This window comes from Euleptes europaea, chromosome 1 (assembly GCF_029931775.1).
Source record: "Euleptes europaea isolate rEulEur1 chromosome 1, rEulEur1.hap1, whole genome shotgun sequence".
Taxonomy (NCBI): Eukaryota; Metazoa; Chordata; class Lepidosauria; order Squamata; family Sphaerodactylidae; genus Euleptes; species Euleptes europaea.
In genome coordinates, this window is record NC_079312.1 from 5,451,597 (window position 1) to 5,522,509 (window position 70,913).

Consider the following 70,913-nt stretch of genomic DNA (forward strand, 5'->3'; position numbering starts at 1 on the left):
AGATTCACTGGGCTTCTTGGAGCCCCCGAGGAGGAGGGGGGCTGGTAAGGGAGGCCCCTTTCTGCTCTGGGACTTTATTTTCTCCTCCATTTTATCCCCACAACAACCCTGTGAGGTCGGTTAAGCGGAGGGTGCGACCGGCCCAAGGTCACCCAGCGAGCATTCCATGGCCTGGGTGGGGATTCGAACCTGGGGCCTTCACATACTAGTCCATCATTCCTAACCACGACATCACACTGGCTTACACGGATCTACACTGGATCAGGCAAACCATGTGGGAGGCGTAAGGCTCCTTGTCTGCTGTGGTCCCAGTCCACACCAGGCCTCCACGTGCCTGGAAATGAAACATGGAACACGGAACTAAGAAAATGCTTCTGGTTTTTTTATTACTATTAAAGGAAATTTATAATACCTCTTGGGATCAAAATTCAATCTAAAATAAGATCCATTGGCATTTCCCTGGAGGAGTTAACTTTCTCCTCTGAAGTTTATATCTTTAAGACAATTAAACAGAGGCTTTTAGATATTGAACTTCAAAAAATACAGCCGTCTCAACCCCGTCTGTTCATCAGCTATACTAAAACTTAAGAATGTTAAGGGATGTATCCCCCATTATCTATACAATCTTGATAGTCCTAGCCATCGCAGTTTTTTCTCTTGCGCGAGTAAATGCCTTCCCATCGAAGTTGTTATATGGAAGGTTTCAAAATATTCCTAAACATGAACAGAAATGTGAATGTGGCTCTAACTCTTTGGACTCAATCGAGCACATATTGCTAGATTGCTCACTATACGCGTCCACTAGGAAGAAATGGTTAAATACGATACATTCTAAATATTATCGTCCTAATAAAATGTCAAATTTTATTGAATGATATAACAGTAGAGATCACTGTGGCGGTGGCCAATTTCTTAGTCGATGTGTTAACAATGAAAAATTTGGGAAACACTTATGATTTTATGTTTGTTTTAACTTTTTTAGCTGATAGTTGTATTTATACTGTTTTCCCCCCTCTTTGTAATATTGGATATGCCATTAAAGGTTTATTGATTGACAAAATCCAGGGGCGGCAGACCCAGAAGCAGTGAACCCTAAGAGAGGCGAATGAGTCTCCAGAATTCACTTTCCTTTTTCCAGTGGATGGGGGGGAGACAAAGCATGAATCCTGATTTTTCTGTTACAAAAAGAAGTCCTGTCCTTTTATTCCCTGTCCTGTCCTGCTGGGAAATGCAAAGGGTTCCCCAGTTCCAGAATCTTCTGGATCCCACGAATGCTCTGCATTCTTGCAGGAAGCGTCAGTTGTCTGACAGGCCAGCAGCCATTTGCAATGCAGGAGAGAGTGCCCAGATGTCAGTGAGGGCGTCCAGTCGAGCCCCGATAAGTAGGCTCCGTGTCTCCTCCCCCCTCCCTTCTCATTCCTTTGCTCACCAGGCATTAGCGTTTCAATAGAGATCTGCTGTGAGATCTCTGGCGCAGCGGAACAATGCCTGGGAGCCCAAGAGATCGCCCGGTCATTTACTTGTCAGTTTCTCCAGGAGGTTTAATGGTGGGCAATCGCTGGCAAACACTTCCTTGTTGTCACCTTGTATCCTTTCATATTCAAAACAACTCTGCTGCACCTCACCCTTTCATGTCCTACCAATGATGTAATCAATTGTATTATATGTTCCCTATAAAGATGACCAATATTCCCCCAACCTGTATTCTGACCTTAAGTTTGAATAGATGTACTGACCCGTTTGCTTTCTTAATAAAACTTTTAAAACTCTCTGCAACATCTGGAGTGGAGTTTAATATTGCTGAAATGCAACAAGGTACTGAACACTGACACCAGAGCCATCTGAAATCAGAGCCTCTGCAAACTGGTTTTTCAGCCACTTCTTCCGCAACCCTTTCGGCTGGCCTCTAAGCATCAACAGAGTACAAAATTATGCCTGTGGAGCTGAGGGAGTCATTTCACCATAAGAACAACTGCTGCCCTTCAGCCAGTCAGTCCAGCTTTGGTCATCTGAACTTTGAATTGACGAAAAACTCCTTCCTCTCTTTTACCTTATATGTATGTAATTTACTTTTTTAAGGATTAAGTTTTTAACTCTTTTAAAGGGCAATTGCATTCTATATTTATAATTGTATTTTTAATTATGTTGGCTCAACTCTCCAGGTTCCTAGCCTGCTTCATGGGTGGAGTATATTGTTTTGTTAGATGCCCAGAGTTGCACTAACTAAAGGTTCTAGGAACTTCTCTCCTGTAACCTAAAAATGGACGTAGCTGCCTCCACTAATTCAGACAACCTCTAGGGCAGTGATGGCGAACCTTTAGAGACCGAGTGCCCAAACTGCAACCCAAAACCTACTTATTTATCGCAAAGTGCCAACATGGCAATTTAATCTGAATACGGAGGTTTGGTTTAGAAAAACAACTCACACATTACCATCTTTTGTCTTACAAGAAAAACACAATAACAGAGCTTTCAATGATACAAACAACTTTTTATTGAAAGGTAAAAGTTTGCATTTGGCATGCTTTTGAACAATTTATGTGATTTTTGCTGTTGTAGGCATGCTGATAATTTGTCTAACCTTGGCTCATACTTTGTAAGTTTCGCCACCACTGCCCGAGAAGCTAAACTGAGGCTATCGTATTTTGGAGAAGACAAAAGTCACTGGAGAAGACAATCATCCTAGGAAAACTTGAGGGCAGCAGGAAAAGAGGAAGCATAGAATTTGCCTTTTTTACAGCAGCCGCACACTGGGTTGACATCTTCATTGAGCTATCCACTACCACCCCAAGATCCCTTTCTTGGTCTGTCGCTGCCAGCACAGATCCCATCAGTGTATATGTGAAGTTGGGATTTTTTGCCCCAATATGCATCACTTTACACTTACTGTATCTTCAACACTGAAGACAGACGAGAATAATTCATTTAGTTTTTCAGCAATCGCTTTATCCTCCTTTACAGTTCCTTTACTCCCATTGTCATCCAATGGTCCAACCGCTTCCCTAGCTGGTTTCCTACTCCTAATATACTTAAAGAATTTCTTATTGCTTGTTTTGATGTGTTTAGCAATAAGCTCCTCAAAATCTTTTTTTGCATCTCTAATTATCTGCTTGCATTTCCTTTGTCCAAGTTTGTGTTTGCTTCTGTTCGCCTCGTTTGGGCAAACCTTCCAGTCTCTGAAGGAAGACTTTTTTTCTCTAATTGCTTCCTTCACCTCACCTGTTAGCCATGGTAGTAACCTCTTGGACTTATTACTACCTTTCCTGACCTGCGGTATACAAGCTAGCTGAGCCTCTAGTAATGTGGACTTGAGTAACCCCCAAGCCTTATCAAGAGATTTAACCCTCTTAACCGTTCCTTTCAACTTCCTCTTTACCAGTTTTCTCATTTTAGAGAAGTTCCCTCTTTTAAAGCCAAAGGTAATTTTGAGAGATTTCCCAGTCACTTTCCCACTTGCATATAAATTAAATTTGATGCCATGTGATCACTATTGCCAACTGGCTCAACTACATCCACATCCCGCACGAAGTCACCGGCAGCACCACAGAGTATTAAATCCAGGATCGCCTCCCCTCTGGCTGGGTCTATGACCAACTGTTCAAGGGCAGTCATTTAGGATGTCTAAAATTTTTATCTCTTTGGCTTGACTGGAGCATACATTTATCCAATCAATACGAGGGAAGTTGAAGTCTCCCATTATTACTACTTCATTACCTTTACATGCTTCCCTAATTTCACTCTCCATCTCAAGATCACCCTGAGCCATTTGGTCAGGTAGCCGATAGAGCGTCCCCAGTACTAAATCTCATTTGGAGCCCGGAATCGTCACCCTTAAGGATTCTGTGGACGAGTCTGCCCTTTTTATGGTTTCTAGCTTATTAGACACTATGCCTTCGTTGATATACATAGCAACACCCCCTTCAATACGCCCTTCCCTGTCATTTCTATACAGTTTGTAACCAGGGGTGACTGTATCCCACTGGTTCTCTCCCCTCCACCAGGTTTCTGTAATGCTCACTATATCTATGTTTTCTCTTAAAACCATGCACTCTAATTCCCCCATTTTTGCTTGGAGGCTTCTAGCATTAGCATAAAAACACCTCCACACTGTTTCTCTCTTACGACTTGCCTGGCATGTGCCTTTGGGCATCATTCTTTTTCCATTCCCTTTCATGCCTAAGTAATTCCTATGTGGGCAACCTGAAGCAATTTTCCCTTTGTCCACATGCACTGAGTTTGCCCGAACTGGATGCTTCTCAGCTCCTATCAGCTTTCCCCCCGGGTTCAGTTTAAAAGCTGCTCTGCCACTTTTTTTATATTACGCACCAGCAGTCTGGTTCCATCCTGGTTCAAGTGAAGCCCATCCCTTTTGTATAGGCCCGGCTTGTCCCAAAATGTTGCCCAGTTCCTTACAAATCTAAAGCCCTCTTCTCTGCACCACCGTCTCATCCACGCATTGAGACTCACCAACTGTGCCTGCCTAGCTGGCCCTGTACGTGGAACAGGTAGCATTTCTGAGAAAGCTACCTTGGAGGTCCTGGCTTTTAGTCTCCTGCCTAGCAACCTAAATTTGGATTCCAAGATCTCCGGACTATATTTCCCCACATCGTTGGTGCCAACATGCACACAACCACTGGCTCCTCCCCAGCACTATCTACCAGACTACCTATATGACGGGTAATGTCCGCAACCTTCGCACCAGGCAGGCAAGTCACCATGCGGTCCATGCACCCGCCAAAAACCCAGCTATCTACATTCCTAAGGATTGAATCCCCCACTACAAGAAGCCCCCCTCCCCTCTGAGGCATATCCTGGCAGGTTGCCATCACCTCGGGACTGGGATGTGACTATTTCATCCCCGGAGTCTCTAATAACAGTGGGTTCCTCATCAAAGGCCACTGCACCTTCTTCTGATCCACTAATTGAAGCCTGATCTATGGAGCCCTCAGAGTGAGAATGGACTTTCCCATAATCATCATTGGTTCAATAAATAAAATTGGAATTTCATTGCACGTTTTGAAGTAACAGCCCTCAAACTTCAGCAGGAAGAGTCAGAAATGACAACGGATATTCGAAGATAGGGAGGATTCGGCTCTTGTAGGCTATCCGGACTGTATAGGGAGGATTTCAAAGCACCAGGTGTGCTGAGTCAATCGGGTGTACGGCTGCTCAGAGGTGATTGTCCATTAACTGTAAATGGTCTCGCATTGCTTTGATGAAATATCCTTTAAGCAGAGATATTTTTGTACACAGGCTATGGAGATGGGGGGAGGGGTATATAATGACATCCTGCCTAGTGACATCCTGCCTCTGTGTTGGAAATGAGCTCTGGACTTGGCAGGCAGATGAGCTCTCTGAAACCAATCCAAAAGATCTCCCCATTGTACTTTAGGCTTCCAAGGGGGCCCCCTTAAAAAAACTGAAAGAAGTTGGAGGATCAAAGAAGTTGGGGGATCCCCTCCAAGGGGACAGGGGCCTTACACTGTGCATTCAAAAAGGTTTTTCCATTGTGTGGGTTCTTCAACAACCTTGACGATGGCCACTGTGTCTGAATCTTTTTACCAAACTCTGAGCATTCAAAGGGTTTCTAGCCTGTGTGGATTCTTTGGCTGGAGAGCCAGCATGGTGTATTGGTTAGGAACGGTGGTTTGGAGCAGTGGAGTCTGATCTGGAGAACCGGGTTTGATTCCCCACTCCTCCACATGAGCGGCGGAGGCTAACCTGGTGAACTGGATTTGTTCCCCACCCCTACACACGAGGCCAGCTGGGTGACCCCTTGGGCAAGTCATTCTCTCTCAGCCTCACCTACTACCTCACAGGGTGACTGTTGTGGGGAGGGGAAGGGAAGATGATTGTAAGCCAGTTTGAGTCCCCCTTAAGTGGCAGAGAAAGTTGGCAGATAAAAACCAACTCTTCTTCTTTAAGATTGCCACTGTGACTGAATCTCTCAGCATTTCCACACACAGAGCATTCAAAGGGTTTCTCCTGTGTGGGTTCTTTGATGCTCTTTAAAACTGCCGCTGCGACTCAATCTCTCTCCATGCTCTGAGCACTCAAAAGGTTTTTCCTGTGTGGGTTCTTTGATGCTGTTGAAGAGTGCCACTGAGACTAAATTTCTTTCCGCGCTCTGAGCATTCATAAGGTTTCTCCCCTGTGTGGGCTGTTAGATGCGCTTGAAGATGGGTACTGCAACTGAATCTCTTTCCACACTCTGATCATTCAAATGTTTTCTCCCCTGTGTGAGTTCTTTGATGCTGTTGAAGAGTGAAACTGCGATTGAATCTCTTTCTACACTCTGAGCACTCAAAAGGTTTCTCCCCTGTGTGGGTTCTTAAATGCTTTTGAAGATCACCACTGCAACTAAATCTCTTTCCACGCTCTGATCATTCAAATGTTTTCTCCCCTGTGTGAGTTCTTTGATGCTGTTGAAGAGTGAAACTGCGATTGAATCTCTTTCCACACTCTGAGCACTCAAAAGGTTTCTCCCCTGTGTGGGTTCTTAAATGCTTTTGAAGATCACCACTGCAACTAAATCTCTTTCTACACTCTGAGCATTCAAAAGGTTTCTCCCCTGTGTGCGTTCTTTGATGCTGTTGAAGAGTGAAACTGCGATTGAATCTCTTTCCACACTCTGAACATTCAAAAGGTTTCTCCCCTGTGTGGGTTCTTTGATGTATTTGAAGATAGCTACGCTGACTGAATCTCTTTCCACACTCTGAGCATTCAAAAGGTTTCTCCCCTGTGTGGGTTCTTTGATGCGTTTCAAGATTGCCACTCTGACTGAATCTCTTTCCACATTCTGAGCATTCAAAAGGTTTCTCCCCTGTGTGGGTTCTTTGATGGTTTTGAAGACTGCAACTGTGACTGAATCTCTTTCCACACTCTGAGCATTCAAAAGGTTTCTCCCCTGTGTGCGTTCTTTGATGCTGTTGAAGACTGCAACTGCGATTGAACCTCTTTCCACACTCTGAACATTCAAAAGGTTTCTCTCCTGTGTGGGTTCTTTGATGTATTTGAAGATAGCTACACTGACTGAATCTCTTTCCACACTCTGAGCATTCAAAAGGTTTCTCCCCTGTGTGCGTTCTTTGATGCTGTTGAAGACTGCAACTGCGATTGAACCTCTTTCCACATTCGGAGCATTCAAAAGGTTTCTCCCCCGTGTGTGTTCTTTGATGGTTTTGAAGACTGCAACTGTGACTGAATCTCTTTCCACACTCTGAGCATTCAAAAGGTTTCTCCCCTGTGTGGGTTCTTTGATGGCTTTGAAGATGGTAACTGTGACTGAATCTCTTTCCACATTCTGAGCATTCAAAAGGTTTCTCCCCTGTGTGGGTTCTTTGATGGCTTTGAAGATGGTAACTGCGACTAAATCTCTTTTTACACTCTGAGCATTCAAAAGGTTTCTCCCCTGTATGGGTTCTAAAATGCTTTTTAAGACTGCCACTGCAACTAAATCTCTTTCCACACTCTGAGCAATCAAAAGGTTTCTCCCCTGTGTGTGTTCTTTGATGGTTTTGAAGACTGCAACTGTGACTGAATCTCTTTCCACACTCTGAGCATTCAAAAGGTTTCTCCCCTGTGTGCGTTCTTTGATGCTGCTGAAGATGGCCACTGCGACTGAATCTCTTTCCACACTGTGAGCATTCAAAAGGTTTCTCCCTTGTGTGGGTTCTTAAATGCCCTTGAAGATGGCTACTGCAACTGAATCTTTTTTCACACTCTGAGCATTCAAATGGTTTCTTCCCTGTGTGAGTTCTTAAATGCATTTGAAGATCACCACTGCAACTAAATCTCTTTCCATATTCTGAGCATTGAAAAGGTTTCTCCCCTATGTGTGTTCTTTGATGTATTTGAAGATAGCTACTTTGACTGAATCTCTTTCCACACCAAGAGCATTTATGTGCCCCCATTATTCTATGCTTCGGGAAAAGTGCATTTCCTTTTCTTCCACAAGAGAACATCCTTCCACTTTCTGTGCAGATAAATGGCTTCTCTCCTGAATGAATTATTTCATGTTCAAGACGGTCTGATTTCTGTGAGAAGCTCTTGCCACAGTCTGTGTAGCTATAAGGTTTCGCTCCTTTATGTGTTCTTTGATGCCTAAGGAGTTCTGCTTTATGAAGGAAGCTCTTGCCACACTCCAAGCATTGATGGGTCTCCTTTCCACTGTGCATTTGCAAATGGATATCATATTGGATTGGATTTGAGAAGTTCATTCTACACTCCAAGCACTGATATGCTTCCTCCACCATGGGACTTTGTTCACGGAAATCCCGTCGTTTGTCAGAAACGGGTTTATCTTTCTTCTCGACTATGTGACTTCCTTTCTGCCTCTTAGGTCTGCCTTGATTCCTGAAGTTTCTTTTCCAATCACTCTTCACTTCATCTGTTAAGAGTTGATGCAGTTCCTCATCACCCACCTTCCACTGATCACCCCCTTCTGTAATGAAAAGAGAGATCCCGTTAGCACCTACACAAGGAGGTCTGATCATCCATAAACAAAACATTTCAGTGGCTTTTTCCTGCTTTATTTTGAAGGGTACATTACTATGCCTTTTAAAGCGACATGAAAGCCTGCTGCATCAGAAAGGCTTGGTTTGCAGTCTAACAATTTACACAGCTCCTCAACAGAGTGAATTCTTGGATGTGAAGTAATGGCTGATTTCCGACTGAAGGTAATTTCCCTTTCCATGCAATCATATGATTTCTCTCCCGAGGGAATTTTTCTCTTAGAAAGAATGCTCAGGTTTCTAGAATCACAGACCACCAGGGTCATCTAGTCCAGCCCCCTGCACAATGCAGGAAATTCATAACTACCTCCCCCCCCCACACCCCCAGTGACAAGAGGTTGGCCAAGATGCCTTCCCTCTCATCATCTGCCTAAGGTCACAGAAAGAGCATTGCTGACAGATGGCCATCTAACCTCTTAAAAACCTCCAGGGAAGGAGAGTTTACTACTTCCTGAGGAAGTCTGTTCCACTGAGAAACTGCTCTGTTAGAAAATTCTTCCTAATGTCTAGATGGAAACTCTTTTGATTTAATTTCAACCCGTTGGTTCTGGTCCGACCTTCTTGGGCAACAGAAAACAACTCAGCATCCTCCTCGATATGACAGTCCTTCAAGTACTTGAAGATGGTTATCATATCCCTTCTCAGTTTTCTCCTCTTCAGGCTAAACATACCCAGCTCCTTCAACGGTTCGTCACCATCTTTGTTGCCCTCACCATCTTTGTTGCCCTCCTCTGGACACTTTCCAGCTTGTCTACATCTTTTTAACATTGCGGTTCCCAAAACTAAACACAGTACTCTAGGTGAGATCTAACCAGAGCAAAGTAATGCTATAGCATCACTTCACGTGATCTGGACACTATACTTCCATTGATACTGCCCAGGATCCCATTTGCCTTTTTAGCTACCACATCACACTGCCGACTCTCGTTCAGTGTTTGGTCTATTAAGACCCCAAGATCCTTTTCGCACACACTACTGCTCAGACCAGTGTCCCCAATCCTATAATTATGCATTTGATTTTTCCTACCTAAATGCAGAACTTTACATTTGTCTTTGTTGAAGTGCATTTCATTAGTTTTAGCCCAATTCTCCAGCCTGTCAAGATCATCCTGTATCCTGCCTCTGTCTTCCACCGAATTTGCTACCCCTCCCAATTTAGTATCATCTGCAAATTTAATAAGCATCCCCTCTATTCCTTCATCCAAATCATTTATCAAGATGTTGAACAACACAGGGACCAGCACAGATCCCTGAGGAAATCCACTAGTCACTTCTCTCCAAGTGGATTAGGAACCATGAACTAGAACTCTTTGGGTGCGATCTGTCAATCAATTACAGATCCACCTAACTGTAATAGGACCTAAACCACATTTTCCCAATTTTTCAACTAGAATACTATGTGGAACCTTATCAAAAGCCTTACTGAAATCTAGATAAACTATGTCTACAGCATTTCCCTGGTCCAGCAAGGTAGTAAATTTCTCAAAAAAAAAAAAAAAAGATAAGATTAGTCTGGCATGTTCTTGAGAAACTCATGCTGGCTCTTAGTGATCATATCCATCCTTTCTAAATGCTCTAGGACTGACTGTTTGATGATATGTTCGAAAACCTTTCCTGGTATAGAAGTCAAGCTGATGGGTCGGTAGTTACCCAGATCTTCCTTTTTCCCCTTCTTGAAGATGGGGACCACATTTGCCCGTCTCCAATCTTCTTGCACCTCACCTGTTTGCCAAGACTTTTCAAAAATGATGGACAGAGGCTCAGAAATTACATCTGCAAGTTCTTTAAGTACCCTTGGATGCAATTCATCTGGCCCTGAGGACTTCATTTCAGTTAAAGAAACCAGGTGTTTGTGCACTACCAATGCCAATCCTTGGCTGCAAATCACTTCCCTCATCATGGGTTCTATTTAAGCCATGTTGAGCACTGCTTCTTTTGCAATAAAAGACTGCGGAAAAGTAGGAATTGAGGAGTTATGCCTTCTCTTCATCTCCTGTTACAATTTCTCTTTCCGGTCCACGCAATGGGCTTATCTTGTCCTTGTTATTACTTACTCTGTACATAGGAAAATAACCCTTTTTTGGTTGTGTTCAGCATCACTTGCTAGCATAAGCTCATACTGAGCTATAGCTTTCCTAGCACTCTCCCTACAAGCACAAGTTTATATCCCTCTTTGGTTATGAGCCCTCCTTCCACTTCCCAAATTAGTCTTTTTTATTTCTCAAATCTTTAAAAAGCTGTTTATGGAGCCACCCTGGCCTCTTTGGGCGCCTCCCATTTTTCCTTCTCATAGGAATGGTTTGTGATTGCGCCTTCAGCATTTCATTTTGAAGAAACTCCCACCCTTCTGGAACTCCCTTCTCCTTAAGTATTTCTGACCATAGGATTCTACCCAGCGTAAGTTTAAGTTTGTTAAAATTTGCTCTCCGGATGTCCAACCTATATGTCTGAGTACATACAGTTTTTCCTTTCCCCAATATCATAAATTCCAAGATTACATGGTCACTGCTACCCAGGGTGCCTACTACTTTAACCTCCAGCAGGTATCCGGGTAATTAAAATCTCCCATGACCACATCCTGTCTCTTTGAGAACTTTGTAAGTTGGTCCAGGAGTTTTTCTACTACAAGATTTTTCCAAAAACCACACTTTCATTTTCATTTTCCCTGGAGCAGTTTCTACAATGATTCTTGTTTTGGTTGACCTTTCTTCTCCGACTGTGATTACATGGAAGCCTCCTTCTTTGGATGGAGGCTCCTGTTATGTTTGTGTGGTTTCCCTCCTGCCTTTGTAGTTAATCTCATAACATAAGAAAGGCCCTGCTGGATCAGGCCAAGGCCCATCAAGTCCAGCTGTCTGTTCACACAGTGGCCAACCAGGTGCCTCTAGGAAGCCACAAACAAGATGAGTGCAGTAGCACCATATCTGTCTGTGTTCCACTGCACCCAAAATAGGCATGCTCCTCTGATACTAGAGAGGATATGCAGCGTGACTAGTATCCATTCTAATAGCCATGAATACCCCTCTCCATCTTCGACATTTTCTTTAGAGTCTTCATTCTGGTTTTTTCCCCCAAACAGAACCCCTGAAATCCCCCTACCATCTCCTCTATATGTGCTGCTGGAATAAAGAAAGATGTCCAGTAAGCACCTATGCAAGAAGCCAAGCAAGCCATCAGGCACTGCTCATTAATGGGTCTGCATTTCCTTTATCAGACTTTCTTTCCCCCCAACAGAGCAGCTGGTCACACATTATCACAAGCCAAGCCCCCAGGTGAGCAGCCTTTATAGTCTTCTTATCCCTCTCCATGTGTACTCTTCTCCCTTACAGTGGCAAAAAATCATTCCCCTACAGTTCACATTTGAATTGTCATGCAATTGATCTGTGCCTGTGACTAAATAGAAGAGACAAAGAAGAGGCTTTTATACCCGGCTTTTCTCTACCCTAAACTCAAAGCAACGTACAAATCACATTCCTTTCCCCTCTCCACAACAGACACCTTGTGAGGTGGTGGGACTGAGAGAGTTCTGAGTGAATGTGACTGTCCTACGTTCACCTAGCTGGCCTCGTGTGGAGGAGTGGAGAATTGAACTCTTTTCCCAGACTAGAGTCTGCGGGGGTGTGGGGGGGGGGGAGAGAGAAAGGGAATGGAAGAATGGCAACCTGGTCAAGATTAAAGCCCACAATCCCAACCAGTATAACGGGGAAGGCTGCATTCCACAAACAGTCAGAGGGGATAACAGTAATCCCATCTGGGGGATAAGTGCATTGCAAACGTTGGAAACTGAGAAATTAGGATGGGGCCCCTTCCAGAGTCTTCCTGAGAGCCTCTCAGTCCCTCATTGGCCTCTGCCAGGATACCCTCTATGGCGTGGGAGATGGCCACATCACAGGCCGCTTTTGCCCCTGGGCCAGTCAGGCCGCTTGGGGCATTCTACCCAGGCATGCTAAATATCAATGCCACCCCACCACCTTGTGGCTCCCAAAAGGGATCAAATAACAGGGCAGGCTTCAACATATTGGCGTTCAAGATTTTGATTCCCACATAAGCCCAATGGCACAATCCTAATGACAGCAATTTGCACCTTTGGCACCTTACCAAGAGAGGCCATGCTCTCATAGTTCTCCATCATGACTTCCCTGTAGAGAGCTTTTTGGTCTGGATCTAGCATGGCCCACTCTGCCTCAGTGAAATGTACGGTCACCTCCTCAAAGGAAACTGGAGACTGAAGGAAAAAACAGATTCCCTTGTCAGAGATCATGGCAAGCTGAGATGGCATTTTGGAAGGTGATGTTCTGGGAGGGTAGCTTGCAATGTGTAAAAAGACTGGTGTTCTTAGCCTCCTGCCTGGGCCCCTTAAAAATAACTGCAGGAGAAAAGCCCCCTTGAGAAAGGAGGGGGGACCCGGGGTGTCCCCTGCTAATCTTGCTTACCTGGACTGGAGGTGCAACAGCTGTTTCCACACCTTCGCAAACAAAATGAATCAAATATGTTTCTTCAATGCCTGCAAGGGAGAGAAAAGTGGAAGAAAGGGTATTAGCCTCAACTCCCTCTTTTGTTTGATTGTTTGAATCGTGCTTCAAAAAACTGTAACACTTTGTAGTAAGTTGTAGGAGAGGCGGAAGAGAAACAAAAAGTACCTATCAACCTCGATGGGCTCTAAATGCTGCTGCAACATTTCAGACTCCTGTGATACTTTAAACCTTTCCTGTGAATGCTGGAGCTCAAATACATGGCAGCATCTCTGCTGGATTAGAGGGAAAGGGTCTCTGCACGGTTATCTGAGGGCTATCTCTCTGGGAAGTATGTCTGATTGACAAGCATGGGACCTTAACAGAGAAGTCTTATAAGGAAGAGAAGCAACTTCTTGAACTAAACTCCTTTTTATTGCTATTTCAATATTTTAAAGGCGAGCTCCAGAGAATAACTGGAATGTCTTAACTGGAATGTCTTAACTGGAATGTCTACTGACCAACTAATGTCACATCTGGGGTTTCAGCCAGAGGAAACAACAATGTGACATTACATCTTCCCTAAGCCCCTCCCCAAAGCTGCTGATCATGCTACTCCAAAGCCCGGCATCCCTAGTCCATCATCCTATTTCCTGTAGCGGCATGTCAGATGCCCCACTAAGCACGAGCACAAAACACATTCTCCCCCTATTACTGGCTCCTAGCAACTGGTTGGCAGAGCTTTACTGCCCAGAACATGCAGGCTCCATTTATTCGCAAGACTGAAGAGCTCAGCGCAGATTTGTCTATCTTTACGTCTGAGCCACGTTGAGTCCCTCTAATGCAAAGGTGGGATATGAATATGAATTTGTCTAATCCTCTTTTAAAGGCATCGCTTTGAGTGCCAAAACTTGGGTGGAGAAGCATTTATTTTCTTTTTTTCCTGACCAGAACTCTCTACCCATGAAATTCACTGGGTACAACCAATCCCATCCAGGCACAATGAGTCCTTGTGAAGACAGAAGAACCATTTTGTTCTTTGCTACATCACTCTTCTCCATTTTGTGTCTCTAAGATTCAGCACTCAGCAAATTACTCTGTTCTCACTCTTTCCCCATGCTTCAATTTCAGCATGTCACTCTGTCAACTGAAACAACATCTTTATAGCTTTTAAGATCAGCAACTTTGTCGTTATGGTTTTCAATATATTTAGTGTTCAAAGTATATTGACAAACTTCAACATAGGTTTGAATGGATTCTTTGGATTTTTATGAATAAGACAATAAAACTGGGATATGTGAATGGATGGAAAAGGATGCTTAGAGAGAGATGAAGAGAGAATATCACATAGTGCAGTCAGCAGGAATCATAGAATAGAATCACAGAATCAGTGTTGGAAGGGACCACCAGGGTCATCGAGTCCAACCCCCTGCACAATGCAGGAAACTAACAACTACCCCCCTCCCATATCCCCAGTGACCCCAACCCTCCCTCCACAATGCAGGATCCCACAATCAAAGCACTCCCAACAAATGGCCATCCAGCCTCTGCTTAAAGACCTCCAAAGATAGGGACTCCACCACCCTCCGAGGCGGCGCATTCCACCGTCGAACCGCCCTCAGAGGCTTGAGAACCGGGGCCAGACAGGCTTGTGGTTTGCTGATATGAAAGTACAGAGAAAAAATAGTTCAAAGTGACCTTTTAAAACTCTCTTATCCTTCCCCCCACACAAAGGGAATAGAAAGGAGATTTCCTTACGTATGTGATTTTGTTTGGCCTTCAAAGTATATGGAAATGCATTCTATGCAAATTTAATGACTTCTTTAGTCTTCCTGGTCAATAGACTTTGAAGATGGATGTGTGAAGTGGAAATTTTATTTTGAGAATGTATTTTGATATATGAATTTCATACGTCATCTGTCCATCTGACATGGGGGTCAAAGTTTAAAGATTAAAGTTTGTCATGGGAAATTTTGTCTGATTAATTATTTTATGTATCCCCCACACCCAGTAAATAAAGAATTTTATTTTTTAACTGAAGCTCATTTTAATGTTTCTTGCTTGCGGCTGCCACCTGCCCAGCAATCCTGTCCAGATCTCTCTGCCCCTGTGGACTAAGTTTGCGACCTCCATCCTGGTCTTTCTCCACCATCTTGAGCCCCTCCAGAGCCTGAAGGACCCTCCTGGCAATGCTCTTGGAGCCCCGGCTGAAGTGGCTGGGCATCACGCCGTTGCGCTGGCGGCCCCCATAGATCTTGGTCATGGAGCCAACTCCAGCACCGCCAAGAAGGTACAGGTGCCGAGCCATGGATGCAGCTCGAGTGTCGAACCAGATCTCATCGTAGGGAAGCCAGTTCTTTGTGCTTGGCTAGTTTGACAGTGTCTACCCATTCTGGTACTTTCAGTTTATCTGACTTTTTGAGGAAGGCAGCAAGGGCCCTCACAAACGCCTGCTGGTTCATGTCTTTTACAGTCACACCAGGCATCATGCGGCCGCCTCTGCACTCCCGGGCAGGCGAAAAATTATTTTGTCTTTTGATTTGTGAGAATATGTCTCTCATGTATAACAACATTATAACTTCCCCAAAACAATATTTTACTGGTTTTACTGGTAAACAACCCTTTATATATTTTATTACTGTGTACCTGTATCCAGATCTATACCATTTTGCTATAACTAATATGACTTCCACATATTTTACATATATTTTTGTGGCTTTGTACATTGTACTTTTTCATTTTTATACTAAAGTATCTACAATAGCTAGGAATTTTTAAAATTCAAAGTTTGTATCATTGCTTGGGGTGGCAAGTTAAATTGCAGAATGTATTTTCCAGTGAAATACAAAATCTAAAAATTTAGCCACTTATTACAGCAAATGACCACTTCACTATAACATTTTAGTAAGTATAATGTAGCCAGATAGATTTATTGCTTTATATGCCTTTTGCCTAATTGACTATGAAGCCTGTATTTTAATCTCTGTTTTGAACTTTTCTATTAATAAAGCTTTTTTAAAGCTTTATGATTTTTGAGTTTACTGGCCTAACCCAGTGATTTCGGTTACCTGACGGGTATACTACTGGGGGTCAGTTGTCATAGTCCTTACCGCGTAAGAGGGCATCTCGGCAATGCTCCTGGGCCTGCTGCCCTTCCTCCAACAGAGCTCTTTCCATCTCACAGAACTCAGCTTCCATCTTCACGGATGGACCCCACCTCTGAAACAGCAACGAAGGAGGGGGGTAAGAGAAGTAATGGAAGACCCCAAGAAATGGATCGTGCCCAACTCCCAGTCTCCACACCTTTCTAACAGCAGACCTGGCAAGGTTTTCCTTCAACCCTCGTGAATTATCTGGAGGGATTAAAAAATTCCCTAGAAGTGGCTGCTGAAGCATTTTCTTAAATCTCCCGTTTGGATAATTAACACTTGAACAAATATCAGACAGGGAAGTTTTAGGAGATGGTTGGATATCATTGTTTGAATTGGAATACATGGAAAGAAAACCCCTCACCTGTTCAGCCTGCCTCTTCTCCTCTGCCTGACTCAGGAGGAAGCCTTCAGCCAGGGCCACCGCCTGGGAACTGGTCTCCGGCCCGCATCCTCTGACCCAGCGGTGCATTTCCTGGGGCAGGAGGCTTAGGAACTGCTCCAGGATCACCAGGTCCACGATCTGCTTCTTGGTGTCTCTCTCTGGCTTCAGCCAGTGGTTGCAAAGTCCATGGAGCTGGCTGCAAACCTCTCGCGGCCCATCAGCCTCACAGTAGCGGAACTGCCGGAAGCGTCGGCAATGTACTTCTGAGTTCAGAGGCTCCTGATCCCAGGTCTCTGGCTCAGCTTTTTCCCAGAATTCCGTGCCACTCCCAGCTTGGAAGGGCTGGGGGCCTTTTCTTGATCTCTTGCCAGGTCCTTCCGGGTCCTGCTCTTCCATCTCCTTCTATTGGGTCACCTCTGACTGTGAAATATGCCTTTACTCACTTGGCTACAAAGAGAGGCTTCTCTCTGCAGGGTAGAGACAGATAGCAATCGGCGAGAAAGAAAACAAAAGAGAATGGAGAAACATAGTGGATCAGAACCCAAGTTCCACTTGTGGTTTGTAATATCATTTTGCTATATTTTGGAGGACATTGATTCATAGGGTCGCCATGAGTCGGAAACAACTTGACGGCACTGAACACACACATAGTACATACTAACCGTTTTAAAGTTTTGCCTGTTGGGTTCTTTGGGAAAGGCAACTGCCTCTAGCTCTTTAAAGATGCTACAAGCTTGCGTCTGATTATTGTTCAGGCTGTTCTAGGGGCTTCGGATGGCCACTAAGTGCGCAGGAAGGCCCCACTGGCCGCTCCTAGGCCGCAGAAAAGGCGCATGGGCTGGTGGCGGGGACGGCCGCGGGGCCTGCCTGCGCGCAGGAAGGCCCCGCTGGCTACTCCCAGGCCACAGGGAAGGCGCTCGGGCCGGTGGCGAGGGCGGCTGCGGGGCCCTGCCTGCGCTCAGGAAGGCCCCGCTGGCCGCTCCCAGGCAGCAGGGAAGGCGCGTGGGTCAGCGGTGGTGGCAGTAAGTTCCCCCTCCCTCCCCTACCGTATTGACCCGCGTATAAGCGGAGTTGGCTTTTTTCAGCCCTTTTTTTGGGCTGAAAAACTCGGCTTATACGCGAGTATATACAGTATGTAAAAGAATAATGAACATGTACCAGTTCTGGCCTGTTTTTCGCCTTCTGTCTAGGCCATCCCATAAAGATGCATAGACTTGCAGCTGCATTCTGCCTTGGTGTTTCTTTTCAGGAGTTTCTTGCAGCCCTTGAATATTAATGTGCTGCTTTATTAAAAGGCCGGAGTCCTTCTGAGGGGGGGAGGGGAGCGACCGGCAGCTTCAGGCCCTCCGACCACTCTGGGAAGATTCATAGAACATCCACTGCAAACATTCACAACCACCATCACAATACAGACTAATAGCCAATTACGGTAATAACTAACACAATTCCCCCTTCCAGTAATCAGTATAATAAATTTTCATACCTAGAATATTAATGTATAGTTTTAGAACAGAAATCAAATCAAATGAATGGATAAAAGTAAATTTTAAAAGCTGAGGTCCTTCTGAGGTAAGCTACCCGCAGCTTCAGGCCCTCCAAGTACTCTGGGAAAATTATGCTTCCCCCAACCCTTTATGGAGTACCCAATTTCTTAGAACCCCCCCCCCTTTTGCCACAAAGAATCCATTGTTTGTGTGCGGAGAGAGGAATCGGTCTCTTTAGAATAAGATGCTATACAATCCATCTGTGCACCTGATTTGGAGACCAGGGAGCAGAGCTCTGGAAAGCTCATCGTATCCTGGCTTGGGGGGGTTGGTGTCAGGGGGTGCCCACTGTCTCCACGGCCCCTCCTACTTTGTCCTTTTTCTTCCCCTGAAATAATGTTCAATGAATTTCCATCTTCCCTGGCTCCTGGAGGGGGGAAAGCACGCTCAGGCCCCTCTGCTGGGGAGGTCTGGGGTGGGGTCGGGGTGAGGATCCTTTTCTTTCAATTCCCAAACTCTTCTGAATATCTAGGAAGACCCCCCACCTCCACCCCCACCGTATTTTGGTGCCTTTCAAAGAGGAACCGGACCAAAAAGATTATAGAAATGCCTCTTTGGGGCTGTGGACACCCTCAGTCTCCCTTTCACCCCTCCGGGGTCTTCTGCACACACACACCCACTCCGGAGAGGCTCTTCTGGTCCCCTCGGACCTCTCTGCTCGGGGCTCGGCCCTCCGGAGTGAAAGGGGATGGCGGGCTCGGCCCCCTCTGAACGCCCCTCATTCCCAAACAGGCTGCATATGCCAGGCGGCCTTTATCTCCCCCCCCCTCCAGCCCCCAGAGGCCAGATTCCTTCCCTCGAAACAGCCTCTCTGGAGAGAACCTGCAAAGGGGGGGGGTCTGACTCCAACCCCTCCCCCCCCATCCAGCCCCCTCTCTCCCCCTGCCTTTCCTCGTCTGCCCACCCACCCACTCTGCCAGGCAACACAACACCTCCCCCCACACGCCCCCCCCCATGATGACCCACCCGGACTCGGCGCCCCTTCATCCCCCCACCGACCCCCCCTGCAGACCTGGATCACTCGCGGGGCCTCCTCGAGGCAGGAAAGGGGCTGCGACGCCCCCCACCCCCCTCATGCAAACAGGAGGGAGAAAAGAGGAGACCCAAAGGAAGCAGACCCGCCCCCCCCGCCTCTCCCCTCCCCTTCCGCCCGCCCCACATTTCCCCCTCTCCCCCCACCCGCCACGACTGACCCGGAAGGAGCCGCTGCCCGCGTCAGAACCGCAAAGGCCGCTTCCCCAAGCGCGCCCTCCGCGTGAGGAGGAGGAAGTGGCCGCTCTAGGGTTTTCGACTCACTGGCCTTACTCTCTGCGGGGCGGAGGCAGCCAGCAGCGCGGCTCCTCCGTCGGGGATGCGAAGCTCAGCCCAGCCCCCCCCCCCGTCCCCTCTGCAACACGGGCTTTGCATTGGCGAGGGGAGGTTCATGAAGGAGAAAGACAGGGAAGGAATTGCTCCTCCCCCAAAGCCTCTCCCCAAGAAGGGTCCAGCCCACCTGTTCCCCGGCACAGATTCACTGGGCTTCTTGGAGCCCCCGAGGAGGAGGGGGGCTGGTAAGGGAGGCCCCTTTCTGCTCTGGGACTTTATTTTCTCCTCCATTTTATCCCCACGACAACCCTGTGAGGTCGGTTAAGCGGAGGGTGCGACCGGCCCAAGGTCACCCAGCGAGCATTCCATGGCCTGGGTGGGGATCCGAACCTGGGGCCTTCACATACTAGTCCATCATTCTTGACCAGGACATCACACTGGCTTACACGGATCTACACTGGATCAGGCAAACCATGTGGGAGGCGTAAGGCTCCTTGTCTGCTGTGGTTCCAGTCCACACCAGGCCTCCACGTGCCTGGAAATGAAGTGTTGAACACGGAACTAAGAAAATGCTTCTTTAGACAAAATCCAGGGGCGGCAGACCCTGAAGCAATTGTTGTGCCTGGAAAACGCTATCCAGATTGATCTGATTACAGATAGCGCACTGGAGACCAGCAAGTCTTTTTAAATAGCTTTACTGTTCAAATAATACCGGTTTAGCACTACAGACCGGGTTCAAGTTCCCCGGCCACTACATGGCGAATCACATTATTAATCACCCTGCTGTTCAGTATTCAGCGGCTTTTATACATTTCTTGACAATGAATATTAATTTGATACTTTCATAATGTTCTCATGCTCTCATCCTTAACAGTATGCTGCTGCCTTAAACCAGTTCTTTTAGCTGAGACATGAATGTTCCTTTCCCCCACCCAGACAATGAGCTAGCTGTAGAGAAAAAGGCTGTGTTTCCAAAGTTGCAACGTTGTGTGATGTTGTGCTTATGCAGACTGCTGAATGAATTGAATGCAAGAGAAGACAGAGAGGGGTGGTGGTGGTTCTTGACACGCATTTATCTACACGCGTCTCGTGGCTAGAGGGAAGAAACCATTACCTGCTTATGTACACAGGCACTCAATAGTGCTCTGGAAAGGATAATCACCCCGACCCCACCCCAGACCTCCCCAGTGATACCCCCTTCCTTTCTCTTTGCTTTGGCTCTTGCATAGCAGACCCTGGCCCGACATTTCTCCCCCTCCCCAAATACAGCCCCATACCGATGTTTTCTATAACATTTTCAAACTCTTAATACATCGCTGGGATTACAAAGTGCGGTAACCCCCAAAGACATCCCCAAAGAAGGAAGAGTTCAGGAATTAAGACACACACACACACACACAGGAAATGTGAATACTCAAGGGACCTTCTAGCCCCTTTGGGGAGGGGGCTGATGGGTCAAAGCTCAGGAGGGGCAGGAAGTTTAGGGGAGCCCCCTCCTCTTCTGCCCCTCCTGCTTCTGGCCAGCCTGGCATCAGCAGGCCTTTCCTTCCTTCCACCTCTGGATCATGAGAAACGCAGCCATCTCCATGAGTATTTAGGAAACAGGTGAGGGAGAGCCCATCCCCCCCTTCCACTCCACTTTGTCCTCCTTTTGGCTGTCAGTGAGGGGGGAAGGGTTCTCTCCCGGCTCCCTGAGATTATGAACCACAGTAGCAGGATCTCTTCATGGTCAGGAGTGCCATGTGCTGGAGGGAAGAAGAGAGACAAGGCCCCCACCTGACACACCTAGGACACATTAATCTTTCTGACCTGATTCACACAAGCAGAGACAGTGGGCACAACCTTTCTCCTTGCAGTTCTAGCTTTCAATGTCCAAGGAGTTTTCCTTAATGCAAAGGAACATTTGTAGCAGCCGAGTTCCGGGATGGAATCTCCCACCAGCCCCCTTGAGCCAGACAGTCTAGTTTTAGCTTCTAATTTGTGGCTATGAATATGATATGTATTATGATAGTACATCCGGAGTGGTTCAATAAAAGAATAGTGAGTATCCATTAGGATCTGTGATTTCTAACTCTTTTTTTGCACCGTAGGGTTGCCACAAAGCACTGGATCCATGTGTGGTTTGTTTGTTTTGGTGCAATCTGTGGATATGGGCATCCTATGTGATTTGAGTTAACCCAGTGCAAAAGCCCTGAAGATGTATGAGGGTCTATGTTTTGGAACCATGCTTTTGTGCCATAACAGTGCCACAAAGCAGTGGATGTTGCTGATTTGTTGGTGATTTTAGGGCGACCTGACACAAAAATCAGACGGATCCATGAGGACCGGTGCTTTGGGATTATGTTTTTGCACGATCACAGCAGCATGAAGCAGTGTAATGCGTGATTTTTGTGGTGCTGCCTTTAAACAAAGGCATGATGACAGTGGTTTTCTTTTATAAAAATCATATGATTTCACGAGGGTCCGTTTCAATGCATCTAGATCAGAATTTTACCCAATCCTCTTTTGTACCCAACTTCAACTGAGGTATGGCATTTCTATAATCTTTTTGGTCCAATTCCTCTTTGAAAGGCACCAGAATACGATGTGTGTGTGTGTGTGTGTGTGGTCTTCCTAGATATGCAGAAGAGTTTGCGAATTGAAAGAAAAGGATCATCACCCCGACCCCACCCCAGACCTCCCCAGCAGAGGAGACGTCCCCATGCTCTTCCCCCTCCAGGAGCCATGGAAGATGGAAATTCATTGAACATTATTTCAGGTGAAGAAAAAGGACAAAGTAGGAGGGACCATGGAGACAGTGGGCACTCCTTGACGCCAACCCCCCCAAGCCAGGATACGATGAGCTTTACAGAGCTCTGCTCCTTGGTCTCCAAATCCGGTGCACAGATGGATTTTATACCATCTTATTCTAAAGAGACTGATTCCTCTCTCCGCACACAAACAATGGATTCTTTGTGGCAAAAGGGGGGGTTCTAAGAAATTGGGTACTCCATAGAAGGGGGGGAAAGCATAATTTCCCCAGAGTACTTGGAGGGCCTGAAGCTGCAGGTAGCTTACCTCAGAAGGACCTCAGCTTTTAAAATTTATTTTTATCCATTCATTTGATTTGATTTCTGTTCTAAAACTATGCATTAATATTCTAGGTATGAAAATTTATTATACTGATTACTGGAAGGGGGGAATTGTGTTAGTTATTAATTGGCTATTAGTCTGTATTGTGATGGTGGTTGTGAATGTTTGCAGTGGATGTTCTATGAATCGTCCCAGAGTGGTCGGAGGGCCTGAAGCTGCCGGTCGCCCCCCCTCAGAAGGACTCCGGCCTTTTAATAAAGCAGCACATTAATATTCGAGGGCTGCAAGAAACTCCTGAAAAGAAACACCAAGGCAGAGTGCAGCTGCAAGTCTATGCATCTTTATGGGATGGCCTAGACAGAAGTTCAAAAACAGGCCAGAACTGGTACATGTTCACTATTCTTTTACATACTTAACTGCTGTGTCATAAAGAAAGAAGAATTTTGAAATTAGCTTAGTGTTATTTTCAAAAATGTCAGTGCCAGATGTTGGGATCACACTGTCAAATATGTGAACTCCCTCAAGTTCATTCATTGGAAAAAATATTTTTTGAAATCCCTCCATGAATGAAATAGAAATTGCACTTGGCTGGGGGTGACTTTAGAGTTCGGGGTGTGGATATGGTGAGACAATTGCTCGCCCCTCCATAGCCCTCCCCCACACACACTTTCCACCCTTTGATCTTCAGGTATAACCGTGATATAACCCCATTGACATTCAGTGTAAGTAATCTTATTAACCTATCCATATTCCTTATTACTTTGAGACTGAAGGCTCCGTGGCTGAGGATATTTTATATAGTTTGCTAACCCACCCCTTCCCTTTCCCTTCCCACCCTGTGGTAGAGAAGCCAACTGGGGATAAAAAGGCATCCCCTCTCTCCTCTCCTTGGGGAACACGCATCTCCTCCCTCTCCTGAATTCTCTTACATATTACACATTAGCTCAATTAACATTTGTATACTTCCCTTTTAGGTAGTTTCACTTTGTGTGTCTGTCCTAGGGCGTTTTTCAGCTCTTGCTTTAAGCCAGTTAATTCCCAATACCACGTCGTATCTGATAGGGGCTATGGTGAAGTCAATTTGTTCCCAGTGGTGGCCAATGCCCATTGCCAACCTGCGAGTGCGACGATCCACTGGACCCCCTTTAAAGTCGCTGCCATCCATCTGGGCGAACTGGATGGGAGCAGGCAGGGGCACTGACTTAGCTTTGAGCGCTTGGAAAGTGGTTTCGTTGATGAGGGAGCGGGCACACCCAGAGTCTATGAGAGCTTTAACTGGTAACTGGGGGGGCCCTTTATGGCGTTGCAATACTACGTCCACATACACAGTCTCTTCGACCTCACTCACCTTCACTGGAGCTTTGGCTTTTGCAGGAACATCTGCGAGGGTCTGCGGTGTCGCTCCACTCACTGCAGACCTTGCCCGTTTTTTGACAGATCCAGAGGAGATTCGAGAGTCAAAGCAGGAGAGTCCCAGTCTCTGTCTTCATCCGAAGATGGCGAGTTGTCCCCAAGTGGGGCACTTGTAATCCGGGACCCCGATGGGTTTGCTGGTGCAGGATTGTGGGGCGCTTCTCCGAAGTGGAGAGCTGATGGCGCGGTCCGTTCAGGAGTAGTGCTACAGTTGGCCACGGTGCCTCTGTGCTGAGGTTGCCCCCGATTCTGGGGCGGTCCCTCCTGCCGAGAAGGGACCAACCGGTCTGGCCGAAGCAGGCAGGCGGCTGCAAAGTGGCCCATGGTTCCACAAACAAGACAGGCTCCCCTCTGAAACCGAGACATACGGTCTTGCGAGGGTAGAGCAAGTCTCCGCAGTGTAGGAGCTGCGGCTTTGGTCGGGGGCTTTTGGTTGCCCCCCTCCCTGACTCGACGGCGGGCTAGCGAAATGAATTGGCGACGATTCTCCACTTCCTCGGCTAATAAAATCCATTCTTCAAGTGTTTCTGGGTCTCGTTGCATATAAGCCCAGTTCAATATCTCAGGATGTAAGGCTTCCCGGAAATAATGTACTCGGGTAGCCTTGGTCCAGTCCACAATTTTACTGGTGAGTCGTTGGAATTCGTCTGCGAATTCCCGCACCGGCGTAGAGCCTTGTTGAAGTTGCAGGAGGGCTGCCTTGACCTTTTCTCTCAGGAAAGGGTCCTCAAAGCGGCGCCGTAATGCTCGCATGAACTCGTTGAGCGAGCGTATGGATCGGGTCCGAGTGTCAAACTGGAGGACCATCCAGTCAGCAGCTTTTCCAGTCAAGAAGGAGGCAGCGAAGCGCACCCAGCTGTCTTCGGTAGGGAAGTGTTGTCCATGTTCCCGCATATAACTGTCCACGTGGTGTAGGAAACATGGTAGGGCTTCAACCGAGCCGTCGTAGGTCACTCTCAACCGAGGCTGTTTCCACTGTATGGGCAGGGGCGCAGGCGGTTGCCCTGGAGGCGGCAAAACCGGGCTCCGGGGGCCGGCACAACCGGGGCTCCGGGGGCCGGCACAACCGGGGCTCTGGGGGCCGGCAAAACTGGCTGAGCTGGCACCGGTTGGGCTGGGGTGGTTAGAGCTTGTTGCAAACGTTCATTTTCTCGAAGCAATTGTTCCATTTGCTCCTGCAGGCAGGCCACACGATCATTCAAGTCCCGGTTTTGGCCCCGCATGAGACGCATTTCGTCTCCAGCTCCCCCCGTGCGTCGGGACTGGCTGACCCGGAGACCAGTAGCCCAGTGGGGTTCCTCACCATACAGGTCTTCCTCATCTGAGAAGTCCGGCTCAGTGAAGCGACCTGCACGCTGACGTGCGCACTGCGTGTCGCGAGATGGACCAAAACTCAGAGAAAATGAGGGGAGAAATCCAAAGTCAGTGCTGTCTTTGGGACGTACGTCCATGAGCGTGCGGGCTCGAACAGCTGCAAGACGTTGCTCCTCTTCTTGCGCAGCCGGCGCCTGAGCCGCCGCCGCATCCGCAGCCCGCAACTGTTCCTTGGCCCGCTGTCGGTCTGCGAGCACTTGGTCGGCCTCGAGCTTGGCGGCAATCGCCGTAGTGACGATCGGGAGAGCTTCGTTCTCCAAAAGCAGAAGGAGTTCAGAGGAATCTGTTAGGTCCAATAACGGTTGAACCCGAACTGCCAGAGCAGCAGCGTCTGTTCCAAACTCAGGGGTTAAAAGTTTTGTGAGGTCAGCCACCGTGGCTGTAGTCGAGGTCAGTCCCGCGAACAGTAAGGCTGTTCGGGCCGCTACATCCCGTGCTTCTTTCAAGCACAAGTTGGGATCAGGAGCGGTTGAAGCCGGAGTCTCCTCCGCCCGTGATCCCGCCATGGATCGGGGCGGAACGGGGCCGCTACCAGTTCTTGTTGTTCTTCACGTAAAGTTAACCCCGCTAGCAAACGGGTCAAAGTCACTACATCCTACTGCGCCAGTCGAACTTCCTCAACCAAGCCGTCCAGTACGTGGAGTTCGTGCTGGGCACTTTGATCTGCGTCGGGGTCCGTCCAGGGGGTCGTGTTAGCTAGATGATGCCACTGAGCTTGAAGGAGTACAATCAGGCGATTGATCTCCGCATCCGTCCGCAGCGCCTCAGCAAGAACGTCATCTAGCAAAGAAGGGTTGTCGGGGTACTCGTCCAACGGTTCCAACGGAGGGTACCAAGGTTCAGGACCCTCCAGGGTTTCGGCCAGAAACCCTCTACCCGGGGAGCGTCGCTTCTGCTCCCATCTGGCGCCTAGGCGAACCCTCCAGGGTTCCAGCCACAGGCAATTCACTCGGAGAGCACATCCTTTGCTCCAATCCGAGGGCCCGGTGAACCCTCCAGGGCTCCAGCCAGGCAGGGAAAAATAGAGAAGAGATTCGTGCCAAAATGTAAGCACTTGTCCCGTGCTAATCCCACAAACAGCATCCAGAGACAAAGAGTCCAAAAGAGAGCTGATTTAATGGAAAACATACAGGTATGCAGAGCTTACAGGTACATTGGCACGAATGGCAACTGGGAGCACGGGGTAGGCCTATAACGGAAAATATTAGTCACAACAGGTCAAGGCGGGCCCCCCCTTCTACCGAGGAGTCGTTCCCATGGGAGATAGCACTGGAACAGGAATTCAGCAGTTAGCACGTTCGGCCTTGAGAGGCACCTAGTGGAATCGAAACTAAAACAGTCAGACAGGCTGCTTAGAGCTGTGGAAAGAGGGCCTGACACCAAGATGCCCTCTTACGCGGTAAGGCCAATGACAACTGTCCCCAGTAGTATACCCGTCAGGTAACCGAAATCACTGGGTTAGGCCAGTAAACTCAAACATCATAAAGCTCAAAAAAGCTTTATTAATAGAAAAGTTCAAAACAGAGATTAAAATACAGGCTACACAGTCAATTAGTCAAAAGGCATATAAAACAATAAATCTAGCTGGCTACATAATACTTACTAAAATGTTATATTGAAGTGGTCATTTGCTGTGATAAGTGGCTAAATTTTTAGATTTTGTATTTCACTGGAAAATACATTATGCAATTTAACGCCACCCCAAGCAATGATACAAGCTTTGAATTTAAAAATTCCTATTTATTGTAGATACTTCAGTATAAAAATGAAAAAGTAAAATGTACAAAGCCACAAAAATATATATAAAATATATGGAAGTCATATTAATTATAGCAAAATGCTATAGATCTGCATACAGGTACACAGTAATAAAATTCAAAGTTTCATACCAGGAGTCATGTGGGGGAGCCTTACCCAGCCAGCCTAACGGTATACAAGCATGCCTGAGAAGCATCTCCCATTTTTTACAATGTTGGATGCATATATATATATGTGTGTGTGTATGTGTGTATAAACTTTAATCTTTAAACTTTGACCCCATGTCAGATGGACAGATGACATATGAAATTCATATATCAAAATACATTCTCAAAATAAAATTTCCACTGCACACATCCATCTTCAAAGTCTATTGACCAGGAAGACTAAACAAGTCATTAAATTTGCATAGAATGCATTTCCATATACTTTAAAAGGCCAAACAAAATCACATACGTAAGGAAATCTCCTTTCTATTCCCTTTGGAGGGGGGGGGAAGGATAAGAGAGTTTTAAAAGGTCACTTTGAATTATTTTTTCTCTGTACTTTCATATCAGCAAACCACAAGCCTGTCTGGCCCCGGTTCTCATTCTTCTCTCAGCCCCACCTACCTCACAGGGTGACTGTTGCAGGGAGGGGAAGGAAAGATGATTGTAAGCCGGTTTGAGTCTCCCTTAAGTGGCAGAGAAATTTGGCAGATAAAAACCAACTCTTTCTTCTTCTCTTCTTCTTTAAGATTGCCACTGCGACTGAATGCCTGAGCATTTCCACACACTGAGCATTCAAAGGGTTTCTCCCGTGTGGGTTCTTTGATGCTGTTGAAGATTGAAACTGCGATTGAATCTCTTTCCACATTCTGAACATTCAAAAGGTTTCTCCCCTGTGTGGGTTCTTTGATGGCTTTGAAGATAGCTACACTGATTGAATCTCTGTCCACACTCAGAGCATTCAAAAGGTTTCTCCCCTGTGTGGGTTCTTAAATGCCTTTGAAGACTGCCACTCTCACTGAATCTCTTTCCACACTCTGGGCATTCAAAAGGCTTCTCCCCTGTGTGCGTTCTTTGATGGCTTTGAAGATTGCAACTGTAACTGAACCTCTTTGAACACTCTGAGCATTCAAAAGGTTTATCCCCTGTGTGCGTTCTTTGATGGCTTTGAAGATAGCTACACTGACTGAATCTCTTTCCACACTCTGAGCATTCAAAAGGTTTCTCCCCTGTGTGGGTTCTTAAATGCTTTTGAAGATCACCACTGCAACTAAATCTTTTTCCACACTCTGAGCATTCAAAAGGTTTCTCCCCTGTGTGCGTTCTTTGATGGCTTTGAAGACTGCCACTTTGACTGAATCTCTTTCCACATTCTGAGCATTCAAAAGGTTTCTCCCCTGTGTGGGTTCTTTGATGGCTTTGAAGATGGTAACTGCGACTAAATTTCTTTCCACACTCTGAGCATTCATAAGGTTTCTCCCCTGTGTGGGTTCTTTGATGTATTTGAAGATAGCTACGCTGACTGAATCTCTTTCCACACTCTGTGCATTCAAAAGGTTTCTCCCCTCTGTGGGTTCTTTGATGCTTTTCAAGATTGCCACTCTGACTGAATCTCTTTCCACACTCTGAGCATTCAAAAGGTTTCTCCCCTGTGTGGGTTCTTTGATGTATTTGAAGATAGCTACACTGACTGAATCTCTTTCCACACTCTGAGCATTCAAAAGGTTTCTCCCCTGTGTGGGTTCTTTGATGTATTTGAAGATAGCTACACTGACTGAACCTCTTTCCACACTCTGAGCATTCAAAGGGTTTCTCCCCTGTGTGGGTTCTTTGATGCTGTTCAAGATTGCCACTCTGACTGAATCTCTTTCCACACTCTGAACATTCAAAAGGTTTCTCCCCTGTGTGGGTTCTCTGAAGCTGTTGAAAAATGAAACTGCGATTGAATCTCTTTCCACACTCTGAGCATTCAAAAGGTTTCTCCCCTGTGTTGGTTCTTTGATGCTTTTCAAGACTGCCACTCTGACTGAATCTCTTTCCACACTCTGAACATTCAAAAGGTTTCTCCCCTGTGTGGGTTCTTTGATGGCTTTGAAGACTGCCACTTTGACTGAATCTCTTTCCACACTCTGAGCATTCAAAAGGATTCTCCCCTGTGTGGGTTCTTTGATGGCTTTGAAGATGGCTACGCTGACTGAATTTATTTCCAGCCTCTGAGTACTGAAAATGTTTCTCCCCTGTGTGTCGTTTTTTGTGCACAAGGAGCTTTGATCTGTATCTGAAGTTCTTTCCACACCAAGAGCATTTATGTGCTCCCATTATTCTATGCTTCGGGAAAAGTGCATTTCCTTTTCTTCCACAAGAGAACATCCTTCCACTTTCTGTGCACATAAATGGCTTCTCTCCTGAATGAATTATTTCATGTTCAAGACGGTCTGATTTCTGTGAGAAGCTCTTGCCACAGTCTGTGTAGCTATAAGGTTTCGTTCCTTTATGTGTTCTTTGATGCCTAAGGAGTTCTGCTCTATGAAGGAAGCTCTTGCCACACTCCAAGCAATGATGGGTCTCCTTTCCACTGTGCATTTGCAAATGGATATCATATTGGATTGGATTTGAGAAGTTCATTCCACACTCAGAGCACTTATATGCTTCCTCCACCATGTGGCCTTGTTCACGGAAATCCCGTCTTTTGTCAGAAATGGATTTATCTTTCTTCTCGACTATGTGACTTCCTTTCTGCCTCTTAGGTCTGCCTTGATTCCTGAAGTTTCTTTTCCAATCGCTCTTCACTTCATGTTTTAAGAATTGATGCAGTTCCTCATCACCCACCTTCCACTGATCACCCCCTTCTGTAATGAAAAGAGAGATCCCGTTAGCACCTACACAAGGAGGTCTGATCATCCACAAACAAAACATTTCAGTGGCTTTTTCCTGCTTTATTTTGAAGGGTACATTACTATGCCTTTTAAAGCGACATGAAAGCCTGCTGCATCAGAAAGGCTTGGTTTGCAGTCGAACGATTTACACAGCTCCTCACCAGAGTGAATTCTTGGATATGAAGTAATGGCTGATTTCCGACTGAAGGTAATTTCCCTTTCCGTGCAATCATATGATTTCTCTCCTGAGAGAATTTTTCTCTTAGAAAGAATACTCAGGTTTCTAGAATCACAGAATCATATAAGGGACCACCAGGATCATCTAGTCAAGCCCCCTGCACAATGCAGGAAATTAATAACTACCTCCCCCCCCACACACACCCCGTGACCAGAGGTTGGCCAAGATGCCTTCCCTCTCATCATCTGCCTAAGGTCAGATGGACATCTAACCTCTTCTTAAAAACTTCCAGGGAAGGAGAGTTTACAACTTCCCGAGGAAGTCTGTTCTACTGAGGAACTGCTCTTTTAGAAAATTCTTCCTAATGTCGAGACGGAAACTCTTTTCATTTAATTTCAACCCGTTGGTTCCGGTCCGATCTTCTTGGGCAGCAGACAACAACTCTGCACCCTCCTCTATATGACAGCCCTTCAAGTACTTGAACATGGTTATCATATCCCCTCAGTCTTCTCCTCTTCAGGCTAAACATACCCAGCTCCTTCAACCTTTCCTCATAGGACTTGGTCTCCAGACCCCTCACCATCTTTGTTGCCCTCCTCTGGACACTTTCCAGCTTGTCTACACCTTTTTAAAACTGTGGTGCCCAAAACTGAACACAGTACTCTAGGTGAGATCTAACCAGAGCAGAGTAAAGCGATACCATCACTTCACGTGATCTGGACACTATACTTCTGTTGATACAACCCAAGACTGCATTTGTCTTTTTAGCTACTGCATCACACTGCCGACTCATGTTCAGTGTTTGCTCTACTAAGACCCCAAGATCCTTTTCACACCCACTACTGCTCAGACAAGTGTCCCCAATCCTGTAATTATGCATTTGATTTTTGCTACCTAAATGCAGAACTTTACATTTGTCTTTGTTGAAGTGCATTTTATTAGTTTCAGCCCAATTCTTCAGCCTGTCAAGATCATCCTGTATCCTGGCTCTGTCTTCTACCGAATTTGCTACCTTTCCCAATTTAGTATCATGTGCAAATTTAATAAGCATCCCCTCTATTCCGTCATCCAAATAATTTATAAAGATGTTGAACAACACACGGCCCAGCACAGATCCCTGAGGAACTCCACTAGTCACTTCTCTCCAAGTGGATGAGGAACCATGAACTAGGACTCTTTGGGTGCGCTCTGTCAAACAGTTACAGATCCACCTATCAGTAATAGGATCTAAACCACATTTTCCCAGTTTGTCAACTAGAATACTGTGTGGAACCTTATCAAAAGACTTAATGAAATCTAGATAAACTATGTCTACAGCATTTCCCTGGTCCAGCAAGGTAGTAACTCTCTCAAAAAAAGAGGTAAGATTAGTCTGGCATGACTTGTTCTTGAGAAACCCATGCTGGCTCTTAGTGATCAGATCCATCCTTTCTAAATGCTCAAGGACTGACTGTTTGATATGTTCAAAAACATTTCCTGGTATAGAAGTCAAGCTGATGGGTCGGTAGTTACCCAGATCTTCCTTTTTCCCCTTCTTGAAGATGGGGACCACATTTGCCCGTCTCCAATCTTCTTGCACCTCCCGTTTGCCAAGACTTTTCAAAAATGATGGACAGAGGCTCAGAAATTACATCTGCAAGTTCTTTAAGTATCTTTGGATGCAATTCATCCGGCCCCGAGGACTTCATTTCATTTAAAGAAACCAGGAGTTTGTGCACTACCCCAATGCCAATCCTTGGCTGCAAATCGCTTCCCTCGTCATGGGTTTTGTTTAAGCCATGTTGAGCACCGCTTCTTTTGCAAGAAAAGACTGCGGAAAAGTAGGAATTGAGGAGTTTTGCCCTCTCTTCATCTCCTGTTACAATTTCACTTTCCGGTCCATGCAATGGGCTTATCTTGTCCTTGTTATTACTCTTACTCTGTACGTAGGAAAAGAACCCTTTTTTGGTTGTGTTCAGCATCACTTGCTAGCATAAACTCATACTGAGCTTTAGCTTTCCTAACGCTCTCCCTACAAGCACTAGTTATTTGTTTATATCCCTCTTTGGTTATAAGGCCCTCCTTCCACTTCCTAAATTAGTCTTTTTTATTTCTCAAATCTTTAAAAAGCTGTTTATGGAGCCATCCTGGCCTCTTTAGGCTCCTCCCATTTTTCCTTCTCATAGGAATGGTTTGTGATTGCGCCTTCAGGATTTCATTTTTAAGAAACTCCCACCCTTCTTGAACTCCCTTCTCCTTAAGTATTTCTGACCATGGGATTCTACCCAGCGTAAGTTTAAGTTTGTTAAAATTTGCTCTCCAGATGTCCAACCTGTATATCTGAGTAGGTACAGGTTGTCCTTTCCCCAAGATTGTAAATTCCAAGATTACATGGTCACTGATACCCAGAGTGCCTACTACTTTAACCTCATCAACCAATTCTTCCCTGTTGGTGAGAATCAAGTCTAAGATAGCAGATCCTCTTGTTTCCCTGTCCACTTTCTGGAATAGGAAGTTGTCAGCAAAACAAGTCAGGAGTTTATTGGATCTTGCATTTTTAGCAGAGTTCGACTTCCAGCAGATATCCGGGTAATTAAAATCTCCCATGACCACCACATCCTGTCTCTTTGAGAATTTTGTAAGTTGGTCCAGGAGTTTTTCTACTACAAGATTTTTCCAAAAACCACACTTTCACTTTCATTTTCCCTGGAGCAGTTTCTACAATGATTCCTGTTTTGGTTGACCTTTCTTCTTGGACTGTGATTACATGGAAGCCTCCTTCTTTGGATGGAATGGACTTATCGCTCCTGCTATGTTTGTGTGGTTTCCCTCCTGCATTTGTAGTTAATCTCCATCTTCGACATTTTCTTTAGAGTCTTCATTCTGTTTTTTTCCCCAAACAGAACCCCTGAAATCCCCCTACCATCTCCTCTATATGTGCTGCTGGAATAAAGAAAGACATCCAGTAAGCACCTATGCAAGAAGCCAAGCAACCCATCAGGCACTGCTCATTAATGGGTCTGCATTTCCTTTATCAGACTTTCTTTCCCCCCAACAGAGCAGCTGGTCACACCTTATCACCAGCCAGGCCTCCCAGGTGAGCAGCCTTTATAGTCTTCTTATCCCTCTCCATGTGTACTTTTCTCCCTTACAGTGGCAAAAAATCATTCGCCCACAGTTCACATTTGAATTGTCATGCAACTCTTTTGGGTATCTGCTATTGATCTGTGCCTGTGACTAAATAGAAGAGACATAGAAGAGGCTTTTATACCCCGCTTTTCTCTACCCTAAACTCAAAGCAACTTACAAATCACATTCCTTTTCTCTCCACAACAGACACCTTGTGAGGTGGTAGGACAGAGAGTTCTGAGTGAATGTGTCTGACCCACGTTCACCTAGCTGGCCTCATGTGGAGGAGTGGAGAATTGAACTCTTTTCCCAGACTAGAGTCATCTGGGTGGGTGTGGGGGGGAGAAAGAAAGAGAGAGAGAAAGGGAATGGATGAATGGAAACCTGGTCAAGATTAAAGCCCGCAATACCAACCAGTATAACGGGGAAGGCTGCATTCCACAAACAGCCAGAGGGGATGTCATTAATCCCATCTAGTGGACAAGTGCATTGCAAACTTTGGAAACTGAGAAATTAGGATGGGGCCCCTTCCAGAGTCTTCCTGAGTTCCTCAGTGGCCTCTGCCAGGTCACCCTCTATGGCTTGGGAGATGGGCCACATCACAGGCCGCTTGGGGCATTCTACCCGGGCAGGCTGAATATCGCTGCCACCCCACCACCTTGAGGCTCCCAAAAGGGATCAAATAACAGGGCAGGCTTCAACATATTGGCTTTCAAGATTTTGATTCACACATAAGCCCAATGGCTTATCCTAATGACAGCAATTTGCACCTTTGGCACCTTACCAAGAGAGACCATGCTCCCATAGTTCTCCATCATGACTTCCCTGTAGAGAGCCTTTTGGTCTGGATCCAGCAGGGCCCACTCTGCCTCAGTGAAGTGTACGGTCACCTCCTCAAAGGAAACTGGAGACTGAAAGAAAAAACAGATTCCCTTGTCAAAGATCAAGGCAAGCAGAGATGGCACTTTGGAAGGTGACGTTCTGGGAGGGTAGCTTGCAATGTGTAAAAAGACTGGTGTTCTTAGCCTCCTGCCTGGGCCCCTTAAAAACAACTGCAGGAGAGAAGCCCCCTTGAGAAAGGAGGGGGGACCCGGGCTGTCCCCTGCTCATCTTGCTTACCTGGACTGGAGGTGCAACAGCTGTTTCCACACCTTCGCAAACAAAATGGATCAACACGGTCTCTTCAATGCCTGCGAGGGAGAGAAAAGTGGAAGAAAGGGTATTAGCCTCAACTTCCTCTTTTGTTTGATAGTTTGAATCGTGCTTTATGCACCCCTGTTCCCAGGGCTGTAACACTTTGCCATATGTACGCTAAAAAAAATTGTAACACTTTGTAGTAAGTTGTAGGAGAGGTAGAAGAGAAACAAAAAGTACCCATCAAATTCAAGGGGCTCTAAATGCTGCTTCAACATTTCATACTCCTGTGATACTTTAAACCTTTCCTGTGAATGCTGGAGCTCAAATACATGGCAGCATCTCTGTTGGATCAGAGTGAAAGGGTCTCTGCACCGTTATCTGAGGGCTATCTCTATAGGAGGTCCCATGCCCTGATTGACAAGCATGGGACCTTAATAGAGAAGTCTTATAAGGAAGAGGGGCAACTTCTTGAAATAAAATGCTTTTTATTGCTATTTCAATATTTTAAAGGCGAGCTCCAGAGAATATGACAGGTTATAACATAGGCAGAGTCACAGCAGACTATTACAGAAATTGCAGAAAATATACAGATATTAAATATGCATTAAAATATAGAAAATACGTACCACACCACTGTGGAAGACTCGGCCAATATCAGTGAGTGCCTGGAATGTCTACTGGCCAACTAATGTCACATCTGGGTTTTTAGCCAGCGGAAACATCAATGTGACATCATATCCGCCCAAAGCCCCTCCCAAAGCTGCTGGCCATGCCACTCCAAAGCCTGGCATCCCTAGTCTGTCATTCTATTTCCTGTAGCGGCACATCAGATGCCCCACTAAGCATGAGCACAAAACACACTCTCCCCCTATTTCTGGCCCCTAGCAACTGGTTGGCAGAGCTTTACTGCCCAGAACATGCAGGCTCCATTTATTCGCAGGACTGAAGACCTCAGCCCAGATTTGTCTATCTTTCCTTCTGAGCCACGTTAAGTCCCTCTAATGCAAAGAAGGTGGGATATGAATATTGTAATCAATGTGAGGAACTTCCTCCATGAATTTGTCTAATCTCCTTTTAAAGGCATCGCTTTGAGTGCCAAAAGTTGGGTGGAGAAGCATTTCTTTTCTTTTTTTCCTGACCAGAACTCTCTACCCATCAAATTCACTGGGTGCCCCAATCCCATCCAGGCAGAATGAGTCCTTGTGGAGATAGAAGAACCATTTTGTTCTTTGCTGCATCACTATTCTCCATTTTGTGTCTCTAAGATTCAGCACTCAGTAAATTGCCATAGGCCTGGCTCACTCTGTTCTCACTCTTTCCCCATTCTTAAGAACATAAGAAAGGCCCTGCTGGATCAGACCAAGGCCCATCAAGTCCAGCAGTCTGTTCACACAGTGGCCAACCAGGTGCCTCTAGGAAGCCACAAACAAGACGAGTGCAGCAGCACCATCCTGCCTGTGTTCCACCACACCCAAAACAACAGGCATGCTCCTCGGACACCGGAGAGAATAGGCATGCAACATGACCAGCATCCACTCCAACCAATAGCCATGAATACCCCTCTCCTCTATGAACAGGTCCACTCCCCTCCTAAAGCCCTCCAAGCTGGCAGCCTCAATTTCAGCATGTCACTCTGTCACCTGAAACAACATCTTCATAGTTTTTAAGATCAGCAACTTTGTCGTTATGGTTTTCAATATGTTTAGTGTTTAAAATATAGATTATTGACAAACTTCCGCATAGATTGGAATGGATTCTTTGGATTTTTATGAATAAGACAATAAAACTGGGATATGTGAATGGATGGAAAAGGATGCTTAGAGAGACGAAGAGAGAATATCACATAGTGCAGTCAGCAGAAATCATAGAATAGAATCACAGAATCATAGAGTTGGAAGGGACCACCAGGGTCATCGAGTCCAATCCCCTGCACAATGCAGGAAACTAACAACTCCCTCCCTCCCACATCCCCAGTGACCCCAACTCTCCCCCTGCAATGCAGGATCCCTGCACTCCCGACAGATCAAAGCACTCCCGACAGATGGCCATCCAGCCTCTGCTTAAAGACCTCCAAAGATAGGGACTCCACCACCCTCCGAGGCGGCGCATTCCACCGTCAAACAGCCCTAAGAGGCTTGAGAACCGGGGCCAGACAGGCTTGTGGTTTGCTGATATGAAAGTACAGAGAAAAAATAGTTCAAAGTGACCTTTTAAAACTCTCTTATCCTTCCCCCGCCAAAGGGAATAGAAAGGAGATTTCCTTATGTATGTGATTTTGTTTTGCCTTTAAAGTATATGGAAATACATTCTATGCAAATTTAATGACTTGTTTAGTCTTCCTGGTCAATAGACTTGAAGATGGATGTGTGAAGTGGAAATTTTATTTTGAGAATGTATTTTCATATATAAATTTCATACGTCATCTGTCCATCTGACATGGGGTCAACGTTTAAAGATTGAAGTTTATCATGGGAAATTTTGTCTGATTAATTATTTTGTCTTTCCCCTCCCCAGTAAATAAAGGATTTTATTTTTAAATTGAAGCTAGTTTTAATGTTTCTTGCTTGTGGCTGCCACCGGCCCAGCAATCCTGTCCAGATCTCTCTGCCCCTGTGGACTAAGTTTGTGACCTCCATCCTCGACTTTCTCCACCATCTTGAGCCCCTCCATAGCCTGAAGGACGCACCTGGAAACGCTCTTGGAGCCCCGGCTGAAGTGGCTGGGCCTCACGCCGTTGCGCTGGCGGCCCCCGTAGATCTTGGTCATGGAGCCAACTCCAGCACCGCCAAGAAGGTACAGGTGCCGAGCCGTGGATGCAGCTCGAGTGTCAAACCAGTTCTCATCGTAGGGAGGCAGTTCTTTGTGCTTGGCTAGTTTGACAGTGTCCACCCATTCTGGTACTTTCAGTTTATCTGACTTTTTGAGGAAGGCAGCAAGGGCCCTCACAAACGCCTGCTGGTTCACGTCTTTTACAGTCACACCAGGCATTGTGCGGCCGCCTCTGCGCTCCTCCCAGGCATGCTTGTATGCTGTTAGGCTGGCTGGGTAAGGCTCCCCCACATGACTCCTGGTATGAAACTTTGAATTTTGTTACTGTGTACCTGTATCCAGATCTATACCATTTTGCTATAATTAATATGACTTCCATATATTTTACATATATTTTTGTGGCTTTTTACATTTTACTTTTTCATTTTTATACTGAAGTATCTACAATAAATAGGAATTTTTAAAATTCAAAGCTTGTATCATTGCTTGGGGTGGCAAGTTAAATTGCATAATGTGTTTTCCAGCGACATACAAAATCTAAAAATTTAGCCACTTATCACAGCAAATGACCACTTCAATATAACATTTTAGTAAGTATAATGTAGCCAGCTAGATTTATTGTTTTATATGCCTTTTGCCTAATTGAGTATGAAGCCTGTATTTTAATCTCTGTTTTGAACTTTTCTGTTAATAAAGCTTTTTTGGGCTTTATGATTTTTGAGTTTACTGGCCGAACCCAGTGATTTCGGTTACCTGATGGGTATACTACTGGGGGTCAGTTGTCATAGTCCTTACCGTGTAAGAGAGCATCTTGGCCATGCTCTTGGGCCTGGGCCCGCTGCCATTCCTCCAACGGCGCTCTCTCCATCTCACAGAACTCAGCTTCCATCTTCACGGATGGACCCCACCTCTGAAACAGCAGCGAAGGAGGGGGGTAAGAGAAGTAATGAAAGACCGCAAGAAATGGATCGTGCCCAACTCCCAGTCTCCTCACCTTTCTAACAGCAGACCTGGCAAGGTTTTCCTTCAACCCTGGTGAATTATCTGGAGGGATAAAAATTCCCTAGAAGTAGCTGCTGAAGCAGGTTCTTAAATCACCCATTTGGATAATTAACACATGAACAAATATCAGACAGGGAGGTTTTAGGAGAAGGTTGGATATCATGGTTTGAATTGGAATACATGGAAAGAAAACCCCTCACCTGTTCAGCCTGCCTCTTCTCCTCTGCCTGACTCAGGAGGAAGCCTTCAGCCAGGGCCACCGCCTGGGAACTGGTCTCCGGCCCGCATCCTCTGACCCAGCGCTGCATTTCCTGGGGAAGGAGGCTTAGGAACTGCTCCAGGATCACCAGGTCCACAATCTGCTTCTTGGTGTGTCTCTCTGGCTTCAGCCAGTGGTTGCAAAGTCCATGAAGCTGGCTGCAAACCTCTCGCAGCCCATCGGCCTCACAGTAGCGGAACTGCCGGAAGCGTCGGCAATGTACTTCTGAGTTCAGAGGCTCATGATCCCAGGTCTCTGGCTCAGCTTTCTCCCAGAATTCCATGCCACTCCCAGCTTGGATGGGCTGGGGGCCTTTCCTTGATCTCTTGCCCGGTCCAGGTCCTTCCAGGTCCTGCTCTTCCATCTCCTTCTATTGGGTCACCTCTGACTGTGAAATATGCCTTTACTCACTTGGCTACAAAGAGAGGGTAGAGACAGACAGCAATCGGCAAGAAAGGAAACAAAAGAGAATGGAGATACATAGTGGATCAGAACCAAAGTACCACTTGTGGTTTGTAACATCATTTTGCTATATTTTGGAGGACATTGATTCATAGGGTCGCCATGAGTCGGGAACAATTTGAGGGCACTTAACACACACACACATAGTACATACCAACCTTTTTAAAGTTTTGCCTGTTGGGTTGTTTGGGAAAGGTACCTGCCTCTAGCTCTTTAAAGATGCTACAAACATACGACTGATTGTTCAGGCTGTTGTAGGGGCTTCGGATGGCCACTAAGTATGACAGAAGAGATGCCCACCCAAAGCCATAGTGGTCTCCTGCTTGGGTAGGGCAAGTGGAAATCGAACATTGGCATAGAGTGGGATTGCGTCAGGGGTGTGGCTTGTGCGTGGAACGGGGATGAGTTGACTTCCGGAAGCCCCTCCAGGCCAGGGCCCAAGGGATGATTGGATGAATAGGAGCTAGGGAAGGCAATGAACCCTGCCAAACATACAAGTTTGCCAATTCCAGGTCTGGAAAGTAATGGACATTTGGGGGCAGAGCCTGGGGAGGGCATGAGATGTGAACCAATCCATTATAATTCCAGGTGATCTACAGGCTCTACCTGGACATCAGTAACCATGCATCAGGGATATGACAGATGAGGGGGGCATCTGCCAAAATCCTTAGTGGGACTGGAACCCATGCCTTCTGTGCCCTGGGGGGGAGGTGTGTACATCTCTTGCCTGGCAAATGGATGCTGCTCCTCCCACCCAAACCCCAACGCAGAAGGGAGAATTTGTCCTTCTGTCACGGCTTAATTGAGTCAAGTGAGCTCGGGAGGTTATGAGGTTGGGGAGACTTGTCTTAGCAGTAATGTGTGCAGAATGGAGCTAGGGATCATAGTAGACCATACACTGAACCTGAGTAAGCAATGTGATGCGGCAGCTTAAAAGGCAAATGCAATCTTGGCCAGTATCAACACAAATATAGTGTCCAGATCATGCAAAGAGATGGTCTCACTTTGCTCTACTCTGGTTAGACCTCACCTGGAGTATTGTGTTCATTTACACAATACAGAACATTAACTGTTCAGTTTGGGGCACCACAATTTAAGAAGGATGTAGAGAAGCTAGAACGTGTCTAGAGAAGGGGAACAAAGATGGTGAGGGATCTGGAGACCAAGTCTTATGAGGAAAGGTTGAAGGATCTGGGCATGTTTAACCAGGAAACAACTGAGAGATATGAGGGCCAAGTTTTTTTACGTTGCCTCTTAAGGTCGGACAGTTTGAGCGGTTCCTCAGTGGAACAGGCTTCCTCAGATGATGGGCTATCCTCCCCTGAAAGTTTTTAAGCAGAGGCAAGATGGCAATCTGTCAGCAGTGCACATCATGGGAGGGAGAACAGGAAGGGATGAATTAGTGCTTGGCTATCATGACACTTTCTTACATGCCCTGGGAAATACCAATCACCACTTCGAGGTAAGGAAGCAATTTTCTTCCAGGCCAGATTGGCCAAGGATCCTGGATGGTTTTTTTTTTTTTTTGCCTACTTCTGGGCATGGAGTAGGGGTCACTGGGGGTGTGGGGGGAGGTTGTTTTGATTGTCCTGCATTGTGCAGGAGGTTGGACTAGATGACCCTCGTGGTTCCTTCCAACTCATTGATTCAATGATGATTCTTGGTACAGGCAGAGGTACTATAATCATCACAGCGATAAATGCCCATGTGCCATTTGTCCCTCGTGGACTACCGTATCTGCCCAGGTTATCAACCTCCAGGTGGGGCCTGTAGTTCTCCCAAAATTACAATCAGGTGACAGAGACCAGTTCCCCCTGGAGAAAATGGCAGCACTGGAGGGTGGACTCGATAGCATTGTACCCCCACTGAGCTCCCCCACCCACCCACCCCAGACTTATCTGGCCACAGAGGCTTTCATGAGTATTAAAATGACTATTTTCTGGTTAGGTGTCTAAGGAACAGAATCTGTTATATCATTGTGGTTATACCTGAAGATCAAAAGGTGGAAACCCTTAAGTGTGACACTCCTAGGCGTGTCAGGTGGGGGCCTTGTCTCTTTTCTTCCCTCCAGCACGTGGCACTCCTGACCCTGAAGAGATCCTGCTACTCTGGTTCATAATCTCAGGGAGCCGGGAGGGAACCCTTCCCCCCTCACTGACAGCCAAAAGGAGGACAAAGTGGAGTGGATGGGGGGTGGATGGGCTCTCCCTCACCTGTTTCCCAAATACCCACTTCTTACGATCCAGAGGTGGAAGGAAGGAAAAGCCTGCTGATGCCAGGCTGGCCAGAAGCAGGAGGGGCAGAAGAGGAGGGGGCTCCCCTAAACTTCCTGCCCCTCCTGAGCTTTGACCCATCAGCCCCCTCCCCAAAGGGGCTAGAAGGTCCCTTGACAATTCACATCTCCTGTGTGTGTGTGTCTTAATTCCTTAACGCTTCCTTCTTTGGGGATGTCTTTGGGGGTTATTAAGAGTTTGAAAATGTTATAAAAAAACATCGCTTTAAAAGGGTTTTTGGATACCATGGCTTATAAATGGTTGGAAGACGTCTTCACAGCTAAAGGGGCCAAACAAAGTGCGACCAGTATTTTTTATAACGTTTTCAAACTCTTAATACATCGCTGGGGATGCAACTACGGTAACCCTTTTGGTTTTGCATCAAGTGTCTCTTTCTGGCCCAGAATGGGGTGCTCAGTGCGACCCCCTTCCTTTCTCTTTGCTGTGGCTCTTGCCTAGCAGACCCTGGCCCGACACTCCTCCCCCCTCCCCAAATCCCCTTTCAGCTCACCAGACCTCTCCCAGCCATTCCTGCAGCAGCCCGGAAGACTCAAACCTTCCTTCCGCAGGGAGGGAGCAGGAAACGTCCCCACCCCACTTATGTGCCTCCCTGGGGCTGTGGACACCCTCAGTCTCCCTTTCACCCCCCCCTCCGGGGTCTTCTGCCCCCCCCCTCCGGAGAGGCTCGTCTGGTCCCCTCGGACCTCTCTGCTCGGGGCTTTGCCCCCCCCCCCCGGAAGGAAAGGGGATGACGGGCTCGGCCCCCTCTGAACACCCCTCATTCCCAAACAGGTTACATATGCGAGGTGTCCTTTATCTCCCCCCCCCTCTCCCATTTCCCCCTCTCCCCCCCCTCCACAACTGACCCGGAAGGAGCCGCTGCCCGCGTCAGAACCGCAGAGGCCGCTTCCCCAAGCGCGCCCTCCGCGTGAGGAGGAGGAAGTGGCCGCTCTAGGGTTTTCGACTCACTGACCTTACTCTCTGCGGGGCGGAGGCAGCCAGCAGCGCGGCTCCTCCGTCGGGGATGCGAAGCTCAGCCCAGCCCCCCCCCCCCCGTCCTCTCTGCAATAGGCTTGGGGAGGGGAGGTCCATGAAAGAGAAAGACAGACAAGGAATTGCTTGGAGGAGACCAAAGACATTGGGGGGGGGGGGAATGAAGAGGCAGACAGCGTGGTGTGGTGGTCAAGAGCGGTGGTTTGGAGCGGTGGAGTCTGATCTGGAGAACCGGGTTTGATTCCCCACTCCTCCACATGAGCAGCAGATGCTAATCTGGTGAACTGGATTTGTTGCCCCCACTCCTCCCCACGAAGCCAGCTAGGTGACCTTGGGCGAGCCACAGGGCTCTCTCAGCCTCACTCACCTCGCAGGCTGTCTGTTGTGGGGAGGGGCAGGGGGAGGTGGTTGAAAGCCCGTTTGACCCTGCCTTAAGTGCTAGAGAAAGTCGGCATATAAAAAAGCAGCTCCTCTCTCCTTCTCAGACTCCCTTCCACGGCCTTGAATTACCTCTCGCAAGAGGAGATGTTGCCCCTTCTCTCTCTCCCTCCCCCCCCCCAAAGCCTCTCCCCAAGAAGGATCCAGCCCACCTGTTCCCCGGCACAGATTCACTGGGCTTCTTGGAGCCCCCAAGGAGGAGGGGGGCTGGTAAGGGAGGCCCCTTTCTGCTCTGGGACTTCATTTTCACCTCCATTTTATCCCCACAACAACCCTGTGAGGTCGGTTAAGCGGAGGGTGCGACCGGCCCAAGGTCACCCAGCGAGCATTCCATGGCCTGGGTGGGGATTCGAACCTGGGGCCTTCACTTACTACTCCATCATTCTTAACCAGGACATCACACTGGCTTACACGGATCTACACTGGATCAGGCAAACCATGTGGGAGGCGTAAGGCTTCTTGTCTGCTGTGGTCCCAGTCCACACCAGGCCTCCACGTGCCTGGAAATGAAGTGTTGAACACGGAACTAATAAAATGCTTCTGTTTTTTTTTTATTAAAGGAAATTTATAATACCTCTTGGGATCATAAAATTCAATCTAAAATAAGATCCATTGGCATTTCCCTGGAGAAGTTAACTTTCTCCTCTGAAGTTTATATCTTTAAGACAATTAAACAGAGGCTTTTAGATATTGAACTTCAAAAAATACAGCCGTCTCAACCCCCTGTCTGTTCATCAGCTATACTAAAACTTAAGAATGTTAAGGGATGTATCCCCCATTATCTATACAATCTTGATAGTCCTAGCCATCGCAGAGTTTTTTCTCTTGCGCGAGTAAATGCCTTCCCATCGAAGTTGTTATATGGAAGGTTTCAAAATATTCCTAAATATGAACAGAAATGTGAATGTGGCTCTAACTCTTTGGACTCAATCGAACACATATTGCTAGATTGCTCACTATACACGTCCACTAGGAAGAAATGGTTAAATACTTGGATACATTCTAAATATTATCTTCCTAATAAAATAAAATGTCAAATTTTATTGAACGATACAACAGTAGAGATCACTGTGGCGGTGGCCAATTTCTTAGTCGATGTGTTAACAATGAAAAATTTGGGAAACACTTATGCTTTTATGTTTGTTTTAACTTTTTTAGCTGATAGTTGTATTTATACTGTTTTTTCCCCCCTCTTTGTAATATTGGATATGCCATTAAAGGTTTATTGATTGACAAAATCCAGGGGCGGCAGACCCAGAAGCAGTGAACCCTAAGAGAGGCGAATGACTCTCCAGAATTCACTTTCCTTTCTCCATAAGAAAGGCCCTGCTGGATCAGACCAAGGCCCGTCAAGTCCAGCTGTCTGCTCCCACAGTGGCCAACCAGGTGCCTCTAGGAAGCCACAAACAAGACGACTGCAGCAGCACCATCCTGCCAGTGTTCCACCGCACCCAAAATAACAGGCATGCTCCTCTGATACTAGAGAGAACAGGTATGCAGCATGACAAGCATCCATTCCAACTAATAACCATGAACATGTCCACTCCCCTCTTAAAGCCCTCCAAGCTGGCAGCCATCACCACATCCTGGGGCAGGGAGTTCCACAATTTAACTCTGCGTTGTGTGAAAAAATACTTCCAATGGACGGGGGGAGACAAAACATCAATCCTTTTTCTCTTACAAAAAGAAGTCCTGTCCTTTTATTCCCTGTCCTGGCCTGCTGGGAAATGCAAAGGGTCCCCCAGTTCCAGAATCTTCTGGATCCCACGAATGCTCTGCGTTCTTGCAAGAAGCGTCAGTTGTCTGACAGGCCAGCAGCCATTTGCAATGCAGGAGAGTAGGCCCAGAGCCATCTGAAATCAGAGCCTCTGCAAACTGGTTTTTCAGCCACTTCTTCCGCAACCCTTTCGACTGGCCTCTGAGCATGAACAGAGTACAAAATTATGCCTGTGGAGCTGAGGGAGTCATTTCACCATAAGAACAACTGCTGCCGTTCAGCCAGTCAGTCCAGCTTTGGTCATCTGAACTTTGAATTGATGAAAAACTCCTTCCTCTCTTTTACCTTATATGTTATGTAGTTTACTTTTTTAAGGATTAAGTTTTTAACTCTTTTAAAGGGCAATTGCATTCTATATTTATAATAGTATTTTTAATTATGTTGGCTCAACTCTCCAGGGTCCTAGCCTGCTTCATGGGTGGAGTATATTGTTTTGTTAGATGCCCAGAGTTGCACTAACTAAAGGTTCTAGGAACTTCTCTCCTGTAACCTAAAAATGGAGGTAGCTGCCTCCACTAATTCAGACAACCTCTAGGGCAGAGATGGCGAACCTTTTAGAGCCGAGTGCCCAAACTGCAACCCAAAAACTACTTCTTTATCGCAAAGTGCCAACACGGCAATTTAACCTGAATACGGAGGTTTTGGTTTAGAAAAAACATCTCACACATTAACATCTTTTGTCTTACAAGAAAAACACAATAACAGAGCTTTCAATGATACAAACAACTTTTTATTGAAAGGTAAAAGTTTGCATTTGGCATGCTTTTGAACAATTAATGTGATTTTTGCTGTTGTATGCATGCTGATAATTTGTCTAGCCTTGGCTCATACTTTGTAAGTTTCGCCACCACTGGCCTAGAAGCTAAAAGGACTAAACTGAGGCTATCGTATTTTGGTCACATTATGAGAAGACAAGAGTCACTGGAGAAGACAATCATCCTACGAAAAGTTGAGGGCAGCAGGAAAAGAGGAAGTCCCAACAAGAGATGGATGGACTCAATAAAGGGAGCCACAGCCCTCAATTTGCAAGACCTGAGCAAGCCTGTCAAAGATAGGACATTTTGGAGGGCGTTGATTCATAGGGTCGCCATGAGTCGGAAGCAACTTGATGGCACTTAACACACACACACACACACACACAGAGAGAGAGAGATGGCCATCTATCAGCAATGCTGATTCTATGACCTTGGGCAGTTCATGAGAGGGAGGACACCTTGGCCATCTTCTGGGCATGGAGTAGGGGTCACTGGGTGTGTGTGGGGGAGGTAGTTGAGAAATTCCTGCAATGTGCAAGGGGTTAGACTAGATGACCCTGGTGGTCCCTTCCAACTCTTATGATATGACTTAAGAAGGCAGGGACACAGCCAGTCTGAAAAAGGGATCTTTAGCATACGGCCCAGCAAAGCATTGAAAAAGGGAAATCCAAGGTTTCCCTTTTGAGGGTCCCTTGTTAAAGTTTGATGGCTTTCAGATCGGGAGCGGAGCGCCCCGCCGTAACGAACGCTCAAGGCCTAGCCAGGGATCAGAGCTACGGCAACTCCCAAACCAGGCTGCGGTGAGCCAGAGCCCAGGCGGCCGAACGGAAGGGGGAAGCAGCAGCAACAGGCAGGCTCTAACGCGAGCTCATCCTGAGGCCCGGCCCAATACTACACATCCCAGGCTGCTCTCAGGATGGGGTGGAGAAAAGCGGTGGGTCCGCTCCCAGAGCGCCTGCAAAAGAAGCAGGAGGGGGATGCCGGAGAGAAGAGGGAGGAAACGGACCGCAGTGGGGCAGGGCCGGCGGGCCCTGGACTGGAGCCGGGCTCTGTGCCACGTGCGTCTTGGCAAGGAACGCGCCGGGTGTGGAGGCTGGGAGCCCAGCACGCTTTTGGCCATGCTGAGGCCTCGGGCGATGCCGTCAACTAGCGGGAGGAGAAGGGGCTGAACTCCGGCATGGGGGCTTCCCACTGCTCACCCACCCGCCCGCTCTGGCCCATGCCTTCCCGGAGAGGGCCCCGCTTGGGGCCGCTGGGGCATAACGGGAACAGGAGGCATGATGCGGCTGTATCCTGGGGCGACGGCACACGTGCCATAGGTTCGCCACCACTGCGGGTCTAGGGCATAACCCTTTTCTATTCTATACCATACTACATCACCCACTTTATACAGAGGTAAAGAGGGGAGAGAGACCGAATTAAGCCACCCTGTGTTCCAACAAGGTTCACCAAAGTGACCTCCCAGGTGCTGCTAAACATTCCTTCAGCTTCACAGAGAGAAAGGGGGGAAGAAACCACAAAAAAACTGCCCCTAAACACAAAATTCAAACATTCTCTCTCACACAACACAGTACTAATGCCCTGGGATTCATCAAGCAAGGAACCACACTGAGATTTCCCCACTCCCCGCCGCCGCCCATGCATTCTCCACTATAAATCTATCATCCCAAATGGAAATTAGCTTCCAGAAAGGAATAATACAGAATTTTGTAGTATGGGTATACCAGGGCAGATCTCAGTAGGGGTACCCAAAAATAAAATTATAAAAAAAGGTGAAGTGATTATAATTTTAATTTTATTAGATACAAAACTGAATAAAAAGCAGCAAAATTGTAAAGAATCTACTGTCAGCACCTTAAGAGTTGATTCCCTAAGAAAGAACACATGCACACACATATACAAAACTAAGAACGAAGAAAAGAAAGGGGAAATAGGTAAGGATAAATAGGAGAGAGGCATCTGGAAAGCTGTGGATGGTGACCTTTGCCCTCTCCGGGAGGCAGGACTAATTCTAATTTCCTGTCTTCCTGGGCAGGAATGTCACGGGTCAGTGTGTTTCAGTGCCTATACTCTTAGAATGGACCCCTTCCTGAGAAGAAGTATGTATCTTATTCAGTTAGACACCTAATAAGCAGGACTCAGTGCTTCTTACCGAAGTCAGCTTTCTCCTGAAGTGCTCCAATAAATTATGAAAAGGATGTAAATGTACAGTTTATTTTACATCATGTAGCATATATGCATGTAGATGGTTACAAGTTACAAGACTTTAAATGTTACACAAGTTCAGACATTATGAGTCTCAAACAGGTTCATGTTGCAAGCAATTTTAAACAATCTCTATACCTCTATATGCCCTGACCTGGATGGCCCAGGCTAGCCTGATCTCATCAGATCTCAGAAGCTAAGCAGGGTCAGCCCTGGTTAGTATTTAGATGGGAGACCACCAAGGAAGTCCAGGGTTGCTATGCAGAGGAAGGCACTGGCAAACCACCTCTGTTAGTCTCTTGCCTTGAAAACCCCATAAGGGGTCACCATAAGTAGGCTGCTACTTGACTGCACTTTACACACATACACATACCTCTATATGAGAGTTTCAAACCTTAAAACAGTAATAATATTTCATTCATAAAATATAAGTTACAGAAATCTTGAAAAAATGGTTAGTTCAGTACATAAAATCTGATTTAGTTAAAAGTATCTTAATTCAAAGTATCTAGAATATCATAATAATAAGCAGGCATACTTTACCCAATCATGTCAGTTGTGAACCTCCCCAGTACAGCAGGACTAGAGAGATCTGAAAAGTTCCCAATCCATGTTAAGGATGAATAGACCTTTTAGGTCTTCTATGTGTTATTTTAGTCCTTAATTATCTTTGGTGTATGCAAAGGTTAGAAAAATCTCTGATTCCATGAGTTCATGTAAGAGCTGAGGTTATGAGCCTTTGAAGCATATTTTCAGTCCATGTCAGGACTAAGTTCATGAAACCGCTTTATTCTGTAGGAGAGCAACCTTTGCTGTATGGATTCCGTATGGACACCATATAAGGAGATCCTCTTCCTGGTCACCATATAAGGAGATCCTCTTCCTGGTCTTTTGCTGATCATAACCTCTTGCTGTTTAACAGTTGGTTTATGTCTATTTTACACTTTAAGCTGTATCTTTGCAGTTCTTCTTAGTCAGGCAGTTTGCTCAGCTACAGTTTGGATTCCAGGAATCCAAGATCACCGAGTGCTCAACAGATCTTTTGCCTGTATTCCAAAAAGGGTCACAGGGTCAGACATGCCTAGGTTTGCCAAGTTTCTACCGTAAGGCTTGTAAGAGAGGAAAATCCTACACACAGCCTGGCATTTCAAGGACAACATTGTTTCTGTTGCTACTACAAACAACTTGTACATATTTCAAAACTAAATGATTTAGGGCTAACATTCTTAGCTGAGGAGTCTACAATTGCATTCAACTTTAAATAGTGAAAGTCTGCAAAATACAGTGCTTCTATTGGCATAATTGTCTCATAAATGCTAGAGCCCACGACAGGAAACAACCCCTAATTCTCAGGTTTTACTCTTGCCGAGCTGACAGAGGACAGGAACTTACACAACATTAACAATAACCATAAAGACAAAAAACGGTCATAACAGGAAAACAGAAAAAACAACAAGCTAGTATTTGCAAATGGTGTCTGATCTTTCCTGAATAATTGTACCCTATGCCCCTTGTTAACCTGCACTATATTATACTATATTACTAACTTTTTTTTGGCTTATGTGTACGCTTTGAATGTTTCCACCTTTCCCGTTTTTTGGGCGGGCCAGATGCCTATGCACCTCAGAGCAGAAGGAGCCCTCACGGTAAGTAGTCAAGGCTCTGTTCTTGCTCTGAGGGCTGGGCATCTGGAAAGCCGTGGGACATCCAAGAGCTGTACTCTATGCGGGACTATTCAGTGTTCAAGACGTGCTGCAATACTCTCCTCCCAAAGGCAGCTTCCGCCAAAGAGACATGATACAGGTCTATACAATTATGCATGGTTTGGAGAGAGTGGACAGGGAGAAGTTTTTCTCCCTCTCCCATAATACTAGAACATGGGGTCATCTGCTAAAGCTGGAGGGTGACAGATTCAAAACAGATAAAAGGAAATATTTTTTCACACAACGCATAGTTAAATTGTGGAACTCCCTGCCCCAGGATGTGGTGATGGCTGCCAGCTTGGAGGGCTTTAAGAGGGGAGTGGACATATTCATGGAGGAGAGGGGTATTCATGGCTATTCGTTATCAGCAGTTTTATTTTCTATTCCCCGTCTAATTATGGCCAGCATAGAATTTGCCTTTTTTACAGCAGCCGCACACTGGGTTGACATCTTCATTGAGCTATCCACTACCACCCCAAGATCCCTTTCTTGGTCTGTCGCTGCCAGCACAGATCTCATCAGTGTATATGTGAAGTTTGGATTTTTTGCCCCAATATGCATCACTTTACACTCACATTGAATCTCATTTGCCATTTTAATGCCCATTCTTCCAGTATGCAGCGATCCTTCTGGAGCTCTTCACAGTCCGATTTTGTTTTAATCACCCTAAATAATTTGGTGTCATCTGCAAACTTGGCTACTTCACTGTTTAACCCCAACTCCAGGTCATTGATGAATAGGTTGAAAAGCACCGGTCCCAACACAGATCCCTGAGGCACCCCACTGCTTACATCCCGCCATTGTGAGAACTGACCATTGATTCCTACTCTCTGCTTCCTATTTTTCAGCCAGCTCTCAATCCATAAGAGGACTTGTCCTGTTATCCCATGACTATGAAGTTTGCTTAGCAGTCTTTGGTGGGGGACTTTGTCAAAAGCGTTTTGGAAATCCAAATACACAATATCCACAGGCTCATTCCTGTCCACATGCTTGTTGACGCTTAAAAAAAACTCTAATAGGTTAGTGAGACAGGACCTACCCTTACAGAAGCCATGTTGGGTTTGCCCAGCAGACCGTGCCCTTCTATATGCTTGACAATTCTATCTTTAATAATGCTTTCCGCTAATTTACCCGGAACAGACATTAAGCTAACTGGCCTGTAATTTCCTGGGTCCCCCCTGGAACCTTTTTTAAAATGGGTGTTACATTGGCCGTTCTCCAGTCCTCTGGTACAGAGGCTGATCGAAGGGACATATTACATATCTTTGTTAGAAGTTCAGCACATATTACATATCTTTGTTAGAAGTTCAGCAATTTCCCATTTGAGTTCTTGAAGAACTCTAGGATGAATACCGTCTGGTCCCTGTGACTTGTTAGTTTGCAGTTTGTCTAGACGTTCTAGGACTTCCTGCCTTGTTACCACTATTTGCCTCAGTTCCTCATTTTCCAAAATCTGTTCAGAAGGAATCTGCCCTGTATCTTCAACAGTGAAGACAGACGGGAAGAATTCATTTAGTTTTTCAGCAATCACTTTATCCTCCCTTACAGTTCCTTTACTCCCATTGTCATCCAATGGTCCAACCGCTTCCCTAGCTGGTTTCCTACTCCTAATATACTTGAAGAATTTCTTATTGTTTGTTTTGATGTGTTTAGCAATAAGTCCCTCAAAATCTTTTTTTGCATCTCTAATTATCTGCTTGCATTTCCTTTGTGCAAGTTTGTGTTGCTTCTGTTCGCCTCGTTTGGGCAAACCTTCCAGTCTCTGAAGGAAGACTTTTTTTCTCTAATTGCTTCCTTCACCTTACCTGTTAGCCATGGTGGTAACCTCTTGGACTTATTACTACCTTTCCTGACCAGGGGTATACAAGCTAGCTGAGCCTCTAGTAATGTGGACTTGAGTAACCCCCAAGCCTTTTGAAGAGATTTAACCCTCTTAACCATCCCTTTCAACTTCCTCTTTACCAGTTTTCTCATTTTAGAGAAGTTCCCTCTTTTAAAGCCAAAGGTAATTTTGAGAGATTTCCCAGTCACTTTCCCACTTGCATAGAAATTAAATTTGATGCCATTGTGATCACTATTGCCAACTGGCTCAACTACATCCACATCCCGCACTAAATCACCGGCAGCACCACAGAGTATTAAATCCAGGATCGTCTCCCCTCTGATTGGGTCTATGACCAACTGTTCGAGGGCACAGTCATTTAGGATGTCTAAAAATTTTATCTCTTTGGCTTGACTGGAGCATACATTTATCCAATCAATATGAGGGAAGTTGAAGTCTCCCATTATTACTACTTCATTACCTTTACATGCTTCCCTAATTTCACTCTCCATCTCAAGATCACCCTGAGCCATTTGGTCAGGGGGCCGATAGAGCGTCCCCAGTACTAAATCTCCTTTGGGGCCCGGAATTGTCATCCATAAATATTCTGTGGACGAGTCTGCCCTTTTTATGGTCTCCAGCTTATTAGACACTATGCCTTCCTTGATATACATAGCAACACCCCCTCCAATAAGCCCTTCCCTGTCATTTCTATACAGTTTGTAACAGGGATGACTGTATCCCACTGGTTCTCTCCCCTCCACCAGGTTTCTGTAATGCTCACTATATCTATGTTTTCTCTTAAAACCATGCACTCTAATTCCCCCATTTTTGCTTGGAGGCTTCTAGCATTAGCATAAAAACACCTCCACACTGTTTCTCTCTTACGACTTGCCTGGCATGTGCCTTTGGGCATCATTCTTTTTCCATTCCCTTTCATGTCTAAGTAATTTCTATGTGGACAACCTGAAGCAATTTTCCCTTTGTCCATATGCACTGAGTTTGCCCGAACCGGATGCTTCTCAGCTCCTGTCGGCTTTCCCCCCGGGTTCAGTTTAAAAGCTGCTCTGCCCCTTTTTTTATATTACGCGCCAGCAGTCTGATTCCATCCTAGTTCAAGTGGAGCCCATCCCTTTTGTATAGGCCCGGCTTGTCCCAAAATGTTGCCCAGTTCCTTACAAATCTAAAGCCCTCTTCCCTGCACCACTGTCTCATCCATGCATTGAGACTCACCAACTGTGCCTGCCTAGCTGGCCCTGCACGTGGAACAGGTAGCATTTCTGAGAAAGCTACCTTGGAGGTCCTGGCTTTTAGTCTCCTGCCTAGCAACCTAAATTTGGATTCCAAGACCTCTGGACTATATTTCCCCACGTCGTTGGTGCCAACATGCACCACAACCACTGGCTCCTCCCCAGCACTATCTACCAGGCTACCTATATGACGGGTAATGTCCGCAACCTTCGCACCAGGCAGGCAGGTCACCATGCGGTCCATGCACCTGCCAGAAACCCAGCTACTTATATTCCTAAGGATTGAATCCCCCACTACAAAAAGCCCCCCTCCCCTCTGAGGCATATCCTGGCAGGTTGCCGTCACGTTGGGACTGGGATGTGACTATTTCATCCCTGGAGTCTCCAATAACAGTGGGTTCCTCATCAAAGGCCACTGCACCTTCTTCTGATCCACTAATTGAAGCCTGATCTATGGAGCAAGGTTCTGTTCTGCCCAGCCCTCAGAGTGAGAATGGACTTTCCCATAATCATCATTGGTTCAATAAATAAAATTGGAATTTGATTGCACGTTTTGAAGTAACCGCCCTCAAACTTCAGCAGAAAGAGTCAGAAATGACAACTGATATTCGAAGATAGGGAGGATTCGGTTCTTGTAGGCCAGGGGTCAGCAAACTGCAGCTCGAGAGCCACATGCGGCTCTTTGGCCCCTTGAGTGCAGCTCTCTGAACTTGGTTCAGAACCCCTGCTCTAGCGCCCGCTCGCGCCGGGAGCCAGGCTGCAGAGCCGGCGCGCCTGAGACAGAGAGAGAGCAAACGCGAGAGAGCAGGCAAGCGGGCGCGCTGTCTCTCCCCCCCCCCCGCTGCCGTGGAGAATGGCCGGGTCCCCCTTTCCCTTGCCCTCAATGGTTGTGAGACTAAAGCCTCCCCTCCCCTCTAGCCGCGCAATTGCTGGGCGGGCGGCTGGGCGGTTCCTGGCCCGGGCCCACCCGCCTATCAGCTGTTGGGCGGGGCAGGGTTTGTTTGGTGGCACGTCCCCAGCAGCGTCGCTGGGCCGTGGCGCCCCGTCTTCTGCGGCGCTGACTCCGTTCCCCTGTCATCTTCTGGGCCTGCGGGTCCCTGTAAGCCGGGAAGAGGCACACTTTGGAGCCAGCGCAGGGGCTTGTCTGGTAAGTGGAGGGTGGCGGGAAAGCCCCGGGGCGCGGGGTGGGGCCCCCGACCCGGGACACACGTAATGCTACAACTCAGGGCCATCTGCTGAAGCTGGAGGGTGGGAGATTCAAACCTGATAAAAGGAAGTATTTCTTCACACAGCGCGTGGTTAAATGGTGGGACTCCCTGCCCCAGGAGGTGGTGATGGCTGCCAACTTTGAGGGCTTTAAGAGGACCTGTTCTTGGAGGAGAGGGCTATCCATGGCTACTAATCAAAATGGATACTAGTCATGATGCATGCCTATTCTCTCCAGGATCAGAGGAGCAGGCCTATTATATCAGGTGCTATGGAACGCAGGCAGGACAATGATGCTGCACTGGTCTTGCTGGTGGGCTTCCTGGAGGAACCTGGTTGGCCACTGTGTGAACAGACTGCTGGACTTGAAGGGCCTTGGTCTGATCCAGCACGGCCTTTCTTATGTTCTTATGTGTTTACTGCGTCTGTGAATCTAGAAGTTTGCTCACATTGTTCACATTAAGTGTTTGTCACTCATTGTCATGATTTAATTTATGGATACCTTACTTACTTTTTTCCCTCCTCAGAGGCCATGTCTACCCACTGGCTTTCTTGGCGGTAGACCTGGACTCTGAGGAGGGGAAAAGTCCCCTTTCAGAGGCCAGGTCCACCAATTGGCTTCTATGGGCCTCCGGAGGCCAGGTCTACTGCCAAGAAAGCCAATGGGTAGACCTGGCCTCCCAATGGGACTCAGCCAGAGGCCAGGTCTACCAATAGGCTTTTACGGCGGTAGACCAGGCCTCCAGACGAGGACTCCGGACGGGGAGGGGGAAATGGCAGGGACTTACAATTTATTTTTTATCAATAAAAAAGATCATTATTAAGTATGATATCAAGTTTTATTCAGTGTACCTATAGTTTAATTAAGACTTAAAACTTTAAAGTTTATTAAGTTAATAAACAGTGTACCTACCTATATAGTTTAAGTTTAAGAAATTTGGCTCTCAAAAGAAATCTCAATCCTTGTACTGTTGATATTTGGCTCTTTTGACTAATGAGTTTGCCGACCCCTGTTGTAGGCTATCCGGGCTGCATAGGGAGGATTTCAAAGCACCTGGTGTGCCTGAGTCAATCAGGTGTTACGGCTGCTCAGAGGTGATTGTCCATTTACTGTAAATGGTCTCGCATTGCTTTGATGAAATATCCTTTAAGCAGAGATATTTGGTACACAGGCTATGGAGCTGGGGGGTATATAAAAGCCCTAGTGACATCCTACCTCTCTGTTGGAAATGGGCTCTGGATTTGGCAGGCAGATGAGCGCTCTGAAACCAATCCGAAAGATCTCCGCATTGTACTTTAGGCTTCCAAGGGGCCCCCCTTAAAAAAACTGAAAGAAGTTGGGGGATCAAATTGGAGGAGGGGTCAGGGGCCTTACACTGTGCATTCAAAAAGGTTTTTCCATTGTGTGAGTTCTTCAATAACCTTGACGATGGCCACTGTGTCTGAATCTTTTTCCAAACTCTGAGCATTCAAAGGGTTTCTAGCCTGTGTGGATTCTTTGGCTGGAGAGCCAGCATGGTGTAGTGGTTAAGAACGGTGGTTTGGAGCAGTGGAGTCTGATCTGGAGAACCAGGTTTGATTCCCCACACCTCCACATGAGCAGCGGAGGCTAATCTGGTGAACTGGATTTGTTCCCCACCCCTACACACGAGGCCAGCTCGGTGATCCCTTGGGCAAGTCATTCTCTCTCAGCCTCACCTACCTCACAGGGTGACTGTTGTGGGGAGGGGAAGAGAAGATGATTGTAAGCCGTTTGAGTCTCCCTTAAGTGGCAGAGAAAGTTGGCAGATAAAACCCAACTCTTCTTCTTTAAGACTGCCACTGTGACTGAATCTCTGAGCATTTCCACACACTGACCATTTAAGGGTTTCTCCCGTGTGGTTCTTTGATGCTCTTTAAAATTGCTGCTGCGACTGAATCTCTCTCCATACTCTGAGCACTCAAAAGGTTTTTCCCGTGTGGGTTCTTTGATGCTGTTGAAGAGTGCCATTGCGACTAAATTTCTTTCCACGCTCTGAGCATTCATAAGGTTTCTCCCTTGTGTGGGCTCTTAGATGCCCTTGAAGATGGCTACTGCAACTGAATCTCTTTCCACACTCTGAGCATTCAAAAGGTTTCTCCCCTGTGTGCGTTCTTTGATGCTGTTGAAGAGTGAAACTGCGATTGAATCTCTTTCCACACTCTGAGCACTCAAAAGGTTTCTCCCCTGTGTGGGTTCTTAAATGCTTTTGAAGATCACCACTGCAACTAAATCTCTTTCCACACTCTGAGCATTCAAAAGGTTTCTCCCCTGTGTGCGTTCTTTGATGCTGTTGAAGAGTGAAACTGCGATTGAATCTCTTTCCACACTCGGAACATTCAAAAGGTTTCTCCCCTGTGTGGGATCTTTGATGTATTTGAAGATAACTACACTGACTGAACCTCTTTCCACACTCTGAGCATTCAAAAGGTTTCTCTCCTGTGTGGGTTCTTTGATGCTTTTCAAGATTGGCACTCTGACTGAATCTCTTTCCACATTCTGAGCATTCAAAAGGTTTTTCTCCTGTGTGTGTTCTTTGATGGTTTTGAAGACTGCAACTGTAACTGAATCTCTTTCCACACTCTGAGCATTCAAAAGGTTTCTCCCCTGTGTGCGTTCTTTGATGCTGTTGAAGACTGCTACTTTGACTGAATCTCTTTCCACACTCTGAGCATTCAAAAGGTTTCTCCCCTGTATGGGTTCTCTGATGGCTTTGAAGATAGTAACTGTGACTGAATCTCTTTCCACATTCTGAGCATTCAAAAGGTTTCTCCCCTGTGTGGATTCTTTGATGTATTTGAAGATGGTAACTGCGACTAAATCTCTTTTTACACTCTGAGCATTCAAAAGGTTTCTCCCCTGTGTGGGTTCTAAAATGCTTTTTAAGACTGCCACTGCAACTAAATCTCTTTCCACACTCTGAGCATTCAAAAGGTTTCTCCCCTGTGTGCGTTCTTTGATGCTGCTGAAGATTGCCACTGCGACTGAATCTCTTTCCACACTGTGAGCATTCAAAAGGTTTCTCCCCTGTGTGGGTTCTTAAATGCCCTTGAAGATGGCTACTGCAACTGAATCTTTTTCCACACTCTGAGCATTCAAATGGTTTCTCCCCTGTGTGAGTTCTTTGATGCAGTTGAAGAGTGGAACTGCGACTGAATCTCTTTCCACACTCTGAGCATTCAAAAGGTTTCTCCCCTGTGTGGGTTCTTAAATGCATTTGAAGATCACCACTGCAACTAAATCTCTTTCCACACTCTGAGCATTCAAAAGGTTTCTCCCCTGTGTGTGTTCTTTGATGTATTTGAAGATTGCTACTTTGACTGAATCTCTTTCCACACTCTGAACATTCAAAAGGTTTCTCCCCTGTGTGTGTTCTTTGATGGCTTTGAAGATTGCCACTCTGACTGAATCTCTTTCCACACTCTGAGCATTCAAAAGGTTTCTCCCCTGTGTGGGTTCTTAAATGCTTTTGAAGAGCACCACTGACACTAAATCTCTTTCCACACTCTGAGCATTCAAAAGGATTCTCCCCTGTGTGGGTTCTTTGATGTATTTGAAGATGGCTACGCTGACTGAGTTTATTTCCACCCTCTGAGTACTGAAAACGTTTCTCCCCTGTATGTTGTTTTTTGTGCACAAGGAGCTTTGATCTGTATCTGAAGTTCTTTCCACACAAAGAGCATTTATGTGCCCCCATTATTCTATGCTTCGGGAAAAGTGCATTTCCTTTTCTTCCACAAGAGAACATCCTTCCACTTTCTGTGCAGATAAATGGCTTCTCTCCTGAATGAATTATTTCATGTTCAAGACGGTCTGATTTCTGTGAGAAGCTCTTGCCACAGTCTGTGTAGCTATAAGGTTTCGCTCCTTTATGTGTTCTTTGATGCCTAAGGAGTTCTGCTCTATGAAGGAAGCTCTTGCCACACTCCAAGCATTGATGGGTCTCCTTTCCAGTGTGCATTTGCAAATGGATATCATATTGGATTTGATTTGAGAAGTTCATTCCACACTCAGAGCACTTATATGCTTCCTCCACCATGTGGCCTTGTTTACGGAAATCCCGTCTTTTGTCAGAAATTGATTTATCTTTCTTCTCGACTATGTGACTTCCTTTCTGCCTCTTAAGTCTGCCTTGATTCCTGAAGTTTCTTTTCAAATCACTCTTCACTTCATCTGTTAAGAGTTGATGCAGTTCCTCATCACCCACCTTCCACTGATCACCCCCTTCTGTAATGAAAAGAGAGATCCCGTTAGCACCTACACAAGGAAGTCTAATAATCCACAAACAAAACATTTCAGTGGCTTTTTCCTGCTTTATATTGAAGGGTACATTACTATGCCTTTTAAAGCGACATGAAAGCCTGCTGCATCAGAAAGGCTTGGTTTGCAGTCTAACGATTTACACAGCTCCTCACCAGAGTGAATTCTTGGATATGAAGTAATGGCTGATTTCCGACTGAAGGTAATTTCCCTTTCCATGTAATCATGATTTCTCTCCTGAGGGAATTTTTCTCTTAGGAAGAATGCTCAGGTTTCTAGAATCACAGACTCATAGAAAGTACCACCAGTGGCATCTAGTCCAGCCCCCTGCACAATGCAGGAAATTCATAACTACCTCCGCCCCCCCGACACCCCTAGTGACAAGAAGCTGGCCAAGATGCCTTCCCTGTCATCATCTGCCTAAGGTCACAGAAAGAGCATTGCTGACAGATGGCCATCTAACCTCTTAAAAACCTCCAGGGAAGGAGAGTTTACCACTTCCTGTTGAAGTCTGTTCCACTGAGAAACTGCTCTGTTAGAAAATTCTTCCTAATGTCTAGATGGAAACTCTTTTCATTTAATTTCAACCCGTTGGTTCTGGTCCGACCTTCTTGGGCAACAGAAAACAACTCGGCACCCTCTATATGACAGTCCTTCAAGTACTTGAAGATGGTTATCATATCCCCTCTCAGTTTTCTCCTCTTCAGGCTAAACATACCCAGCTCCTTCAACGTTTCCTCACAGGACTTGGTCTTCAGATCCCTCACCATCTTTGTTGACCTCCTCTGGACACTTTCCAGCTTGTCTACATCTTTTTTACGTTGTGATGCTCAAAACTAAACACAGTACTCTAGGTGAGATCTAACCAGAGCAGAGTAAAGCGATAGCATCACTTCACATGATCTGGACACTATACTTCCGTTGATACTGCCCAGGATCCCATTTGCCTTTTTAGCTACTTGTCAGGCTTCAGCAAATGAATGGGGCACAGCATTTCAGGCAGTAGAACTCAAATCCAGGCAGAGCAGCGATTCAAAACTTTATTCCAAAAGTAGTGATTTCAGTAAGGAGACAAACAAGGCTGGAATACATGACTGGGGGAGAGAGGATGCATATATAGGGCTGATACAATAGGGTTACAGGAACAAAGAGACAATGTAGTCTCTTTGCCGGTAATGACTTAAGTAAAACTGCCAGTAACGACTTAAGTAAAACTGAAACAGAAACAATTATGAGCAATCAGTGGAGGAGATGGCCGAGCTCTCGGCTTTGTGCACGGGACCCGATATCAGATCGGAGATTTACACGGGCGGGTCCCAATACAATTGTAAATCCCTGGCCGGAGCTCGTGTGCAAAACGGGGGGGGGGGGAAGGAGTGCACGGAGAACTCCATCTTGTTCGCGGGGAAACCATCTTGTTTGGGAACGGAGCTGTCAGAAGCCCTATCTGACATTCCGCCTCTCCAAAGACCCCCTCCCTGGGTTCCCAGGTTTGTTGGGACAACACTGATGGAACTCGGTGATCAGAGAGGGAGCCTTCACGTGTTCTGCCGCAACCCACTCATCATGATTTGAGTTCAAGTGTTTCCAGCGCACCAGGTACTCCAGCTGACCTCTCCGCAGCCTGGAGTCCAGGACCCTGGAAATTTCAAAATGCTGTTCCCCCTGCACCATGATAGGTGTCGCCGCTGGGGGTTCGGGGTGCCAATCGGGAGCGGGAGAAAAGCGCTTCAGAAGGCTCACGTGAAACATGGGGTGTACCCCTTGCAGAGTCTTGGGGAGGTCCAGTTCAGCAGTGACCTCATTGATTACTCGGGATATAGTAAACGGACCCACGTACTTTTGGCAAAGTTTTCTACAGGGATACAGGGACTTTAAGTTCTTGGTGGAAAGGTACACCTTCTCTCCGACCACAAGATCCCACTGAGGCGCTCTGTGTTTGTCAGCCTGCGCCTTTTACCATTCCTTAGCCTGGTCCAACTGTTTAACAAGTCCTGGCCAAGTATTTCTGACAGTGTTAGACCATGCCGACACCTCCGGAGGGTCGCCTCCCGGCGGGAGGGGGACCGCCCCCAAAGGGTCGAATTCCATCCCATAGACAGTCTTAAAGGGAATCTGCCCAGTAGCAGAGTGCACAGAGTTGTTATAGGCGTACTCCGCCAGGGGCAACAGGTCGACCCAATTATCCTGGTGATAATTGGTGAAGCAGCGCAAGTAGCATTCAACGACAGCATTCACCCTCTCCGTCTGCCCATCCGTCTGGGGGCGATAGGCTGACGGTAAACCTTGTTGTACCCCAACAATTCCCAAAAACGCCTGCCAGAATTTAGACAGGAACACCGAGCCTCTGTTGCTCACGATCTTCCGGGGAAAACCGTGCAGACGAAAGATCTGTTGAACGAACAGGCGGGCGAACTTGTGGGCTGAGGGCAACCCCTCGCACGGAATAAGGTGGATCTGCTTAGAAAACAGGTTCGTAATCACCCAAAGCACGGTTTTCCCCTGGCTAGGGGGAAGATTGGTCACAAAGTCCATACCAATCACCCACCAGGGAGCCTCCGGGGTCTCCAGGGGTTTCAGCAGTCCAGGGGGCTTTCCCATAAGACGTTTATTGGTAGTACACGTTGGGCAGGACCTTACAAAACCATCAATGTCCTGGCGCATCCCTGGCCACCAAAAGCGCCGCCTTACCAGGTGTAGGGTCTTAACGAACCTAAAGTGACCCCCCGTCTTGGAGCTGTGGCTCCATTCTAGCACCTCCCGGCGCAGCTTCTGGGGAACATAAGTCTTTCCTTCCGGGGTCCCAGTTTCTTCCACCCCAAGGGAATCCTCCCCTCGTTCCTCACGAAGAACCTCCTCTCACCTGGTCTTTGCGGCAGAGGCCAGATCTCCAGGGACCCCCTGGGAGCAGGGGAATCATGAGTCTCCCTCTGCGGGAGGACCGGAGGAGGCGGAGAACCTGCCGCCTGGGTCTGGGCCCGGGTCAGGGCTCCCGGGGGGGAGAGGCTTCGGGTGCTTCCTCTTGCTGGAGGTCCGGTACAGGCGGGGTAACCGCCGCCCGGGTCTGGGCCTGGGTCTGAACCCCTAGGGGACGGGTGGCACCGCTCGTGCAGCCTTGCGGAAGAACCGGGGCAGTTGAGGGGGGCGCTGCTCAGGCTTGGGCCCGGGTCAGAACTCCTGCGCTTGCCACCTCCAGGTCCAAGCCTAGGTGTTCTGGGGTAAAAAGGGACCCAAGCGGCCGCTTGACTCTGCAGTCGTACTGCGGCATGCGGGAGAGACCATCCGCCAGGCAATTCTCCCTCCCGGGAACATGCTTAATGGTGAAGCGGAATCTAGAAAAAAAATCCGCCCACCTCAGCTGTTTGGCCGAGAGCCTCCTCTGCCCCAAGATGGCCTCGAGGTTCCGGTGGTCTGTTTAAACCTCGAATGGCACCGTCGCCCCCTCTATGAACTGGCGCCAAACCGTGAGGGCATGTTTGATAGCCATGGCCTCCTTCTCCCCAACTGGCCAGTTGAGCTCAGCCCCAGAGAATTTCTTGGAAAAGTAAGTGCAGGGTCTGAGCCTCCCCTGGGCGTCCTTTTGCAGAAGCGCTCCCCCCCATTGCCTTGTCAGAAGCATCTACGTGCAGGACGAAAGGCTGAGAACAGTGGGAGTGAGCTAAAACGGGCTTAGACGTGAACCGGCTCTTAAGCAAGTCAAACGCTGCCTGGCAGCGGTCGTCCCATGCCACCTGGTAGTTAGCAGCCATGGCTGCCTGACCCCTCCCCTTGAGGAGGTCCGTGATCGGGAGGGCTATCTCAGCAAAATCCGGGATGAATCCCCGATAGAAATTTGCAAAGCCCAGAAATTGCTGAACTTGCTTACGGGTTTGGGGGGGTTCCCAGTCTCGGACCGCCTGGACCTTCTCGGAGTCCATGATTAACCTGTTAGGAGACACTACAAACCCAAGGAACGCAAGCTTGTCCTGATTAAAGGCACACTTGGACAGTTTGGCGTATAGATGGTGCTCCCTCAGTCGGCGCAGTACCTCCCGCACCAACGTCCGGTGTACCTCCGGATCCCGAGAATAGATTAAAATGTCATCCAAGTACACGATAACCCCCCGAAACAATAAATCATGTAAAATCTTGTTGATGAGTTGCATGAAGCAGGACGGAGCTCCAGACAACCCGAACGGCATCACGCTAAACTCAAACAGACCAAAACAACATGAGAAGGCTGTCTTTGCCTCGTCCCCCTCCTTAATCCGGACCCGGTAATAGGCTTCCACCAGGACCAGTTTCGAAAATACCCTGCCTTCCTGTAACTGACTGAGGTCAGGGATGAGGGGGATGGGGTACGCATTCTTTTCAGTCACTGCATTGAGACCCCTGTAGTCTACACACAACCAGAGGTCCGAACTCCCCTTTTTCTTTACAAAGAAGCAGGGTGAGGAGAATTCAGCCTTGGATGGACGGATGAACCCCCTAGCCAGATTCTTGTCCAGAAACTCCCGCAACACAGTCTTTTCCAGGGGGCTCATGGGGTAAACCCGGGCCTTGGAGGGCTTCATGTCCGCAGTGAGCTCAATGGCACAGTCCGTAGTGCGGTGAGGGGGTAGTAAATTACAGTCCTTCCCCTCAAATACGTCCATAAAGTCCTGATACTCCGGGGGTAGTGTCACACGGGTCGCTGTCATGGCAGTCACCCTCCCCCCATCGGGCATGTCCTCCCGGCAATGCCACCGGCATTGTGGAGACTCAAATACTATTTGACACTGCGTCCAGTCAATGCTGGGGTTGTGACCCGCCAGCCAGTTGCTTCCCAGAACCACTGGGTAAGCGATCCCAGGAGCAATGGTAAGGCTGATCTGCTCCCAGTGATCACCCACCCCCAACAACACTGGGTCAGAGTGCAAATGAACGGGACCCCCGTGTAGGTCGCTCCCGTCCATCTGGCGGAAGCTCAAGGCTGATCCAACTCCACCGCCCCCAACTGCAATTGGTCAAACACACCCTGGTCTATTAATGTCCTGGAGCAGCCAGAGTCCAAAATGCCCACTACTGCAATTGGATCCCCTCCCCGGGGATTCTTTAACACCACTGGCACCAGTAGTCTCTCTCCCTGGTCACTCACCCAGGTCGGAACCGGCTCATTTCCTTGCAACGTAGCCTCCTGTGCCAGTTCAATCACAGCAAGGTTTCTTCGTTTTTTGCCGGTGAGGCTTCTCCGGAGCAGCAGCGATGTTCACACGGAGTAGGCTCCAGGTCTGCGCTTAGAGCCGCTGCGCCAAGCTGGGTGGGTGTTCCTTCTGTTATCCTTCGGTCTGGAATTCGGCGATCGGTGGGGATCGCTCTGTCTGCCGTCTGTCCTGGGGATCCGTTGGTACACTTGGCCGCAAAGTGTCCCATTCTCCCGCAACGCAAACAGGCCCCCTCTTTGAAACGGTGCGCCTTCACTTCCAGGAACCTGCCTCGGTTCCCCTCGCCATGGTGCACCCCTGCCGCGGCATTCCCCCTTGTTGGGCCTCTGGGGGGGTTCCCTTCCCGGGCGATCCTTGGCAAACTGCAAGGTGAGCTTACGGTGCTCCACTTGCCCTGCCAGCCGGATCCAGCCCTCCACTGTTTCAGGGTCACCCAGAGTCAGGCAGCCTTCCAACACTTCCCATCGCAGTCCCAAGTGTTGGACCTTGGTGGCCTCGCTCCACTCCCTTACTTTGCACGCCAGGGACTGGAAATCTTGGGCATATTCCAGTACTGTACGGGACCCTTGCCTCAATTTGCGCATGGCGATCTTGGCCCTCTCCGCCCGGTGCGGGTCCTCAAACAGGCGGTGCAGGGCTTCCAGGAAACCATTGAGGGAGCGCAAAAGTCCGGGACTAACTTCCGTTGCTGTTACTGCCCACTCCACCGCCTCCCTCTCCAGAAGTCCGATGGCGTACCGAACTCGGGCTTCTTCGGAGGGGAAAGTCTCACCCTGGTCCTTCATGAAGCCAGAAAATTGTAGTAAGAAGTGGGGTAACAGGGCGCAGGTTCCATCAAAGGAGATCTTCAGGTCCCGGGGGGCAGTGCGTGGAGGATGAATGGAGGGGGAAGTTGTAGCGACGATGGATGATCGGAGTCCTCGCACCGTTCCTGCTAGCGCCGTCATCTCCCTCCTTAGGGTCCCCAGCTGGTCCTGAAGCTCCTGGTTCTGCTGAGTCAGGTCTTGGTTCTGCTCCTGCAGAAGACGGCGTTCCTCTTCTCGGGGGCACGGGGTTGAGGTGATTGTAGCTCGGCCTCGGAGCGGTTCCTCATCCCTGGAGTACAGGTCATCCAGCGGGCCTCGATATAGGAGATAGAAGCTTGGCCCCGTGGTTGATTGGTGGACATACTGTCCGGCGATCCGCGGTGCCCCCTCGGCAAGTTCTGCAGGGCACCTTCCCAGGGTTACTTCCTCCCGGCTTGGGTCTGCTCCTCTCGGGGCTGCTTCCTCCCGGGGCAGGACCGCTCCCTGCTGTTCCGACAGGCAGAGGCGTTTGTACCGCCGGATCAGTTCGGCGGATCAGGTCGAATCTTTCCCAAGAACTAACTAGTAGAAAATGAAAAACATGGATTCCAGCCTTTATGTCAGGCTTCAGCAAATGCACGGCATTTCAGGCAATAGAACTCAAATCCAGGCAGAGCAGCGATCCAAAGATTTATTCCGAAAGTAGTGATTTCAGTAAGGAGACAAACAAGGCTGGAATACATGACTGGGGGAGAGAGGATACATATATAGGGCTGATACAATAGGGTTACAGGAACAAAGAGGCAATGTAGTCATTTCCTGCCGGTAACGACTTAAGTAAAAATGAAACAGAAACAATTATGAGCAATCAGTGGAGGAGATGGCCGAGCTCTCGGCTTTGTGCACGGGACCCGATATCAGATCGGAGATTTACACGGGCGGGTCCCAATACAATTGTAAATCTCTGGCCGGAGCTCGTGTGCAAAACGGGGGGGGGGAGGAGTGCACAGAGAACTCCATCTTGTTCGTGGGGAAACCATCTTGTTTGGGAACGGAGCTGTCAGAAGCCCTATCTGACACTACCACATCACACTGCCGACTCATGTTCAGAGTTTGGTCTAGTAAGACCCCAAGATCCTTTTCGCACCCACTACTGCTCAGACAAGTGTCCCCAATCCTATAATTATCCATTTGATTTTTCCTACCTAAATGCAGAACTTTACATTTGTCTTTGTTGAAGTGCATTTCATTAGTTTTAGCCCAGTTCTCCAGCCTGTCAAGATCCATGAAGGCAGGTGGCATCGCGATGCTGCCAGTGGGGCGGCCATGAGTGCCTGGTCAGTGATGGTGGCTGCCCTCTCAGTAACTCGGCCACCTCTGGCTGGTTGCCAGACCTCTGTTAGAAAATTCTTCCTAATGTCTAGACGGAAACTCTTTTGATTTAATTTCAGCCCGTTGGTTCTAGTCTGACCTTCTGGGGCAACAGCAAACAACTCGGCACCATCCTCTATATGACAGCCCCTCAAATGCCTGAAGATGGTTATCATATCCCCCCTCAGTCTTCTCTTCAGGCTAAACATACCCAGCTCCTTCAACCTTTCCTCATAGGACTTGGTCTCCAGACCCGCCCCACCATCTTTGTTGCCTTCCAGCATGTCTACATCTTTCTTAAACTGTGGTGCCCAAAACTGAACAGAGTACTCTAGGTGAGGTCTAACTAGGGCAGAGTAAAGTGATAACATCACTTCATGTGATCTGGACACTATACTTCTGTTGATAAAGCCCAAGAGCGCATTTGCCTTTTTAGCTACCGCATCACACTGGTAACTCATGTTCAGTGTTTGGTCTACTAAGACCCCAAGATCCTTTTCACACACACTACTGCTCAGACAAGTCTTCCCCATCCTATCATTATGCATTTGATTTTTCCTACCTAAATGCAGAACTTTACATTTGTCTTTGTTGAAGTGCATTTTATTAGTTCTAGCCCACTTCTCCAGCCTGTCAAGATCATCCTGCATCTTGGCTCTGTCTTCTACCGAATTTGCTACCTTTCCCAATTTAGTATCATCTGCAAATTTAATAAGCATCCCCTCTATTCCTTCATCCAAATCATTTATCAAGATGTTGAACAACACAGGGACCAGCACAGATCCCTGAGGAACTCCACTAGTCACTTCTCTCCAAGTGGATGAGGAACCATGAACTAGCACTCTTTGGGTGCGATCTGTCAACCAATTACAGATCCACCTAACTGTAATAGGACCTAAACCACATTTTCCCAATTTGTCAACTAGAATACTATGTGGAACCTTATCAAAAGCCTTACTGAAATCTAGATAAACTATGTCTACAGCATTTCCATGGTCCAGCAAGGTAGTAACTTACTCAAAAAAAGAGATAAGATTAGTCTGGCATGACTTGTTCTTGAGAAACTCATGCTGGCTCTTAGTGATCATATCCATCCTTTCTAAATGCTCAAGGCTGACTGTTTGATGATATGTTCGAAAACCTTTCGTGGTATAGAAGTCAAGCTGATGGGTCAGTAGTTACCTAGATCTTCCTTTTTCCCCTTCTTAAAGATGGGGACCACATTTGCCCGTCTCCAATCTTCTTGCACCTGACCCGTTTGCCAAGACTTTTAAAAAATGATGGACAGAGGCTCAGAAATTACATCTGCAAGTTCTTTAAGTACCCTTGGATGCAATTCATCTGGCCCTGAGGACTTCGTTTCATTTAAAGAAACCAGGTGTTTGTGCACTACCAATGCCAATCCTTGGCTGCAAATCACTTCCCTCATCATGGGTTCTATTTAAGCCATGTTGAGCACCACTTCTTTTGCAAGAAAAGACTGCGGAAAAGTAGGGATTGAGGAGTTTTGCCCTCTCTTCATCTCCTGTTACAATTTCACTTTCCGGTCCACGCAATGGGTTTATCTTGTCCTTGTTATTACTCTTACTCTGTACATAAGAAAATAACCCTTTTTTGGTTGTGTTCAGCATCACTTGCTAGCATAAGCTCATACTGAGCTTTAGCTTTCCTAGCACTCTCCCTACAAGCACAAGTTTATATTCCTCTTTGGTTATGAGCCCTCCTTCCACTTCCCAAATTAGTCTTTTTTATTTCTCAAATCTTTAAAAAGCTGTTTATGGAGCCACCCTGGCCTCTTTAGGCTCCTCCCATTTTTCCTTCTCATAGGAATGATTCTTCAGGATTTCATTTTTAAGAAACTCCCACCCTTCTTGAACTCCCTTCTCCTTAAGTATTTCTGACCATAGGATACAACCCAGCGTAAGTTTAAGTTTGTTAAAATTTGATCTCTGGATGTCCAACCTATATGTCTGAGTACATACAGTTTCTCCTTTCCCCAATATCGTAAATTCCAAGATTACATGGTCACTGCTACTCAGGGTGCCTACTATCGTATATACTCGCGTATAAGCCGAGTTTTTCAGCCCAAAAAAAAGGGCTGAAAAAGCCGGCCTCGGCTTATACGCGGGTCAATACGGTAGAGGGGGGAAGGAGGAGGGAGGAGGGAGGGGGGAACTTACCACCGCCATCTTTTCCAGGCTGAGAGCGGCCTCCAGAGCCCCCCTGCGGCCGCGGGGAGGGCGCTCCGCCGCCCCCGCCGCCTTCTCCCGGCCGGGAGCGGCCTACAGAGGCCCGCTGCGGCCGCGGGGAGGGCGCTCCGCCGCCCCCGCCGCCTTCTCCCGGCCGGGAGCGGCCTTCAGAGGCCCGCTGCGGCCGCGGGGAGGGCGCTCCGCCGCCCCCGCCGCCTTCTCCCGGCCGGGAGCGGCCTACAGAGGCCCGCTGCGGCCGCGGGGAGGGCGCTCCGCCGCCCCCGCCGGATCCGCCGCTTCCCGCCGCCAGGAGCCCAGAAGGTAAGTCTTGGGGGGGGAGGGGTTATAAGCCGACCCTCGGCTTATACGCGGGTGCCTAATTTTCCCCCATTTTTGGGGATAAATTAGGCACCTCGGCTTATACGCGGGTCGGCTTATACACGGGTATATACGGTACTTTAACCTCATCAACCAATTCTTCCCTGTTCGTGAGAATCAAGTCTAAGACAGCAGAACCCCTTGTTTCCCTGTCCACTTTCTGGAATAGGAAGTTGTCAGCTAAACAAGTCAGGAGTTTATTGGATCTTGCATTTTTAGCAGAGTTGGACTTCCAGCAGATATCAGGGTAATTAAAGTCTCCCATGACCACCACATCCTGTCTCTTTGAGAACTTTGTAAATTGGTCCAGGAGTTTTTCTCCTAAAAGATTTTTCCAAAAACCACACTTTCATTTTCATTTTCCCTGGAGCAGTTTCTACAATGATTCCTGTTTTGGTTGACCTTTCTTCTTGGACTGTGATTAAATGGAAGCCTCCTCCTTTGGATGGAATGGACTTATCGCTCCTGTTATGTTTGTGTGGTTTCCCTCCTGCCTTAGTAGTTAATCTCATAAGAACATAAGAAAGGCCCTGCTGGATCAGACCAAGGCCCATCAAGTCCAGCAGTCTGTTCACACAGTGGCCAACCAGCTGCCTCTAGGAAGCCACAAACAAGATGAGTGCAGCAGCACCATTCTGCCTGTGTTCCACCGCACCCAAAATAGGCATGCTCCTCTGACACTAGAGAGAATAGATATGCAGCATGCATCCATTCTTATAGCCATGAATACTCCTCTCCATCTTCGACATTTTCTTTAGAGTCTTCATTCTGGTTTTTCCCCCCAAACAGAACCCCTGAAATCCCCCTACCATCTCCTCTATATGTGCTGCTGGAATAAAGAAAGATGTCCAGTAAGCACCTATGCAAGAAGCCAAGCAACCCATCAGGCACTGATCATTAATGGGTCTGCATTTCCTTTATCAGACTTTCCCCCCAACAGAGCAGCTGGTCACATCTTATCACCAGCCAGGCCCCCCAGGTGAGCAGCCTTTATAGTCTTCTTATCCCTCTCCATGTGTACTTTTCTCCCTTACAGTGGCAAAAAATCATTCCCCCACAGTTCACATTTGAATTGTCATGCAACTCTTTTGAGTATCTGCTATTGATCTATGTCTGTGACTAAATAGAAGAGACATAGAAGAGGCTTTTATACCCCGCTTTTCTCTACCCTAAACTCAAAGAAACTTACAAATCACATTCCTTTCCCCTCTCTACAACAGACACTTTGTGAGGTGGTGGGACTGAGAGAGTTCTGAGTGAATGTGACTGTCCCACGTTCACCTAGCTGGCCTCATGTGAAGGAGTGGAGAATTGAACTATTTTCCCAGACTAGAGTCTGCTGGGGGGGGGAGAGAAAGAGAGAGAGAAAGGGAATGGAAGAATGGCAACCTGGTCAAGATTAAAGCCCACAATCCCAACCAGTATAACGGGGAAGGCTGCATTCCACAAACAGTCAGAGGGGATGACAGTAATCCCATCTGGGGGACAAGTGCGTTGCAAACATTGGAAACTGAGAAATTAGGATGGGCCCCCTTCCAGAGTCTTCCTGAGGGCCTCTCAGTCCCTCATTGGCCTCTGCCAGGACACCCTCTATGGCGTGGGAGATGGCCACATCACAGGCCCCTTTTGCCCCTGGGCCAGCCAGGCCGCTTGGGGCATTCTACCCGGGCATGCTGAATATCGCTGCCACCCCACCACCTTGAGGCTCCCAAAAGGGATCAATAACAGGGCAGGCTTGAACATACTGACGTTCAAGATTTTGATTCACACATAAGCCCAATGGCACAATCCTAATGACAGCAATTTGCACCTTTGGCACCTTACCAAGAGAGGCCATGCCCTCATAGTTCTCCATCATGACTTCCCTGTAGAGAGCTTTTTGGTCTGGATCTAGTATGGCCCACTCTGCCTCAGTGAAATGTACGGTCACCTCCTCAAAGGAAACTGGAGACTGAAAGAAAAAACAGATTCCCTTGTCAGAGATCATGGCAAGCAGAGATGGCACTTTGGAAGGTGACGTTCTGGGAGGGTAGCTTGCAATGTGTAAAAAGACTGGTGTTCTTAGCCTCCTGCCTGGGCCCCTTAAAAACAACTGCAGGAGAGAAGCCCCCTTGAGAAAGGAGGGAGGACCCGGGCTGTCCCCTGCTCATCTTGCTTACCTGGACTAGAGGTGAAACAGCTGTTTCCACACCTTCGCAAACAAAATGGATCAACACTGTCTCTTCCACGCCTGCGAGGGAGAGAAAAGTGGAAGAAAGGGTATTAGCCTCAACTTCCTCTTTTGTTTGATACTTTGAATCGTGCTTCATGCACCCTGTTCCCAGGGCTGTGACACTTTGCCGCATGCACGCTAAAAAAAACTGTAACGCTTTGTAGTAAGTTGTAGGAGAGGTGGAAGAGAAACAAAAAGTACCCATCAACCTCGAGGGGGTCTAAATGCTGCTGCAACATTTCAGGCTCCTGTGATACTTTAAACCTTTCCTGTGAATGCTGGAGCTCAAATACATGGCAACATCTCTGCTGGATCAGAGTGAAAGGGTCTCTGTACCGTTATCTGAGGGCTCTCTCTCTAGGAGGTATGCCTGATTGACAAGCATGGGACCTCAAAAGAGAAGTCTTATAAGGAAGAGAGGCAACTTCTTGAAATAAAATTCTTTTTATTGCTATTTCAATATTTTAAAGGAGAGCTCCAGAGAATATAACATAGGCAGAGTCACAGCAGACTATTACAGAAATTGCACAAAATAGACAGATATTAAATATGCATTAAAAATATAGGGCAATATCCGTGAGTGCCTGGAATGTCTACTGACCAACTAATGTCACATCTGGGTTTTCAGCCAGAGGAAACAACAATGTGACATCACATCCGCCCAAAGCTGCTGCCCATGCTACTCCAAAGCCTGGCATCCCTCGTCTGTCATTCTATTTCCTGTAGCGGCATGTCAGATGCCCCGCTAAGCATGAGCACAAAACACATTCTCCCCCTATTACTGGCCCCTAGCAACTAGTTGGCAGAGCTTTACTGCCCAGAACATGCAGGCTCCATTTATTCGCAAGACTGAAGAGCTCAGGCCAGATTTGTCTCTCTTTCCTTCTGACCCACGTTGAGTCCCTCTAATGCAAAGAAGGTGGGATATGAATATTGTAATCAATGTGAGGAACTTCCTCCATGAATTTGTCTAATCCCCTTTTAAAGGCATCGCCTTGATTGCCAAAACTTGGGTGGAGAAGCATTTTTTTTTCTTCCTGATCAGAACTTTCTACCCATCAAATTCACTGGGTACAACCAATCCCATCCAGGCACAATGAGTCCTTGTGAAGACAGAAGAACCATTTTGTTCTTTGCTACATCACTATTCTCCATTTTGTGTCTCTAAGATTCAGCACTCAGCAAATTACCATAGGCCTAGCTCACTCTGTTCTCACTCTTTCCCCATGCTTCAATTTCAGCATGTCACTCTGTCACCTGAAACAACATCTTTATAGCTTTTAAGATCAGCAACTTTGTCGTTATGGTTTTCAATATGTTTAGCGTTTAAAGTATATTGGCAAACTTCAGCA

The 70,913-nt window shown here is 47.2% G+C and overlaps 3 protein-coding genes and 2 pseudogenes across 3 annotated transcripts in view; all 5 read right to left on the reverse strand.

Annotated features, from left to right (window-relative positions):
• Positions 1 to 241: 241 nt before the first annotated feature.
• On the reverse strand, positions 242 to 7,664 carry LOC130472968 (zinc finger protein 84-like; annotated as a pseudogene).
• Positions 7,665 to 14,972: 7,308 nt separating this feature from the next.
• Positions 14,973 to 15,479, reverse strand: LOC130488832 (40S ribosomal protein S19-like; annotated as a pseudogene).
• A 12,267-nt stretch (positions 15,480 to 27,746) lies between these two features.
• Positions 27,747 to 38,644, reverse strand: LOC130488812 (zinc finger protein 420-like). Its single transcript, XM_056862482.1, has 6 exons — positions 38,222 to 38,644; positions 37,815 to 37,929; positions 34,233 to 34,303; positions 33,898 to 34,024; positions 29,209 to 29,800; positions 27,747 to 29,124 (listed from the first exon to the last, which is right to left on the reverse strand). The coding sequence occupies exons 1-6, from the start codon at positions 38,642 to 38,644 to the stop codon at positions 27,747 to 27,749; spliced, it is 2,706 nt and encodes a 901-aa protein (XP_056718460.1).
• LOC130488842 (40S ribosomal protein S19-like) lies at positions 36,800 to 37,254 on the reverse strand. The gene has a single exon (XM_056862514.1). The coding sequence runs from the start codon at positions 37,236 to 37,238 to the stop codon at positions 36,801 to 36,803; it is 438 nt and encodes a 145-aa protein (XP_056718492.1). The 5' UTR covers positions 37,239 to 37,254; the 3' UTR covers position 36,800.
• Positions 38,645 to 55,119: 16,475 nt separating the features above from the next.
• Positions 55,120 to 70,913, reverse strand: part of LOC130488804 (zinc finger protein 420-like) — a gene marked incomplete at its 3' end in the record, with an annotated part of 18,309 nt that continues 2,515 nt past the window's right edge. Inside the window, exons 3-6 of the mRNA XM_056862469.1 lie at positions 69,509 to 69,579; positions 69,174 to 69,300; positions 56,790 to 57,410; positions 55,120 to 56,630 (exon numbers count right to left, since the gene is read on the reverse strand). Of these exons, the coding sequence (XP_056718447.1) occupies positions 55,120 to 56,630; positions 56,790 to 57,410; positions 69,174 to 69,300; positions 69,509 to 69,579 (2,330 nt within the window). The remainder of the gene's footprint in view (positions 56,631 to 56,789; positions 57,411 to 69,173; positions 69,301 to 69,508; positions 69,580 to 70,913) is intronic.

Excerpts from the sequence above, each read along its gene's own strand:
- LOC130488842 (XM_056862514.1), bottom strand. The coding sequence starts at position 37,238 with ATGCCTGGTGTGACTGTAAAAGACGTGAACCAGCAGGCGTTTGTGAGG.
- LOC130488812 (XM_056862482.1), bottom strand. The coding sequence starts at position 38,644 with ATGGAAGAGCAGGACCTGGAAGGACCTGGACCGGGCAAGAGATCAAGG. Across the intron at positions 29,801-33,897 it reads TGGGAGCATGGTCTCTCTTG|AAGGGGGTGATCAGTGGAAG; the intron begins GTAAGGTGCCAA and ends TTTTCATTACAG. Across the intron at positions 29,125-29,208 it reads TACAGATCAAAGCTCCTTGT|CCATCAAAGAACCCACACAG; the intron begins GCACAAAAAACG and ends CCATCTTCAAAG.